The sequence below is a fragment of the Arachis stenosperma genome, chromosome 1, assembly GCF_014773155.1.
Source record: "Arachis stenosperma cultivar V10309 chromosome 1, arast.V10309.gnm1.PFL2, whole genome shotgun sequence".
Taxonomy (NCBI): Eukaryota; Viridiplantae; Streptophyta; class Magnoliopsida; order Fabales; family Fabaceae; genus Arachis; species Arachis stenosperma.
Genome location: NC_080377.1, coordinates 94,203,510 through 94,275,598, shown reverse-complemented (window position 1 = coordinate 94,275,598; position 72,089 = coordinate 94,203,510). Strand labels below are relative to the sequence as shown.

General features: G+C 36.3%; 2 protein-coding genes and 1 long non-coding RNA gene across 3 annotated transcripts; all 3 read right to left on the bottom strand.

The window, feature by feature from the left end:
• Positions 1–35,089: 35,089 nt before the first annotated feature.
• LOC130939779 (uncharacterized) lies at positions 35,090–37,365 on the bottom strand. Its single transcript, XR_009070215.1, has 3 exons — positions 37,199–37,365; positions 37,054–37,108; positions 35,090–35,295 (listed from the first exon to the last, which is right to left on the bottom strand). It is a non-coding gene; the product is annotated as an uncharacterized LOC130939779 (long non-coding RNA).
• A 2,416-nt stretch (positions 37,366–39,781) lies between these two features.
• Positions 39,782–42,412, bottom strand: LOC130982249 (cysteine-rich receptor-like protein kinase 1). Its single transcript, XM_057906167.1, has 7 exons — positions 42,142–42,412; positions 41,882–42,033; positions 41,476–41,824; positions 41,268–41,381; positions 40,557–41,133; positions 40,301–40,445; positions 39,782–40,210 (listed from the first exon to the last, which is right to left on the bottom strand). The coding sequence occupies exons 1-7, from the start codon at positions 42,410–42,412 to the stop codon at positions 39,782–39,784; spliced, it is 2,037 nt and encodes a 678-aa protein (XP_057762150.1).
• A 9,156-nt stretch (positions 42,413–51,568) lies between these two features.
• LOC130982242 (uncharacterized) lies at positions 51,569–52,381 on the bottom strand. Its single transcript, XM_057906155.1, has 2 exons — positions 52,319–52,381; positions 51,569–51,853 (listed from the first exon to the last, which is right to left on the bottom strand). Exons 1-2 carry the CDS (start codon positions 52,379–52,381, stop codon positions 51,569–51,571), a joined length of 348 nt encoding a protein of 115 aa, XP_057762138.1.
• Positions 52,382–72,089: the final 19,708 nt, after the last annotated feature.

Genomic DNA, 72,089 nt, shown 5'->3' with positions numbered 1-72,089 from the left:
GCACCGAGGGAAGCACGGCGGCGCGGCGGTGGTACTGGGCTGCGTGGCGGTGAGGTTCCGGTCGTGGTGGGGGCTGGCCGCGGAGGGGGCAGCGGTGGTGGTGGGGTGAGAGAGAGAGAGAGTGGTAGAGGAGAGGAGGAGGGGGGTTTGGGGTTTGGGGGACACGACGGGTAGGGTTTGCGTGACTTTGGGTTAGTGATTGCAAATCCACGCGAACGCGTGGGGGACGCGATCGACGCGGATGAGTGGTCGACGCAATCGCGTGGGTTGGGTATAAGATAGGTGACGCAGACGCGTGAAGCACGCGAACGCGTCGCTGGTGTTTGTGCTAGACGCACGATTCCAGCGTTGTTTCAGCGCAACTCTCTGTTTGATATAGGGGGTCAAAAGATCCGCGCGACGCGATCGCATCGCTCACGCTTTTGCGTGGGATGGGTGTGGTGTAAGTGACGCGGTCGCATAAGGAACGCGAACACATGGATTGTTTTGTGCTAAACGCACAACAGCTGCACGATTCCAGCCCAACTTTATGGGCGTTGGATTTTTACGCTGATATCCAGATCACGCGTTCGCATGGGCGAAGCAGACGCGTGGGAGGCATTTTCCGCAAATGATGCGATCGCGTGGAGCACGCGGTCGCGTAGAACAATTTTGTGCCAAAGGCACGCCTCCAGCCTTGCTTCAGCATGACTCTCTGTTCACTTTCCTTTTTCTTTTAGTGCACTTGTGATGCGGACGCGTCATCAATGCTGTCGTGTCGCATGCTTTCTCTTTTTTTATGCAGTATGCAGAATGCAAAATGCAATGAATGTTATGCAGAAATTTAGGTTCAAACAAAATTCAAAAACAGAGTAGAATCGAGAAGGAACGATCATACCATGGTGGGTTGTCTCCCACCTAGCACTTTTAGTTAAAGTCCTTAAGTTGGACGTTTGATGAGCTTCCTACTATGGTGGCTTGTGCTTGAATTCGTCCAGAAATCTCCACCAGTGTTTAGAATGCCAGCATCCTCCGGGGTCCCATAGAAGGCATGTAAAGCCCTTGCGCAGTTTCAAACAGGTTTCCAGGCTCCCAGAATGTTGAATGTTGGAATAGATTCCAGGATCCCAAACTCTACTTTTACACCCATCTTTGTCTTGATCTGCATTTTTCCAGTCGGGTGGTGAGTAATCTGAATTCTCACTGCAGTGACCAAATAGCTTCCGAGATCCTTTCAATTGAGCTTGACACCAACCCTTGCACCTCAATTTGAAGTGTGAAACCTCATTGAATCTTGCGTACCAGCTCTGAGTGCGAGTCATTTCCCTTTTACTCTTAAAGCCACAGAGAGATCTAAGCTGGCCATCTGTCTCAAGTAAACCATATTCAAGTGGAAAGGTAAAGATGAAAGTTAAGGATTTTACCCACTTGAAGTCTGTATTGGGTGGTAATGGCCTTGGGAAAGGTGTTTCCGGTGGTTCTGCAAGCTGTACTCCCTTGTGGTCTTCAGTGAATTCCTCCACTTTGTAAATTTCTTCAACTTCAACCATGTCTTGATCAAATTCTTCGATATCTTCCTCATCACTTGAGTCATAATTTGGAGGTTGAGAAAAGTCGACCTCTGCATCATCTTTGTATTCACTTGGGGAAGATTCTTCTGTCTCGAAGATTCACTTGCGGAAGCAAGTTCATTGCTAAGAGAAATCGAAATGTGATTATCATCATCGAGGAAACTTGCGTCTTGGGTTATTCCGTCCAGTTCTTCATAAGATATCTGCATTGGAGGCTGTGCACTAACCTCCTTAGCATCAATTGTAACATCCTTGACGGGGCCTTCCATGACTCTGTGTTCCTGTGGAGGTTCGGCATCTCCTAAATCTTCAACCAATTCTTCTTCTTCTACAAAGACAGCGTCCTCTACTTGTTCCAGTACGAAGTTATGCTCTATGCTGTCCACTGAAGTTTCTAGTGTCTTCTTCACGCTACGTTCTTCATTAGATTCTCCACATAAAACCATGGGAGTCTGTTGAGTGTCTGAACGTCTGGAAGATAATTGATTTATTGCTTGCTCCAGTTGATGAAGGGTTGCATGAAATTGGTCTACTGATTCTTCAAAGTGAACCTGTGATTCTTGGCTTGATGGATATGGACATGGTGCATAGGGGAGTGGTGGTTCTTGGGAGTAATTGGATTGGCGTTGGGGCAGATAAGGATCATATGGTGACGAATGGTGAAAAGAAGCTTGTGAGTATGGTGGGTTGAGGTTATGTTGAAAGGATGGTCTTTGAGCATAGGGTGGGACTTGTTGGTAGCTACAAGGCGGTCCACCATATCTGTCAGCTTGGTATGCATTGCAGAATGGTCTATGTCCATGATATCTAGGAGGGTGTTGTAGCCTAAGGGGGTGATCAGATCTTCTTGGCTCCATCCATCTTTGATTGCTTAGACCTTGATGCATAGTCCTGTTATAGCTTCCATTCCTTGCAACAAAAGTAGAACCAAACTCAAAGTGAGAGGGGTGAGAATTCATAGTAGTTATCAGAAATAAGAAGGGAAAACAAAAACAAATAAACAAGCAAAAGAAAAATATTTACAATAACCAATAATAAGGCACACGTTTGCAATTCTCCGGCAACGGCGCCATTTTGACGTTAGGTTTTCCTATCGGTAAAGAATTTTATAAAATATGATTGCGTTGTAAGTATAGCTTGTAAACCAAAAGAAAATCCTTTCGTACAAACGTTTGATTGTCACAAGTAACAAACCCAATAAAATTTATAAACCGAAGTATTCAAACTTCAGGTCGTCTTCTCCAGGAATTGCAGGGAGGTGTGTTTTACTATTGGTTATGGAAAATAGTATTTTTGGCTTTTGAAAAGGTTTTGAACAAGAGAAATGGTTTGCAGAAATTAATAAATTAATAATGAAGAAATCCATTGGCAAGGTATGAAAACTAGAAGTCCTATCCTAGTTATCCTTATCAATGGTAATGAGAATTATATCTTTGCTCCTACTTAGTCAACCTCTAACTACGAAGGTCAGTTAAGTGGACCAATTAATTTAATACCTAAAGTCCTGGTCAACTCCTTACGGAAAGACTAGATTTATAGGCATTTAAATTAATCAGCAAGAATAATAATTATCAATCACGATGAGTTTGATAACTCAAGAGTTACCAATTAATCAACCAAAGCCAAAAGGGAAAAATCTAAATTAATTATTCAAATAGGAGAAAGCAATCATGAGTCCGAAATACCTCAATTTATATCAAATAAAGAAAATCCTAACATGAATGGTTCATAAGCCAAATAGGCAACATATATAATCAACAAATAAGAGAAGTCAAAATAAAAAGATATTGAACCTGATAGAAAGATGAGATAAAAATATTCCTAAGTTCTAAAAATCCTAATCCTAATCCTAAGAGAGAGAAGAGAACCCCTCTCTCTAAAAACTACATCTCAATCCTGAAAAGTGAATTACGAATGTGATCTATATCTCCATGTAGCTCCCTTTTCATGAATGGATGGATTCCTCCATTTATAATCCTTTAATCTGTGTTCTCTGAACTTGGATCTAGGCCAAAAGGGGCAAAAAAATTGCTAGAAACGAGATCTGCAAATTCTGCAGATTACGCATGTCACGCGTCCGCGTAGGTCACGCGGTCGCATCATCTCGAGTGTTGCTCTTCCACGCGGTCGCGTCAATCATGCACCCGTGTCAGTTGTATATCGCAAGTCACGTGTTTGCCTCATCCATGCGCTCGCGTCGATTCTCTTTTGCGCGAACCACGCGTTCGCGTCGTCCATGCGGACGCGTCACTGCCAATTTCTCCAAAACTCCAATTTATGCTTTTCTTCCATTTTTGTATGTTTCCTTTCCATCCTTTAAGTCATTCCTGCACTATAAAACGTGAAAGTACTCAACACACAAATCACGGCATCGAATGGTCATAAAGGATAATTAAATTTGATAATTTTGAAGCATAGGAAACATGTTTTCTCATACATCATATTCAAAGGAAGGAATTGTAAAACCTTGCAAATTCATGTGAATAAGTAGGTGAAGAGTTGATAAATTATTAAATTTAAGTACAATATTTATCATAAAATAGTGGTTTATCATCCTCCCCTTCCTCTTTGGGTTCGGCCATTTTGATTATATCAATAGCCTTGCACTCTCTTTTTGGATTCTCTTTTGTATTGCTTGGGAGAGTACTAGGAGGAGTTTCAGTGATTTTCTTACTCAGCTGACCCACTTGTGCCTCCAAATTTCTGATGGAGGACCTTGTTTCACTCATGAAACTTAAAGTGGCTTTAGACAGATTAGAGACTATATTTGCTAAGCTAAAGGGGCTCTGCTCAGAATTCTCTGTCTGTTGCTGAGAAGATGATGGAAAAGGCTTGCTATTGCTAAGCCTGTTTCTTCCACCATTATTAAAGCCTTGTTAGGGCTTTTGTTGATCCTTCCATGAGAAATTTGGATGATTTCTCAGGATCATAAGCTTCTTCTTCAGCAGATGCCTCTTTAGTACTTTTGGATGCATTTTGCCATCCATTTAGACTTTGAAAAATCATGTTGACTTGCTGAGTCAACATTTGTTCTGAGCCAATATGGCATTCAGAGCATCAATTTCAAGAACTCCCTTTCTCTGAGGTGTCCCATTACTCACAGAATTCCTCTCAGAAGTGTACATGAATTGGTTATTTACAACCATGTCAATAAGTTCTTGAGCTTCTGCAGGCGTTTTCTTTAGGTGAATGGATCCACCTGCAGAATAGTCCAGTGACATCTTAGAGAACTCAGATAGACCATAATAGAATATATCCAAAATGGTCCACTCTGAAAGGATGTCAGAAGGACACCTTTTGGTCATCTGCTTGTACCTTTCCCAAGCTTTATAGAGGAATTCACCATCTTTTTGTTTGAAGGTCTGAACATCCACTCTAAGCTTGCTCAGCTTTTGAGGATGAAAGAACTTAGCCAAGAAGGCCATGACCAGCTTATCCCAAGAGTCTAGGCTGTCTTTAGGTTGTGAGTCCAACCATGTTCTAGCTCTGTCTCTTATAGCAAAAGGGAAAAGCATGAGCCTGTAAACTTCAGGATCTACTCCATTAGTCTTAACAATCTCACAGATCTGTAAAAACTCAGTTAAAAACTGATAGGGATCTTCTGATGAAAGTCCATGGAACTTGCAGTTCTGTTGCATTAGAGCAACTAGTTGAGGTTTCAGCTCAAAATTGTTTGCTCCAATGGGCAGGGATTGAGATACTTCTTCCATCAAATTTGGAAGTAGGTGTAGTATAGTCACCAAGCATCCTCCTTGCACCTCCACCATTGTTATTGGGTTCGGCCATGTCTCTCTCTTTTTCGAGATTCTCTGTAAGGTTTTCTCTGGATTGTTGTGCTTTAGCTTCTCTAAGCTTCTTCCTCAGAGTCCTTTCAGGTTTAGGATCTGCTTCAACAAGAATGTTCTTATCCTTGCTCCTGCTCATATGAAAAAGAAGAGAACAGAAAAGGAAGAAGAATCCTCTATGTCACAGTATAGAGATTCCTTTATGTTAGTAGAAGAAGAAAAGAATAGAAGAAGGAAAAGAGAAAAATTCGAACACAGAAAGGAAGAGGGGGTTCAAATTTTAAGATGAAGAGAAGTGTTAGTAAATGAATAAATAAATAGAAAAAGAAGAGAGAGAGAGAGAGAGAGAGAGAGAGAGAGAGAGAGAGAGGAAATTTTGAAAATTAGAGAGAGAAAAGTAGTTAGGTGGTTTTGAAAAAGATAAGAAACAAAAAAAGTCAATTAGTTAGTTGAAAAAGATTTGAAAATCGATTTTGAAAAGATAGGAAGTTAGAAAATATATTTTTGAAATCAAATTTTTGAAAAAGATATGATTGAAAAGATATGGTTGAAAAAGATTTGATTTTTAAAGTTAAAATTGATTACTTGACTAACAAGAAACTAAAAGATATGATTCTAGAATTTAAAGATTGAACCTTTCTTAACAAGAAGGTAACAAACTTCAAATTTTGAATCAATCACATTAATTGTTAGTAAAGTTTTTGAAAATCATTTTTAAAATTTTCGAAAATAAAAAAATGAAAAAGATTTGATTTTTGAAAAAGTTTTGAAAATATAAGATTTTTGAAAAAGTTTTGAAAATATAAGATTTTTAAAATTGAAATCTTGACTTGACTAACAAGAAACAACTTATTTTAAAAATTTTTGACTAAGTCAGCCCAAAGATTTCGAATTTTTATGAGAGAAATAAGGAAAAGATATTTTTTGATTTTTTATTTTTGAATGATGAGATGGAAAAACACAAAAATGACTCACAACATGAAAAATTAAGATCAAAACAAAGGAAACATGCAAGAACACTATAAATGTCAAGATGAACACCAAGAACACTTTGAAGATCAAGATGAACATCAAGACTTATTTTTGAAAAATTTTTAAGAAAAGAAAACATGCAAGACATCAAACTTAGAAATTTTTAATGCTTAGACACTTTGAATGCAAAAATGCACATGAAAAACAACAAAAGACACAAAACAAGAAAATATGAAGATCAATCAAGAAGACTTACCAAGAACAACTTGAAGATCATGAAGAACACATGCATGAATTTTCAAAAAATGCAAAAATTTTTAAAACATGCAATTGACACCAAACTTAAAAATTGACTCAAGACTCAAACAAGAAACACAAAAATATTTTTGATTTTTATGATTTTATAATTTTTTTGTATTTTTTTTTCGAAAATTTATTTTTTAGAAAAACGAAAACAAAGAAAAAATTTTTGAAAAATTTTTGAAAATTTTTTGAAAAGAAAATTACCTAATCTGAGCAACAAGATAAACCGTCAGCTGTCCAAACTCAAACAATCCCCGGCAACGGCGCCAAAAACTTGGTGCACGAAATTGTGATCATCAACAATGGCGCCAATAGGCTTGGTGCTCTCAAACGTGAATCACACTTTGTCACAGCTTGAATCGTCTAAGCTCTGGAAGTCTACTTTCCAACGCCATTAAGAGCGCGCCATTTGGAGTTATGTAGCTCCAAAAAATCTATTTTGAGTGCAGGGAGGTAAGAATCCAACAACATCAGCAGTCCTTTGTCAGCATGAATCAGATTTTTGCTCGGGTCCCTCAATTTCAGCCAGAAAATACATGGAATCACAGAAAAACAAACAAACTCATAGTAAAGTCCAGAAATGTGAATTTAGCATAAAAACTATTGAAAACATCCCTAAAAGTAGCTAGATTCTACTAAAAACTACCTAAAAACAATGCCAAAAAGCGTATAAATTATCCGCTCATCAAGTACCTAATTGCTATGTTCTCCCTCATTGGAGCAAGAATATAAAGCGCAAGCATACTTATGTCAAGAATAGTCACGACATCAGTCGGTTGGATGAGAATCATGTTGCATTCAGGGAATTATGTCCACACTTCTACAACATTGCTCAGGAGTTTGTAAACGACGACAACGAAACAGCCTTGGTGCAAGTTGCTCTGAAAAAAACAAGAGCAAAGCTGACTGCTTACCATGCCAAGTCCAAAAGTGTGGCAGACACCCACACTAACATTGGCTCGCATAATTCGAATGTTGTCGGTGTGATGAACATCCAAGCCCCATCGAAGGTCACCACAAAGGGCTAGCCAGAGAGTAAGAGGCTCGGCGCTGCCCTGGAGAAGTCCTTATAGAAATCTGCTCGGAGACAAAATAAGCATGCCACCCCTGTACATTTTTGTATCAATCTTGACCCTGCATGTTTATTTAGTATAGTACTTATAGTACTGTGCAAGAAATTTACTATTTTCCTTTTGTTTTGTTTAGCAGGTGGATTGTTCGGAGGCATCTCAAGATGCAAACTTCGGTGTTGTTCTAGGCCGGAATGATCCTGAACAAGTTGGTGGCTTCATGTCATTGTTAAACTCCTTCAGCAAAAGTTAAGATTTGTTAGACATGGGTGCGCGTGCGTTTATTTTTAGCCTCCATGTATATAGGATTTCGATTCGCATTCATTTATTATCAAGATTAGTGGAAGAGGACGGTTTCATGTGATAAATATATAGTTTTTAGGTTTGCATGCAGTTGTTCCGAGAGACTATACTTGATTAATTTATAAGAACCATTTTAATGTGACCGGAATGAACCATTTTGCTTTATTTATGTCAATGAATTGAATGCATAATGAGTATACATGATGGTTATTCTTTAACTTGGGAGTAAGGTTATTAACTCTGTAACAAATTACTTCATGCTATACTATATAGTCATTCGGTACGTAGTTGGTCATTTTAGATAGTGACTACAGGGTTATCTTCATCTAGATACGTGGGATGTTCATTTTTGTAGGTGATCAGATGTTCACTTTTTCTGTGATCATGGATGGTTATTCTTGCCTACGTAGTTGTTTGTGATGATTGCTGTTTATGATTTAACTGTCTATCGTGGTTTGAAAAAGGTTTTTTACACGTTTGTTTAGTTGGTATCTTCAACGAGACCCCCTCGAATTCATCAACAAAAAGAGTGGATCCCTGTTGAGTTCTTCTTACACGTTCATTTTGCAAACTCAATTCATCTGATTTCTATAGGGATGAACCCTATCCAGAATATGAACCATAAAAGAAAATACCAATTCTACCGATCACAGGAATACCAGTTACAGTACCTATTATCCAAAGAGGAATCCTTCCAGTAGTATCGGCCATTTATCCCACTTTCCTCCACATTTGATTAGGTAGTCATGCTAGTGACATAAACAATTATAGATAATTATGAAATTATATCCTTCCGAATCGGATAAGAGAATTCCGAATACATATACGTATTTATTCCCTTTCTTCTATTAATTGAAGAAATAATTTGAAAATAAAACAGCAAGAAAAATGCTGTTATTTTCACACGGTCAAACTGGATGTTCATTTCTGTATGATTTTGGATGTTCATTTTCTCATATAGCTTGATGTTCACAATCATAGTACAAGGGGTTGTTAGGTTTCAGATTTATCCCTAAGTTCACTATTGCATCTGTTCAAAAAGAATCACATAAACTTGGCCTAAGGTCAAATTTCATGAGGGCAATGCTTAACTAATTCAAGTCATTCCACCTTGGAAAACGAAATATATATCCTTGAATAAAGACATAATTAAACAGATGTTCGTATTAGTAACTATATAGATGGTTACTTTCACAGACAAAATGGATGTTCACTTTCATTCATTTGTAAGTATTTCATGCTTGACAGAATGGAGAACAACATATTCACAACAATTTAACAATAGTAATAGAGGGTCCACGGTTACGTCCCACTAATTGCACACAAAAAAATACCAACAGCTATGTCTAGTATATAAGCCAAACAAGCATATCCAAAGATAATCAACATATGCATGAGTATGCTACTGTTTTCTGCCCCTAGCCTTTTCCACAGTTGGTAATCCTTCAGCCCATCGTGTCAACGTCGTCGTGCTTGGTGCCATGAATAGTGATTTCACTTCCTTTCGCTTGTATCGTGGTTGATTATGGCGTACGGGGTTAGCTTTGTCCTCCAATATTGTAAGCACCTTATCTACCAATGTATTATGCGGCCCACAGACAATATCTGACATCAACTCCGATCTGCTTTCTCTAAGCATATCCTAGAGGAAGATTTTCATAGCAAGTTAGACAATACAATTGTGACGTTACTTCTTATTCAAAATTAGACAAGGAATAAACTTAGAAGTATGCTACAGTCACCTCGTCCCACTCATCAAACTTACACCCATCAATCCAAGTCTCCATGAACTTAATAACGAAGATGCCACAATCATAGATACATACAACAAAGAAATTGGCACAATCAATACTACGGGAGTGTCACAGCAAGTAGTCTACAATTAAAATAAAAATATGTGCAGTTAATTCAACTCACTTGTTTGGCTGCTTGTGAACAGCGACATATGAATGAGACGGACCATTTGTAGTCCGCACGTATGCCGGGATAGCAACTCTAGCCATGTCCTCGATTAGTCTCCCCTGAAAAATAGCAAATGAAAAGCAGAATAATGTGTAACAGAACTAAGTATCTTAAATCTCAAGTGAGTACAAGAAAGATGTTACGTTACCATATATGCATCGAGTTTATCATGTTCATCTCGCGGCCCAACGGAATACATGCTATCGAGTATCACAATTCTCTTTTCTCTCATGTGAAATGCATACACCTAACAATGTTCATTCCAGCAGAAAGGAATCATCCACTGCAACAAACAATATTGAAAATTGAATATGGCTGTAAACAAATAACTTCACCCAAACCAACAACACAATGCTAGGATCATCATCTCATTTAACCACCTCCCCACCAAACAGCAACCTATATAGACCTATTTTAACTTAAAGCCAATACATGCAAATAGAAGCACCTTATTCAAACAAGGTACCCATATAAAAAAATAAAATATCTGGCATTCTGATAAAAGCCAACCATCAAAATCCATTCATAAATAACATCCGAGCTCAGAGCAAACCCACCATATTAACAATTTATTCATTACAAGAAGATAAGGTAATTTAAAGCAGTTAAAGAAGATTTTAATTGACCCATGTTCTAGTTGCAGCTTGGACCTTGTCAAAGAACTTATTATCCTCCCCAAAGCTTGGACGAAACCCGACATACATCGGATTTGCACCGTCCTTGAATGATTTAAGATTATGCCCTCGTGTGATTGTTTCCTGAAAAGGCAACAGCCATTACAATCATAACACATTTTGAAATGCATTGACAAAAATAGAGGATTGACACCCATATTCCTGGGCAAACGCAGTAGAAATCGCATGTGAACCTTGATGACTGGGATTCATTGAAGGTGTAGGACATCTATTGAATTTTCTACAAGGTGGTAATGCCAAAAGAGGGAATTTAGTAGCGTTCACGATGTATATAGCTAAAATGCGTGTTTGAGCTCAAATACATACCATGCTGCTAATCCAGGCACGAGTTTTTAGTGTCCATAGGTCCTTCCTGCATAGAACTAGGTGCTCCCGACCTTCAAAGGCTGCCAGATGTTCCTCTTTTTCTAGATACGAGTTTCGTATCCATGCCAGAATTTGTTTCTCCTTTTTCTCGCCTATCTTAAAATTCCTAAATCTCGGATGAATCGATCGGGCCGGGGATGGGATTGGTGTCTTCTGCCACTGAGTCAACCCTAGTGAAAAACTGGGCTTTCCCGGACTCGGAGTATGGTAGCGTGGCGTCTTCGGCATAACCGTTTGAAGGGGCTCCATGACTACGGGTCTTATGTTTTGCCCTTGTTCAACCTTTGCCAACATCTCTTCAAATTCCGGACACTGCATTATGGAGACGTCAAATTCACTGCAAGAGTGGAAACTAACGTTAGCTAAAACAAAAGGCTATGCTTCGTAAGACATCTGTCCAATCCATGGAAAAAAGAAACTACAACAAGAAAGTAAACCACACATAACTTGCCTGTCAAAGTTATACTCAGAAAGTTGGACCAGTGCAAAAGACGGGGTACGTGGAGGTGATTCACTGGGGCCATGATGGTCTTCGATACCCCTTTCATTATTGACAGTTTCTTTGGTCTCCGCTTGGAAGTCTTCAAGTGCTGACGCCTTTTCATAGAATAATCGGCTCTTTCTTTTGACAAGTGGCTCATTTTTCTCATCATATGAGTCGGGGACAATTAAGGGTGTTCCCTTTGCTTTGCGGGACAGTCTCTGATGGACTTGTTGTTTTGTTTCCTTTGAAGGATCGGCTTTTGTGAATGTGCAACTTCCTCCTAGTGTCAGGCTTACATTCCTGTGGTGTACACGATGCAAATGAAAATAAACTCAATCAAATCAACAGACTAGGGATAATAAAAAAACATAATCTGAAAGAAGATTAGGATAAACAGTTTCTCACACTTGTGCCAAACATATTAAAACAAAATGCAGCCTATTAAATCGAGAAGTAAATCATAAGGGAGATTACCTTCTCCTCATTTTCATGTGGTTGCAGAAGTACGGTCCTGCTCCTGGTAGATCGCCCTTGTTCTGCGTCCATCTGGGGCCGTTTGTTTGTGCTGCTCGTCTTGCCAACATGCTATAGTAATCAAAGAGATAGCAACTACATAAACATCAAACCAAGCTACCAACCCCACACCGAACAATGGAATACTAATATATTGACCATATTAAAAGTACGGATACCATATCTTAATCCAATGCAAGTATGTATATACGTTGTGTGGTTTGGCGGTTTTCCGCGTATGCTTGCTGTGTTGTTTTGCGAAAACTGATTGCGCGTGCTTGCGCCTTGCTTGGACATTTTCTTGCTTGCTTGTTGCTGCTTCCTTGGTTATTTTTACCTTTTTTGGGATTATACACGATGCAGCCCTGTATATTCAATGTGGAACAACGTAGATACCAAATGGTCGACCTAAATAACTGATACATTTGTAACCAAATTGAGTTTCCATCTGGAGGCATTATGAGTTGTACCTGGGAGATAACTTGGCTAGCCTTGTTATCCGCTCACTAGCGGTCCATTCAGCAACCCATGGCTCTGGTGTTTGACATTCATCTAACGGGCCATACTTTAGTTGCTGAAAGTATAGAATCTGAATAGAAGTAATCCAAAAGTTAAGAATTTCAAACATAATGCATACATGTAGGACAATTTTAACTAATTGCAATACCAGCAAGATGAACATGCATCTGCCGCAGGGTTCACGTTTCGCATTTTGGAATTTCCGAATTGCATCTTGCAACCACTTTAATATAATATGTGGCCAGTGGAATCTCCTAGGGTTTAAGACATCCCGAATCGGATGAATGTGCCATGGGGAGATTGTTTGTTGGCTTGTTGGGCATAGAAACATCTTTAACACCACCAAAATGAAATGTCGCCTAAAATCCATCCGTTGTTCCTCGGTATCCATCTGATAGCCATATACAAAGTCATGAAGTTGTGTTGTTATTTTTTTCTGGAATTGTCTTTTAAGTGCCCCATGGGAAGCATTTTCCTTGTTCAGTTCTGTAATGCCATCCCCTAGAATTAACAAAACAGGAAACAATATTAAATTAATTACACCATGGGGATATCGGATTAAAATTAGCAGAAAAATTCTCAAATGATACATGTAAGCCACTGACCTCTTGAAGGTATGCCTAGAACCTTGCCGATAAGCTCGGTAGTAACATAGATGTCACTTGCATCTACTCTCAGAGTGTTTGAATCCACATGATAGGCCCTTACAAGTGGCAGCATGATGCTTTGCTTCACATGCCATAAAGGTATCCGCCTCAGGAAACCAAAGCCAATAGCTTCAATCTCAGCCAATTTTCTATTCTCATTGTGTTCTTCAAAATGGGAAAACATGTTGCTAACATAATAAGGTGAGTATCGCGTCTCGACTAGTTTTTGTCGAGCAAAAATAAAAAGGAGAACACATTACAACTAACACCAATTATGTTTGTACGATGCCGTAAACATTATCATACCTTTTTACCCATCTGATTCTTCGTATCAACTGCAGAAGTTTGGATGGTTGTCACGCCGCTGACACCTGCAATCCATTACAATATGTTTTCAATTTAATAACCAAGAAACAAGATAGATAACACGACAAAGTAACATTTAAACAATCCAGCTACTATTTGGTACCCAATCCATATTCCTTACAACAACATGGCAGCCACATAAATCATTGTTTACAGCCATCAATAGTGATCCAAATAGATATTAAATTAGCCACTAATTTCAATAAAAATTGGTAATTACTATCTCAGATTAGAACCAGGGTTGCGCATCATACATGGGTGTGTTGACCTAACAAAATCAACCCGGAAAAAAAATACCCATCAAACATCAACCGATTCAATGAAACCTTCAACCTAATAACATTAAACTGGCAGTCACGTTCATCAAAATCAATCCTCCAAATGTCCCTATAGTAAGCACATTTAACTAGGAGAAAAACTATATTCAAGGAAGCATACAATCGACTATGAAAACCAACCATTCGATTACTTACTAAAGTAACCATTCAATTAAAGTGGAAAAAGATCTATCATGAAGACCAACCATCCAATACCCTACTAAATTAACCATCCAATAAGTGTATAATACCCATAATAAGAAAGGATTCCCTCAGCAGTAATTTAATTGGTCCAAGAGATCGGGTCATTCAATTACAAACACATATTAGTCATTCAAATCATTCCAGCAACAAATTATTTCAAAATCAAACAAATACCAATATTAAATCTTTTTTCAAAACCACCAACTCCAACAGCAAATCATTAACAACAGCTAAACCACACATCTTATATCATATACATAATTTATCAATAATTTATTTAGTTGATTCCTATCTTAAGGTCTTCTAGCCTGAGTTTTCACGGGACATTAAACATTAACTACGAGAAACTAAAATCATACCTTGACCGATTTCTCTCTAAGCTTGGAACACCTCAAAAACCTCTCTTTTCATAAGCTCCAAGCTTCCAAACGTCAATTCTTCAAACTTAATCACCTGGATTTCATTTCAAACTGCCTAATTGAACTCCAAATCAACAGGAACACAATCTAGTTCACACAACATCACTATAATCATCATAGGGTTCACTAATTCAATATTTCACAAGGGTTCAACAGTTCCTTACCTTACTCACGAATCAATTGGACAAAACTCAATGATTATCCACTACTAGAGTTCATATAAACCATTAAAATCATTCAATTCCTTAATACCCAAATCCTAAAATCACATCATTGAGGAGAGGGAGAATTGGAAGAGAAATGATAATTTCTTACCATTTTATTCAAATAGAATTGAAGAAAATTTTGAGACGAACATGTGGTTGCTGACAGCTCGTCAATCGAAGCTTTGGATTGAAAGTTACGTGAAATTAAAATTGGAATGAGGGTTACAGTGTTCGAAGCTCTTCTCCTTTGATTCAGCACATTCTCCTGGGTAAAAATGAAAGAGAGGGCTTCGATGTGTATTTTATGGGTTGGGCTTAGGTCCAGTTCAATTGGTTTGGCCTGTTTGGCCGGTTTTAGGCCAAAATCTTTTAAATTAGTGTCAAAATTCGTATTTTTAATATTTCTACTCCGATAAATTATAAAAATTAATTTTTATATTTTTTAAATAATAATTTATTTATTGGCTAAATATTTATTAATTTCGTGGGGTTTACATCCTATCCACCTAATTAAGAATTTTGCCCCTGAAATTCATATTCAGTTACCTGCAAATAGGTGCGGGTAGTCCTTTTTGTATTTCTGACTCAAGTTCCCAAGTGTGTTCCTCAATTCCAACTCGACTCCAAGCAACTTTTACTAATGAGAATTCCTTTCTGCATAATCGCTTAATACTAGTGTCGTCAATTCGAATCGGGGTCACTTAAAGCGTTAGATCCTCTTTCAATTGAACTGATTCAGGTTCTAAAATATGGCTAGAATTACAAGTGTACTTCTGAAGCTGCGACATGTGAAACATAATGTGTAGGTTCAAAAGATGTGGTGGTAGAGCTATTCGATATGCCACCGGCCCAATTCTCTTCAGGATTTGGAACGGAGCGATATAACGATGATTCAATTTTTTGCCTTGGTCGCTTTCCCCACTCTTGTTGTTGGAGTAAATTTTAGGAATACGTGATCTCCTTCATCAAATTCTAACAGTTTTCGTCTCTGATCGACGTAGCTCTTCTGGCGACTCTGAGCGGTAAGCATTTGGTTTCGGATTTTCTTAATCTGTTCGGTGGTTTCAGCTACTAACTCAAGTTCTAACAAACTTGTTTTTCCAACTTCATACCAGCATAGCGAAGATTGGCACTTTCTCCCATACAGAGCCTCATACGAAGCCATTCCATTGCTCGCATGGTAACTGTTATTTTAAGCAAACTCTACTAATGGCATATACCGATCCTAACTTGCCAGTTGGTCTAAAACGCAAGCCTTCAACATATCCTCTAGAGTTTGAATTGTCCTCTCCGATTGACCATCAGTTTGTGGATGGTATGCGGTACTTAAGCTCAATTGAGTTCCAAACGCTTTCTAAAATGCTCCTCAAAATCTTGAAGTGAGACGATGATCTCTATCAAAAACTATAGTTATAGGCACACCATGCAATCTTATAATTTCTTTTGATATACAGACGGGCTAAGTCCTCTAAGGTATAACTCATTCGGATAGGCAAAAAGTGTGTAGACTTTGTCAATCGATCCACAACCACCCATACTGCGTCAAATCCTGTCCGAGTCCTCAACAGTCCAGACACAAAGTCCATTGTGATACTTTCCCATTTTCATTGCGAAATTTCTAAAGGTTGTAATGTTCTGGATGGTACCTGGTGTTCAATATTTACTTTTTGACAAGTCAAACATTTTGAAACATGCAACGCCACATCATTCTTCATTCCTGGTCACCAGAACATTACCTTCAGATCAAGGTACATCTTGGTACTTCTTGGGTGAATAGAGAATCCGCTCCTATGTGCCTCCAAGATATCTTCCCGCAAATTTCCAACAATCAGCACACAAATTCTACCCTTATACCTCCATATTCCATCTCCATCCCACAAAACTCCCCATCGCTTTCCTTTCTCTATTGCCAACAACACCTTCTGTAACTCCTGATCATCTTGTTGAGCTTTGAAAATTTCGGATTTGAAGTCACTAGAGATCTGTAATTGGTTCAACCATACACTACAATTAAATTCTCTGACACCTAGTCTCAAATCTCGAATCTTGCTCACTAATTTCTCTTCCTTAATCATCATCCAAGCGACTATCAACGACTTCCAACTTAAGGTATCCGCTACAATGTTTGCCTTCCCTGGGTGATAACTTAACTCAAAGTCGTAATCCTCCAGCAACTCCATCCACCTTCTTTGTTGCATGTTGAGCTCCTTCTGATCAAAGAGATACTTGAGACTCTTGTGATCAGAGAAGACTCAAAATTTCACTCCATACAAGTAACGCCTCTAAATCTTCAATGCAAATACAACCACCACTAATTCCAAGTCATGAGTTGGCTAATTCATCTCATGAGGTCTCAGCTGACACGATGCATAAGCTACTACGTTCCGGTATTGCATCAACACACACCCTAGGGCCTAGACCTTTTAAAGAAGTATCGCAATACACCTCAAAAGGCTCATTAGGTTCGTGTAATACAAGAACAGGCGCTATAGTCAGTTTTCACATCAAGGCTTGAAAGCTCTCCTCTCATTCTGATGTCCAGACAAATGACGCATCCTTTCAAGTTAACTTTGCCAAAGGCAATGCAATTTGTGAAAAGACTTTCATAAACCTCTGATAATATTGATAAACCCCAGTTTGACGGTTTATCTTGTATTGAATTTAGAGTATTTTGATGACCTTTACCCACATTTATTCAATGAAATAGCATGGTTTTATAACTTCTCCTTTAATTGTGCTTAAGAGTGAAAACATGCTTTTTAGGTCTTAAAATAGTTAAATTTAATTCACCTTGATTCCATTAGATGCCTTGATATGTTTGTTAAGTGATTTAAGGTTTAGGAGGCAAATATTGGATCAAGGGAATGAAGAAAGAAAGCATGAAAAGTTGGAGAACTCACGAAGAAATGAAAGAACCGGAAAGCTGTCAAGCCAACCTCTTCGCACTTAAACAACCATAACTTGAGCTACAGAGGTCCAAATGATACGGTTCCAGTTGGGTTAGAAAGCTAACATCCAGGGCTTCGAAACCATATAAGATTTGTCATAGTTGCTACACGTATGGTGGCACGCACGTGCATAGTACGCACATGCGCCGTTGCTGCCACCTGGTTCACTTAAAGCAAAACGTGGCCAGCGAATTCTAAAGCCTTGTGGGCCCAATCCAACTCATTTCTGATGCTATTTAACCCAAGGAGTGAAGAAGAAAACATAAGTTAGTTACCATTAGTTTAGGATTAGTTTAGAAGTAGTTTCTAGAGAGAGAAGCTCTCACTTCTCTCTAGGATTAGGATTAGTTCTTAGATCTAGGTTTTAATCTTTGCTTTCTTCTACTTCTACCTTTCAATTCTTTGTTGCTACATTCATCTTCTTCCATTCTTTTGTTGTAATTTCCTTTATGTTGTTCTTATATTTTGTTGTAGGTCTAGTATTGTTCTTTCTACTTTCTTCCAATTCAATAAAAGGTCTAGTATTGTTCCTTCTACTTTCTTCCAATTTAATAAAAGGGTAATTCAATAATAAATGTGTTCATTTGATTTGTTGTTGTTTAATTCCTTGCAATTGAGTAGTGTAGATTTACTTTTCTTGCAATTTTACTATGCTTTCCTTTTATGCCTTCCAAGTGTTTGATGAAATGCTTGGTTGGATTTTAGAGTAGAGTTTTATGTTCTTGGCTTGGAAAGGTAACTTAGGAACTCTTGAGTTACTAATGCCCAAGTAATTGATGATTGGGATCCATTGACTCTAGTTCTCACTAATTGAATTAGTGGAGAGTTAGGACTTATGGACTAGGATTGATATAGCTCATTTGACTTTCCTTTACTACTAGTTAGAGGATGATTTAATGAGATTAATCCTTGCCAATTCTCATATTGTGGTTAGTGATTAGGATAGAGATCCTTGACCACCAACCCTTGCCAAGACCTTTTTAGGCCTTAGTTTACTTTCTTGTCATTTATCTTTCATGCTTCTTATCAAAACCCCAAAATAACTCACAACCAATAACAAGACACTTTATTGTAATTCCTAGGGAGAACGACCCGAGGTTTGAATACTTCGGTTTATAAATTTTAGGGATTTGTTTTAGTGACAAACAACTTTTTGTATGAAAGGATTAATGATTGGTTTAGAAACTATACTTGCAACGAGAATTCATTTGTAAATTCTAAACCATCAAAAATTCAATCATCAAAATGGCGCCGTTGCCGGGGATTTGCAATGGTGTTATGTTATTGGTTATTGTATATATGTGAATAGTGTGAATATGTTTGCTTTTGTTAGCTCTTACTAGTTTTAGGATTTAATTTTCTTGCTTCTTATTTGATTTTGTTTTCATTTTCCTCTTGCTATCATGAATTCTCACCTTGGCTATGAGTTTGGTTATCAACATGTTGTAGGAAATGAGGACTATAATGAAGATGTGTATCAAGAATGGGATAACCAAAGGTGGGAGGAGCCATATGCTTATGATCAATCCTCTTGGCAACAACCTCCACCAATGCACTATGAAGAAAAGCCATTCTGTGATACATATCAATCCAATGGCTATGGTGAATCACCTTGTGATTTTCAAGAACCACCACCATATGCCTATGAACGATATCCTCAACATAACTCTCAACCATACTCACAAGCCCCTTCTTACCAACCACCTTCTAACCCATATCCATCCTACTAACAACCATATGAACCATATGAACCACATATAGAGCCACCACCATTCCAACATCAATATTTTCAAGAGCCACCTCCTCCACATTATTACCAAGATGAACCACCTCCAATATACGAAAATTTTCAACCACAAGATGAATACTACTTTCCACCACAACCTCCCATGGAAGAATACTCATATCCATTGATCCAAGAGCCACATGATCCTAATCATATTATCCAAAAGGAACAAGAGTCAAGGGATCATCTCAAGGAAGCATTGGATCAATTTCAAGCAACCATGGAGTGTGTTATGCAACAAGTGGAAAGAGTGGAAAACATTGAACCACCACAACTCTACCAAGAAGAACAACCTTCCTATTATGAACCCTCTCCGCAAAATGAGGAACCCTTCCACCCACCCCAATCTCTAATGGATGAAACCCTTGGTGTTCTTGTTCAAGGGCAATAAGAGATGAAAAGGGATGTGCAAAATTTTATGACCGCCTTGGAGGCGGTAACAAATCAATTAGCCTCCCAATGCTTGAACACTCAAGGAATTTCCATGGCTACATGTGGAGAATCGAATGAAGAACATAGCATGAAGGAGAGATTGGAAACTCCGGTGGGAAATGAAGGAAGTTGCTTTATATTGGAACAATTGGAGGAAGCTTTAATTGTTGAAAACAAGGAAGAAGTGGTAGAAGATTTAGGAGATGCGGAGCCTCCATGAGAACATAGAGTTGAAGAAAACCCCTCCAAGATGATTGAAATTGATGCTAGAGAGGAAAGTGCACACCTTCCAAGGCATATTTCATATGAAGACTTGGATGGGATAGAGAAAGAATTGAGTTCCCTTGGTGATGAAGATCAAGCATCAAGTCTTAGTGGTAAAGAATCCTTTGAGCATGAAGAACCTTCTCCGGTTGGATTTGAAAGCGTTGAGGAGGTAAATTTTTCTCATCCTCCCTATTATGATTTGAGTAAAGGAAAAGGTTTAGATAAAATTGTTAAACAAAGGATTGAGATTAAGAGATCTTGTGAAGAGGTGGAAGTCCCTAGAAATGGAAGAACGAGGGTTGGCTATGCTTTGTCAAGATCTTTGGAAGCATCTTTGCCTAGGTTGCCATCCACACCTTCATTTGAGTGGGTGAAATTCATTTCTATTAGCTTTATTATCCCACTTGAATATGGTTTGCTTGAAACGGATGGCCAACTTAGGGAAGTTAGTTGGATGAAGCGTAAGCGAAAAAGGTTTTGTGGTGGGCGTTGCAAATCGAGGCTCATTATGGTTGATGCATCAAACATGAGATATAAAGGTTGGAGTAGTGCTCAAATAGATGGGTCTAAGAGGATTGTTGGCCACTATATAGAGAATTCACCTTACTTACCACCCGGATGGACTAATAATTATGATCAACTTCAAGACGGGTGTGAAAAGTGTGGGATCCCGGATTAGAAAAAGAGGATCAACATTGGGAGCCCTAAGCTTGTGAAGAACTCCATCAACACTTGGCTCAACCCATAGGAAATCTTGGGGCACAATGGAGAACCAAGCATTGGTGGGAGTTCCAAGATGAATACAAGCACAAGCCACCTTGATGAGGAGCTCCCCATAAGTCCAACTTAAGGACAATAAACAAAAGTGCTAGGTGGGAGACAACCCACCATGGTAAATTCTTTTCATTTTCCCTTTTTGTACATATTGATAGAATTAGTTTAATTTCATGTTTTGTTTAGATAGTTGAGTTTGATTGGTAGTATAATATGATAAATAAGGTTTTGGGGCGTTTTGGTAGCTGTTTGGAGGATTGAAAGGCTTGGATTGGTGTAAGAACTTAGAAAAATATTTTTTGAAAAACAGAACACCATCCACGCGTGCGTGGACCTAACGCGTACGCGCACCTGAGCATTTTTTGACCATCCACGCGGACGCGCACTGTACGCGTACGCGTGGATGCAAAAAATTTGACCCCAGCCAAAAACCTGAGAGTCAGGCCTGCACTGTGCGAACATTGGGCCTAGGGCACAAGTCTATGCACGCGTGCGCGCACCTGGTGCGTACGCGCACATGATCTTAAATTCGCAATGCACGCGCACGCACACTGTGCGCGCGCGCGTCGATTGTACAATCTGCACCCCCGGTACTTTTACCCGAGAGTTGTGCCAGACTTGGGCCGACACTATGCCTTCGGCCTAACTCGACGCATGCGTGCGCGCACCTGGCGCGTACGCGTCCTTCAACCAACTTGCCCATTGACGCGTAAACGTGCATGACGCACACACGTCGGTAAAAAAAAAAAGAGTTTTTTTTTCTCATCTTCCATTTTCTTTTGTTCATCATATTCGCATACTTCTACTCTTCCCATTTTCATTTAGTTTTTGTAGCATGTTTTCGTTTTTTAAAAAAAAAGTCATTTTAATAATGGTGTTGAGACTTTCTTGCATTATTTTGATGCTTCTTGACTTGTTTGATATTGTTGGGTGATGAAACTTTTAGATCAATGCTTCATCTTGAATGACTCTTGTGTCTTTGTGCATTGATATGACCTCATATTGTCTTTCATGACCCCCTTCTTCTCATTTGAACTTGATGCTCAATACACTCTTCATGCTTTAACTTTACTCTTGCATCGAGCTTAATGATATGCCCTAGCTTACATTGTTTTCTCACTCACATGCCTAGCTAACATGTAGTAGGGAATCATACTCTTATTTGGCATTAGCCCCGCCTATGTTCTAATTGCCTTGATATCTTTGTTGTAGGCTTCATTTTCTTTCTTTCTTTCCTTTTGGGTTGGCCACCAATACGGGAGGAAAGGAAAGTTTCTAAATGGGGCAACAAACAAGTCATCCGCACAACCTTTTGAAGGAGCTCATCAATTATAGCAACCCATCCACCTTGCTCTTCTTTGCATGCACCGAGGACGGTGCAATCTTCAAGTGTGGGGAGGTCGTTCGACCGATCTCCATGGGTAACAATTTCCTTTTCAACACCAAATTTTTATTTTCTTTGTTAGATTAGCTATTGCATTGCATGATAGGTTGCATGTTAGTTAGAATTTGTACATATTTTTACCACTTCTTTTTTGTTAGGACTACTTGGTTAGGGTGATGATTTCTTTCCCAGGAAACCGTTTTAGGGCACCCTACCAATTTGAAAAAAATATACTTTGTGGAACTTGCTTGAATGAATTTATTTTGGAACATGGTTTTTGAGCTAAGAACACAAGCTTGTGAGATTTGAGCCTAATGGTGTGGTTACATCTTATAACCACTTATTTTCCTTCTTGTGTGCATTATTCTCTTCCTATGATTGTAATCTTTGATTTGTTTGATTCTTTATGTCCATTATTTTGTGTATTCATGCATTTATATGATTGAGGCCATCATTTCATTTAGCTTACTTATCCAAAAAGCCTTACCTTTTATCTTCCTTTGTTAGCCAAATTTGAGCCAACGATTAACCCACTTTGTTCTTAATTTAGCACATTACAAGCCTTAAAGCGAAAAACAATAAATGTCCTTAATCTGGATCTTTGATTGGCTTAGGCTAGTGTGTGTGAGTATCATTCAAGTGTGGGAACCTTGGGACATTGGGTGAATAAAATGGTAGTTTTGTATTATTAGTGTAAATATTGAGAATTGGGTACATACTCATGTATTGATCGAATGTAAAACCTTATGCATTGATGCTCTTGTATAAAAAAATGAGAAAAACAAAAGAAAAAAAGAAAAGAAAAACAATATGGAAAAGAAAAAAATATATATATAGAAAAAGAAAGAAAAAGAAGAAAAAGAAAGAAATAAGAAAGGGGACAAAATGCCCCGAAGTAAAGCTCAAATAAAAAGCCAATGCATATGTGTTGTGAAATGAAAAGAGAATGCATGAGTATGTGGAAAAGTGAAGAATGGGTAGTTAGGTTAGAACTTAATTGTATAGGATGTCATAGGTTAGGTGGAAAGTCTAAGCCTATCAAAGACTCAAACTTCAAGCTCACTTGACCAAATATGCATCCTACCTTGACCCTAGCCCTATTACAACCTAAAGAAAAGACCTCATGATAATTGTATGACATGCATGAAATAAATGTTGATTGTTAGAAGAAAAACAAATCTTAGAAAGCATGAAATAGGGGAGAATTGAGTGAATCAACCCAAACACCGAGTGACTAGAGTACAAACACTTCCGGTGAGGGTTCAATGCTCAATTCCTTGATTCCCGGCTTTCACGAGCATTCTTCTTGCAAGTCTATGTGAACTTCATGTTTATACTTCAATTGGTAGGACTCATGAATCGTTATATGATCTTAAGCCCTACTTGTGCATGTATGTCTTGGAGATCAATTTATTTTTAACCAAGTAGGTAAAATCATTTTGCATATAGTTTCTTTGCTTTGAATAAGTGTCATATCCCTTATTTCATTCTTGGTTTAGCATGAGGACATGCTAAGGTTTAAGTGTGGGGAGGTTGATAAACCCCAATTTGACGGTTTATCTTGTATTGAATTTAGAGTATTTTGATGACCTTTACCCACATTTATTCAATGAAATAGCATGGTTTTATAACTTCTCCTTTAATTGTGCTTAAGAGTGAAAACATGCTTTTTAGGTCTTAAAATAGTTAAATTTAATTCACCTTGATTCCATTAGATGCCTTGATATATTTTTTAAGTGATTTAAGGTTTAGGAGGCAAAGATTGGATCAAGGGAATGAAGAAAGAAAGCATGAAAAGTTGGAGAACTCATGAAGAAATGAAAGAACCGGAAAGCTGTCAAGCCGACCTCTTTGCACTTAAACGACCATAACTTGAGCTACAGAGGTCCAAATGATGCGATTTTAGTTGGGTTAGAAAGCTAACATCCGGGGCTTCGAAACGATATAAGATTTGTCATAGTTGCTACACGTATGGTGGCACGCACGCGCATAGTACGCGCACGCGCCGTTGCTGCCACCTGGTTCACTTAAAGCAAAACGTGGCCAGCGAATTCTAAAGACTTGTGGGCCCAATCCAACTCATTTCTGATGCTATTTAACCCAAGGAGTGAAGAGGAAAACATAAGTTAGTTACCATTAGTTTAGGATTAGTTTAGAAGTAGTTTCTAGAGAGAGAAGCTCTCACTTCTCTCTAGGATTAGGATTAGTTCTTAGATCTAGGTTTTAGTCTTTGCTTTCTTCTACTTCTACCTTTCAATTCTTTGTTGCTACATTCATCTTCTTCCATTCTTTTGTTGTAATTTCCTTTATGTTGTTCTTATATTTTGTTGTAGGTCTAGTATTGTTCCTTCTACTTTCTTCCAATTCAATAAAAGGTCTAGTATTGTTCCTTCTACTTTCTTCCAATTCAATAAAACGTAATTCAATAATAAATGTGTTCATTTAATTTGTTGTTGTTTAATTCCTTGAAATTGAGTAGTGTAGATTTACTTTTCTTGCAATTTCACTATGCTTTCCTTTTATGCCTTCCAAGTGTTTGATGAAATGCTTGGTTGGATTTTATAGTAGAGTTTTATGTTCTTGGCTTGGAAAGGTAACTTAGGAACTCCTGAGTTACTAATGCCCAAGTAATTGATGATTGGGATCCATTGACTCTAGTTCTCACTAATTGAATTAGTGGAGAGTTAGGACTTATGGACTAGGATTGATATAGCTCATTTGACTTTCCTTTACTACTAGTTAGAGGATGATTTAATGAGATTAATCCTTGCCAATTCTCATATTGTGGTTAGTGATTAGGATAGAGATCCTTGACCACCAACCCTTGCCAAGACTTTTTTAGGCCTTAGTTTACTTTCTTGTCATTTATCTTTCATGCTTCTTATCAAAACCCCAAAATAACTCACAACCAATAACAAGACACTTTATTGTAATTCATAGGGAGAACGACCCGAGGTTTGAATACTTCGGTTTATAAATTTTAGGGGTTTGTTTTAGTGACAAACAACTTTTTGTATGAAAGAATTAGTGATTGGTTTAGAAACTATACTTGCAACGAGAATTCATTTGTAAATTCTAAACCATCAAAAATCCAATCATCAAATATCCTGCCAAACCTAAGAAGCTTCTAATCTCTGCTACAGATGTAGGTCGTCCCCAATCCATTACTACCTCAACCTTAGAAGAATCCACCGCTACTCCCTACTTACTCACTACGTGACTCAGAAATTTCACCTAATTCTTCCAAAATTCACATTTAGAAAGTTTAGCGTTGATTTAAGGAAAATTATCATGTCGGTATATAACACAAAATGAATTCTCGTTGCAAGTATAGTTCTACACCAACAAACAATCCTCCCAATAAAAAATTTGGTTGTCACAAGTACAAACCCCAAATAAGAATTAACCAAAGTATTTAAACCTCGGGTCGTTTCACAAGGAATTGCAATAAAGTGATCAATTATTGGCTATGAAGATGCAAGCGGGGTTTGATTTTATATTTTGATAAGAAAAGTAAATAACAAGAAAGTGAATGATAAGAACTAATAAAGAAAGGCAAACAACTCTTGGCTAAGCATAGGAATTTGAGATCACCATCCTTGTCAATAACCAAATATTGATAATTATGAGGAACCAAGCTCATTAAGACTACTTCTATACTTGAAGTATATCAAATGGCTTAATCAACATCAACCCATAAGTCCCAACCTATCTACTAATTAGATTAGTAGTGGGTTAGTATCAATGGATATCAAATTGACCACCAAGAGTTCTCAAATCACCAATTCAATGAGACACAATGACTCAAGGTCACTCAATTCCCTTAGTCTAGGCCAAGAGTAAAGAAAAATACTCAAAAACTAAAGGAAACATTCTATCAAACACCTAATATGCAATAAAAGTAAACATCACAAAATGATAGAATTAATGAAACCCATGACTAACATAAACAAGAAATCAATAATAGAAATCAAGATCAACATAAAAGAGATATGGAAACATAAAATTGCATTAAAAGAAATCAAGATCCAACAATGGTTCATCAACATAAAAGAAAGCAAAATAAGAACTAACAAGAGAAACTAAGAAGATTAAGACAATAGAACACTAAAATATAAAGAAAATTGAAATCAAAACAAGAATTGAAAGAGAAATTTGAGAGTGATCAACCTAACTTTACCCTAATTTCTATCCTAAATCTAGAGAGAGGAGAGAGCGTCTCTCTCTAGAATTCTACTCCTAAAACATGATGAAAAACTAAACTATGACTACTTGGTTCGTTCCCCCTTTAATCCTTGGGTTAAATAGTATCAGAAATGAGTTGGATTGGGCCCAAAATACTTCAGAAATTTCCCCCAACGAGTTGCCCAAAATGGACCCACGCTGATCCATCGGCGCATGCACGTCATGTGTGCGTACGCGCCTCTATACGTCAGGTAACTATGACAAAGTTTATATCATTCTGAAGCCCCGGATGTTAGCTTTCCAAAGCAACTAGAACTGCTTCATTTGGACCTCTGTAGCTCAAGTTATGGTCGATTGAGTGCGAAGAGGTCAGGCTTGACAACTTTACGGTTCTTTCATTTCTTCATGAGTTCTCTCACTTTGCATGCTTTTCTCCTCACTTCTTCCATCAAATACTTGCCTTATGAACCTGAAATCACTCAACAAATATATCAAGGCATCGAATGGAATTAAAGTGAGTAAAAATCACTAATTTAAGGGCCTAAAAAGCATGTTTTCACATTTAAGCACAAATCGAGGGAGAATTGCAAAACCATGATATTTCATTGAACAAATGTGGGAAAAGGTGATAAAATCCCCCAAATTAAGCACAAGATAAACCAAAAAATTGGGGTTTATCAAGCGTACAACTTCCTCTCTTTCAGAATCCGCAGTACGATCTGCAAGTTTTCCGCATGCTCTTTCTCAGTCTTAGAGTAGATTAGAATATCATCAATGAAGACGATGACGAATCTATCTAGGAAAGGACGAAATATCCGGTTCATATAGTCCACGAATAAAGCAGGGTCATTGGTTAACCTAAATGACATCATAGTGTATTCATAGCGATCATATCGAGTCCTAAAAGCGATTTTCGGGATATCTTCATATCTCACTCTTATCTAGTGATAACTATACCTCAAGTCGATCTTGGAAAAGACACCAGCTCCTTGCAATTGGTCCATCAGATCATCAATTCTCGACAACGGGTATTTATTCTTTACTTTGTTCAGTTTCCTGTAATCTACGCGTAACCGCATACTTCCATCCTTTTTTTTCACCAACAACACCGGTGCTCCCCATGGAGAAATGTTCGAACGAATGAAGTTCTTACTCATTAACTCCTCTAGATGAGCTTTAAGTTCAGCCAGTTCCAAAGGCGACATTCGGTAAGGCGCAATTGAAATCGGTCCTGCTCTAGGAACCAGCTCAATCGCAAACACGATTTCTCGAGATGGAGGGAATTTAGGAATATCGTTCAAAAATACTTCGAGGAATTCATATAAAACCGGAATTTGTTCTAAGCTTTGCTCCTCACCTAACATATTTGCTGCCAACAGAATAATGCCCTCGCATTCATACCCACTACAATTCACAACTACATAGTTCAGATAATAATTCTTCACCGTCACCGGTCCTTCCGACCCTTCCGACATAAAATATAATGTCCTTTCAGAATAGTTTAATAAGACGTCGTTCTTTGATAACCAATCAAATCTCAAGATGAGATCAAGATCGATCATCGGCAAACAAATCAAATCATGGACAAAGTCTCGCTATTTAACTCGGAACGAAACTTGTGGACCATCTAACCTAATCACAATGGCCTCATGAGTGGCATTATGCACCTTCAATTCATAACCCAAGACCACTATTCTCAATCCTAATTTATTAGCCTTCTCAAACGCAATGAATGAATGTGTTGCTCCTGAATCAAATAAAGCATTTAAAACTTTACCAGCTACTTCATAGTTACCTCAAATCAATATCTCGGATCCCTCGACACCCACAGCATATATAGTGAACACTTGCCTTGGCTGCTGCGCTCTTTCAACATCATCCCTTTTCTTATTCAAACAGTTCCAGGATAGATGGCCGGTTCTACCACAGTAGTAGCATACACCCAGTCCAACTCTGCACAGAGTGTTCAGATGATATGCGCTACATCTCTTACATGTCAAGTTATTGGGAGGATTCTGAAAATGCTTTCCTTTATCTCTTCCCTGGTTATTGTTATTATTATTCAATCTCCGAAAGTTATTCTGATCCAAACGTTGTTGTGGAACATAACCGCCTTGCTTGAAATTCTATCCCCTAGGCGCAAAGTTTCTCCCCTAATCTCTCCTAACAAAAGCTCGGTGATCACCCTTATCCAATGCTGCCTTTCTCACACAAACCTCAGCAACACGACTCTTGTTTATCAGTTCAGAGAAAACTCTGATCTCCATCAGGCCCACTGTACTCAGGATGTCACTCCGCAGACCACCTTCATATTTTATGCATTTCCATTCTTCAAAATCTTCTGGAGCACCCTGACAAATCCTAGAGAACTGACATAGTTCCTTAAACTGACTGGTATACTCTACTACTAATATAGGACCCTGCTTCAGCTGTAGCAACTCAAGCTCTTTCGCCGTCCTTACTGAGTTTGGGAAATACTTCTTATAAAAATCAGATTGGAATACATCCCAAGGGATTGCAACATTATCTCGTTGCAGAAGGTGTTAGGTCCCCTACCACCAATACTGAGCTTCACCCATCAGCTGATAAGTAGCAAACTCAACGCACTGATCTTCAGACACTTGTTGCACTCGCAAAGCTCGTTCCATCGCCTGAAACCAATTATTAGCTTCTGTTGGATTTGTCGTTCCTTTAAAAGTTGGTGAGTTTATCTTCAGAAAAGTTGCTAAAGTCATCGGCCTATTTCCGCCATTACCCCGGTTTCCATTATTAAATTGTTGACCAATGGCCACAGTCGTTGCCTGCATAGCAGCCGCCATGTTCTCCAAAGCATTCGTAAAGCTCACAGGATTATTCATAGTGGTATTAGGTTCCACATTGATATTTCGGCCTCTGCCTCGACTGCATCCATGTCAACGATTCATCATTTGGTTTATGTTCACACTAAACAAGTGATATTAAGGTGATCAGTCTCAATATCTTAAATCTAATGCTTCAAAGTCTCAAATGCATGCTCATAAACAAATATGCCACATATATCAATTAGATATCCTAATTAGCATATATACACACCAGAGTATGTACAAAAGCATAGTCAGTCCGTCCCTCAAGCTCTATAGAAACTGCTCTAAAACCATAATGTAACACCCTACCACACAGAGCATTACGCTTGAGTCGTAAATCAGAGGTGGCGAGGTATTACGACATCTAAAAATAAAATACATACATAAGTATAGTAGAAAGAATTCATATTTAGGAGCCTTGAAGAATAAGCTAAACAAAAGTGAAAACAGAAAATCATGTCACACTCGCAAGGTCAATCGTAAAACGAATAGGTGAGATCAAAAGAACGCTAAAAACATAATATACAGATAAGAGTTCCAAGCAAAGCTAAGGCCGGCCAGAGTATATAATTATATATATTTATACAATCCAAAATATAACTCAAACTACAGAATAAACACCTGTTTCTCCAAGTTAACCTCTAGGAGGAACAAACATAAAATATATATAGAGGAGAATCTATATACATATATACATAGTATAAATACAAAATACAACATCCCAAAATAACCAAACTTCGCTTGCATAGGAAACTCCGAACGCTCAATAAGGTGCCTCTCGACCTGCATAGGAAAAAAAACAACAGAATATATATGGAATGAGAACCGAGGGTTCTCAGTATGGTAAAGGTGCCCACAAAGTTAATATAAAAGGCCCCGGAAAAGCCAGATGCATTCCTAAAACTCCGACACTCAGATTCAAAAATAATGATATATGCCCATGTGTTTTCATAAAAATATCTGCATCTAAATTTACTATAATTGCTATATAAGTTGATTATTTAAATATCATTGGAATCCCAAAGAGATTCCAACAATCATAAAAACATTAAAAGAAGAGTTTGAGATGAAAAATCTTGAAAAAACTAAATTTTTTTTCGACCTGTAGATCGAACATACAAATATTGGAATCTTTATTTATCAAACAACATACACAGAAAAGATCTTGAAGAGATTTTATATGGATAAATCACATTTATTAAATATCCCAATAATAGTAAGGTCTTTGACGTAGAAAAGGATCAATTCCATTCTAAATAAGAAAATAAAGATATCCATAGTCCTGAAGTACCATATCTCAATGCCATTGGAGCACTAATGTATACTGCTAATAATACACGGCCTGACATATTATTTGTTGTGAATTTACTAGTAAGCTATAGTTCCTCTCCAACCAGAAGACATTGAAATGGAATCAAACAAATCTTTTGATATCTTCATAGAATAGTTGATATGGGACTATTTTACCCATATGAATCCAAATCACAATTAGTTGGCGATCCACATAAAGGAAGATTTCAAACAAGATACCTATTCACATATGGTGATACAACTATATCATAGAGGTCTACAAGACGGACGATAGCAGCAACATCCTCTATTCATATTGAAATACTAGCGATACATGAAGTAAGTCGCAAGTTTTTTGGCTCAGGAGTTTGATAAACTCTATTTTATCGTTATAAATTGTGCTAAAAATCATGAAATTTATCAACCTTTCTTGCACAATATTGGGCAATTAAATGAGTTTTTTGAATCTTGCTTCTGAAGAAATTGTATGTGAAAAATATGCTTTTTTGTTCTCCTAATTATTAATTTTTATGCCGTTCGATCCCATGATTAAATTTGTTTAAGTGTTTCAAGGTCAATGGTTCAAAGGATCTAAAAGAATGGAGCGAAGAAGCGAACTCAAGAAGCGATTCGAGTGATAGTCCGCATGTGCGAAACGGGCCCACATGTTCTGTTTAATGAAACATATGCATCCTTGTTTTTTGGCCAAAAAAAGGTCCAAAGCCCAAATGTATTTAAGGAAAAAATACAACGTAGTTAGTAGTAGGTAGTTTTAGTTTTATTAGAATATTTAGTAAATTCTAGAGGGGGAAGCTCCAACTTCTTTTTAGAATTCTTAGAGTTTCTATTTTAATTCTCTTTTATTTTAGTTTCTAATCTTATTTTAGCTTAGTTTTAATTACATTTTCTTGCTCTTCTACTTTAGTTCATTAACACTTTTTTATTAATTTCTTGTTTATATTATTTTAGTTATGAACTCTTGTTGACTTATCATTTTCTTTAAATGTAATTTGATTTTTATGTTTCATCGATCCTTATTTGAGTTGTTATTATTGTTTTCTTATATTCGATAATCATAGATTTTACTAATTCTTATAATTTGTGATACTTTAGTTTATACACTCTAGGTGTTTGATAAAATGTTTGAATTAGTTTTAGAATAAATTTTTACATTTTTGGCTTGTAATTGAAAAATTAGGTGATCTTAAGTCATTAATGCCCAATTTGGATTGATAATATAGAGTTGTTAGTTGATTTTGTATTCACTAACGTTAACCTCTTACTATGCTCAATTAGTAAAGTGGTTTTGGATTGTGAATTGAAATCAATTATGCCTATTTGACCTTCTCTCGATGTTGGAATTAATGTAATATGATTATTCATGATAATTATTGTGTATAGATTAATGACAAGGATAGAAAATCTTGATTCTCAATTCTTGCTAAGAGTATCGTTTTAGCATTTATATTCCTATATTTATTAGCTTTACTTTCTTACAATTTATTTTCTTTATCCTTACTTTTGAAAACCCTTGTGCTCATAACCAATAATATGCATACCTCACTACAACTCCTTGGACTATGCTTGCAATGAAATTATTTTGAAAAACTTCAAACCAACGATAATTCATCCATCAGAGCTTAATCCAATCTATTCATCATCATGTGGACTGACTGATAGGAAAATAGCTCCAACTATTTTGTTTGAAAATAATACAACATGCATTGCTTAACTTAAGGGTGGATACATCAAAGGAGATAGAATAAAATATATTCCTCCCAATTTCTTCTTTACTCATGACCTTGAAAATCAAAGAAAATTGATGTCCAACAGATCCACTCAAACGATAATCTGACAGATTTATTTACAAATTCACTTTCAATATTCTTTTTGAAAGATTAGTACATCAAATTGGGATGCGCCGATTTCGAGATATTAAATAATGTTGATAAGAGGGGGAGACTGTACTCTTTTTTTCTTGGTCAAATTTTTGTCCCTATTGGATTTTTCTTGATAAGATTTTTAACAAGGCAGTTCTCATAAAAAAAAAGATATTGTACTCTTTTTCCTTCACTAAAATTTTTTTCATTGAGTCTTTTTTCAGTAAAGTTTTAACGAAGAATAATCCTAAATGGACATTCAAAAGAGAGTGTTGTGATATGGATAGATGCTCATTTAGTGACTTGTGACTTTCTTCCTTACATGTACAACTCAGTTTTTCAAGAGCGAAAAGTTCAAGTTCTCAAGATGAATTAAACTTTAATGAAATTTGAAAATGTGAAGTTGGTATGGGTATCAATAGGGGGTAAAGTCTCAGACAATATATATAAGACCAATATAAAATATTTCTCTTTTTCTATATAGATGTATGCTGCAACATATTTGTGAATATACATATGAATTATCTTAGTTAGAGATAATAATATTATAGAATATTAATACTAAAGTTTTTTATTTATATTTTATTATTATATTTTTTTATTTATTTATTTTATAACACTTTTCATATTAATTATCTCTTTTTTTAATTTTGCACAAATGTTAACATAATTATTAAGTTTTATTGAAAATTAAAAAAAAAAGATAAAAATATTTTTAATATTATCTTTTATTAATTTTTTAGGATAAAATATAATATTTATTAAAATATATAATGTATAGATGAATTACGATTTTAAATATTGAGTATACAAACCTAAAAAATTATTAAGTCACAAATCGAGATATGATACATTAAAAAAAAAAAAAAGAACACGGTTGCATTGGAATATAGTACTATTGTGTAAGGTGAATTCTATGATGTAGAAAGAAAAAATTCTTTTACATATGTATGTTTGTGTTGTCAAAAGGGTAGTGTAATAACTATTTAGAAAGAGAGTAGTTGAAGAGACAAGATTTGACATATTAAAGGTGAAATGTAGTGCATTTTGTCTTATGTAACATGTGAATGATGTATTGATTAAATAGATTAATTATATTTATGTTAATTAGTTAATAAAGATATGTTGGGCTTAGTATAATTTTTTTTTATTTTTGGACTTTTTGAATGTACACTCTCTCTCCCCGTATTACAGTAACAACTGAAAAGAAAATTTTTGAACTAATAAATCTAAGCTAAAGTTAATATAAAAAGAATTTTAAGTTAATAATTTTTCTTCCAACTCATGTTAGTTGAAAAAGAAAATTCAATTAATTACTTTTATTTACATAATAAATATCATCTGAAAAATTAATTTTTACACACAAAAATTTATTAATATTTATTTTAAATTAAATTAATGAATGTATAATATATATTAAAAAAATTATCATCCTTCTTTAACACACTTTTATTGTCCCAAAGAGAAACTAATCATATAGTTTTGTTAAATCTGTTTAGACATACTTTTTTCGTTTAATAAAATAACAAATATTAAATATTCACTCAATAAATTAGTTTATTCATTGTAAAAAATTAATAATTTAATTATAAATAATAGGTTGCATCTAAAATATTCCAATAATAACTTGAAATATTTTTTTAGACAATTTTTTTTTGAAATATCAATTATTAAAAGATTTTTCTTTTTTTAGTATTTGAAATTTTATTTTAATTATTTTTTATAAATAACTACAAATAGATATTTTAATGCAAACAAAATAACAAGATAGCGTCTACATAATACCAAAAAAATAACCATGTTTTCTTATATTTTTCTTGGTGTCTACCATGTTTTTTTATATGCCTGGTATTATACAAATTTTGGGTGCACATATTTTTAGCGAGTTTAATTTTGATGTATTAACAGTGTAAAATATATTTTACACAGTCGTGTAATTATATTTGATCTTTTGGATGACAATTCACACCGTCAATATAAAAAGTAATTATTTTTGTTAATGTAGTGTTACGTCATTAGATGTAAATATAAAATTATTTTATACTAACACTGCATTAAAATTAAATTTATTTTTAATTTTCCTTTATAACAAAAAGCAAAGTCTCTTGTTACAATTTTCATTCTTAAAAAAAATCAACTCTCCCAAAATATATATTCTCTCTTTCTACACCATAAAAATGGCAGTATTATAAATACTGTTTTGACATCAATATTTTTTAAACAATTAAATATAATTTTTTTTGTTTTATTAATTAAAAATTAATTTAAATATATAAATAATTAATAACAAACTATTTTTATAAGATGTTGTAACACCCTACCACACTAAACTTTACGCTTAAGTCGTAAAATAGAGGTGGTGTGGTATTACGACCTTTAAAATAAAATGAGTTTATATAATGACAGAAGAATTATAATATGCTAGAAGCCTTGAAGAATAGAGGAAATAAAAATCACGAAATAAAAGCGCAACGCTCAAGGAACAAGTTAACTTGCGTGCTAAGAAAACCTTAACTTATTAAACATAAGATAACAGAAGTAGGAATAGAGTGCCAAAGATATATACAAAATAACAAGCTCCTAACTCAGCCCGCGAAGTCAAGACTAGCCGGAGAATATTTACGCATATATACATACATATCCAAAATCCAAAAGTTCATATACACAGTCCTGCCTCTCCATAAACCTCTAAGAGAATAAAAAAGAATAAGTTATGCGGAGAGAAAACTAAGTACACATATATACATCACTGTACAGCAAAACTACCCAGTAACCACTCCGCTTCAAGAGTCCAAACGCCTAATGAGATGTCTCTCGACCTGCATCTGAAAAATAACAACATAGTATGGAATGAGAACCGGAGGTTTTCAGTATGGTAAAGGTGCCACACACATAATATATAAGGTCTTGGAAATACCAGAGGCAATCCTAGAACGCCGACACTTAGATTGTAGAGCTTAAAGTATTAAATAGAAGCCATAAGAGGTGGTTTTCTAAGAATATTTAAACCTAACTTAACTTAACCTTAAAATCTAAGTCCTATACTGCCATTCCTCCATACTTCCAACTCCATCATGCATTTTCACAGACAAATAAATAGATAAAGGCAAGCACAAGAAGGTTACAATTACTGCAAGTAACAAATACACATTTAACATGGCAAGTATATATAGGCATACCCAATTAAAGCACAAGCAAGTAATTCAAGTATTATGCATCTGATGCATGCCCGTCCTATGGATGATGAGGCTCATCTGTCGGTTATCCAGCCAACCCGACAAGTCTGAATTGTACTTAGACTGTCCCCTGACGTGCATCCCCAAGAGTCTATGCATAGCTTTATCTCAAATAATCAATATTGCTCAATGGGGTTAACATTCCTGGGAATTTATATAGTGTCTGGTCACACTTACGTCGTAGGGTCAACAGAGTATCGAGTTTTCAACCTGGTACACGTGGTGGCAAGCCACGGTACTTAATCCAGAGAATCTCGTATCTCAGATCATTCAAATTCATAAGCCATATAATCATTCAATTATAATTCATCAATATCCACATCGTTCTCAATCGCGTCTCATTCATCATCATACATCAATCATATTCAATTCTTATCCTTCATTATCACACTTCCCATTCCGTCCATCAATAGTTCCAATTCAAAACATAATTCATTCTTTTCTAAATGAATCAAACTTAAAACATACTCATTTTCTTAATAACTCATAATCAAACCATATAACCTTTGAATCTAAATCTTTTTAAATAATCATATAAACAAAATCTCTAATTTTATAAAATTTCGACAACATCTCCTCTAAAACTCGGACTTTGCCACCCTTTTCGGGTCCAAACCTGCATTCTTTTTAATTCAACATACCATTCCTCATCATCATAACAATCACCGCAATAAATCTACCTCAGATCAACAATTATACTCACACAATATTCAAATCCAACAACTAAAATTCAACTAAGAATCATAGTTCACAAATCCTAGGCTTTTAACGCAAAATATCTCATTTTTCATTCGAAATTTCCATTCCAATTATTTTCAAACCTATTACCACCAATCCAAATTGCCAACAATAATCCTCAACAAGCTCCATATCTTTTCATCAATCATCATTCAACCAAACCAACATATAGCCAGATAATCAACAATTCAATCACATATCCTTTCAAAGATCCAACTAGCAACTAATATCATCTTACAAACAAATCACCAAACCAAACCAAGCATATTCATCAACCCATTACTAAACATTAAATATACATCTGCATTCCAACTTATCCTATGGTCATCTAGCCTAAGTTTTCATAGAACATTATATATTAAATGCAAGAAACCTAAACCATATTTTAACCAATTTCCACGTAACGACCAAAGCAATTTATTCAAAATCAAGGCATTCCCTCAAAATTCAACAAACTTTAAGCTCAGCTTCCTCCAAGTTCTAATATTCACAATTTCAAGCTCCAATTATTTATTTTCAACCTAATACACATCTATAACACATATATATCCAATTTAATACTCAAAGCTCAAATTCAATGAAATTAAAATAGAATTATCGTATCCTCACCTTATCCAAGCTTCACATAAGCAAGAGTGAACGTTTTCCTCAAGCTAATTGGATCCTAAAACATCAGAAATAAAAAAAATCAACCTTCCCATTCAAAATTTGAAAATTGGGGGAAATAAAAGGCTAAGGTGAAATAGCAAGTTACCTATGAAATTTTTTCTATAGAAACGTAGAGCTCGACGCAGTGAACGCGTGGCCGCAAACAATACGGCGATTGGAGTTCGGACGGAGAAGTTACGGGAGTTCGAAATTTACGTGAGGGTTAGGGGAGTGTTTCGTTCTTCTTCTCCCTGGGACGCTTTCAGATCCGTGTTGCTGAAATGATGGAGAAGGCAATGCTTGGGTTCATTTAATAGGCTGGTCTGGTTTGACCGACGGTCTGGTTTGGGTCCGGTTCGGTTTGTTCGGTCCAATCTTGGACTGTTTTTTCGAAATTAGTGTCAAAATTCTCATTTCGATGAGCTCTATCCTAATTTAATATAATATTCGTGCTTCTAATCTTCTTTATTAAAAGCTAATTTATTGACTAATTATCTACTAATTTAACGGGGTTTACAAATGTCAAGAATATGTGGTGTTTGAATAATATTTTTTTATAAATATCTATATGAACTCAGAGCAATATTAACAGATATATTGATATAATATTTAAATTAAATATATAAATATTACTGTTAATTTAAATGTATGTAAATACGCAAAGTTATGTATTTTTTTGTTGGTTAAAATATGTAGATACTTTTTTATATTTGTGAAGCTGAATATATCTGAGTCATCAAAAAAGAAAAATGGTATATATTAAAATAAATAAATATTAGTAAATTTTTGTGTGTAAAGTTAATATTTTTGGAGAGAGAGAGTGTACATTCAAAAAGTCCAAAGATAAAAAAATCATACAAGACCCAATATTATCTTTAATAATTAATTAACATAAATATAATTAGCCTATATAATCAATACATTATTTACATGTTATATAAGACAAAATGTACTATACTTTACTTGTAACATATCAAATTTTATCTCTTCAATTACTCTCTTTTTAAATACTTGTCATACTATGCTTTTGACAACACAAATATACATATATAAAAAAATCTTTCTTTCTGCATCATAGAATTTACCATTATGTAATTGTATATAAATTGAGTGCTAAAATACTCTCAATATTATCCTATGAAAATATTGGTTAGTGTATTCGGAATATGTATAATAATATGAGTACTTTTATTTGTATTGAATTAAATTAAATTGTTAATTTAAATTATATTTATTTAAATTTTAAATTAAAAATTTTATATATTTAAAATTTTAAATTATTTGAATAAAATTGGATGAAATAAAAAAATATAAATCAAATCAATATAACATTATCCAAAATATTATATGGCCATATCAAATTCTGAATTTATTTTGCAGATATCTTGGATGTATTTAAAATTTTAAATGGTTTAATTTTTTAATTTAAAAAAATTATATTGCTATTTTTTTAAAATTAAATATATAAACATAATTAACCACATTTGTATTTGATTAAATTAAGTCGTTAGTTTAAATTACATTTATCTAAATTTTAAATTAAAATTTTTATAATTTTAAATTAAAAATTTTATAATTTTAAAATTTTAAATTATTTGAAAAGAATTGAATGACATTAAAAAATAAAAATAAACTATTCAAAATATTATATCAGTTTTGAAATAAATGTGCTCATATTATATAATATTTTGGATAGTGTTGTATTAATTTAATTTTTTTGTTTTATATAATTTGATTTAAATAATTAAAAATTTTAAAAATTTTTAATTTAAAATTTGACGAAAATAATTTAAATTAACAGTTTAATTCAATCTAATACCATTAACGTAAATTGGCCAAAATTTCTATGATATTCAATTTGTTTACTTAAATAATTTTTTTTCCCGGAATGTCTAATGGGTATTTAAAATTGTAATCCATCTACGCTTATATATTTATACATTTAAGTAAATATTATATTTTATTAATTTAAATAAAAAATTATAATTTTTAAACTCTTTTACTTTTTCTTTTTATTTAATAATGAAAAACATAATAAATAAAAACTAATTAATGACTTTTTAAAATTTAAATTAAACATTTAATTTGTAAAAAAAAATATAACGAGGCACTGAATATAAAATAAGAGGGAATAGTTAAGATTTGAGAATATTAAGAAAAAAGAAATATTAATAAATGAGAATCTCTATCTCTATTCCATAACAAATTTAAATGTATTAAATAATTGTAAGGACTAAGTCCAAAATAAATAAATAGTTTATTTCTCTCTACCCCTTCTTTACAATCAAAAGAATAAGCCTGCATGCACTTTCATGATCTTCACTGCTTGTGGCCTCGCCTCTTATCATCCATTAATCCTTGAATTTGTTTGTCAGCCTTCTACTCATGCCTCTTTATAGGAAGAATTTCAGATAACTGAAAGCTAATTTAATAGCCCAAAAAAATGAATGATTTATGTACTTATTTTTTCTTTTATTGAGTCAACATACTAAATTAAGGTTCATATGAGATGAATAAGAATATGTGTCAGACTTATTGTATAAGACAAAATATACAAATAACACATTCTTAATATCATTGACTCGGCCAGCTCCACGTTTGAAGGATAACATCATTGACTAGAATTGTAATAACCAAAGCATGCCAATCTGAATCATCCGGATAAAAATTCATCAAGCACCAATATTAATTATTTATTATTATTATTATCGTTATTATTATTCTCCCTTGGATCAGAAGGTACTGCAATATTAATTGCATGTGTATTTGAACTAAATGAATCTGTGGTGGTATGGAAAGAGGATCTTGCACTAGTGGTGGTGGGGCCATTTGGTGAAGTTTCAGGAGTGAGGGTGAAGGTGGAGGTAGCTTGTGTTCGGTCATCTAGGCTCAGCATAGTGCAATTTAGGAATGGCCGTTGCCTTGGGGAGGGAACAACAAAGTCTTTATCGGTTAGGATCTGAAGCACTTGAGACATGGATGGTCTAAGAGAAACAGAGGACTGTGTGCAAAGAAGGGCAGCTTTGAGGGCATTTGATGCCTCTTCTTCTACAAATTGACCATTCAGTGCAGGATCAACTGATGCCGTGATGTTCTGTGCCTTGTAATTCTTCCAAATCTGATGATAATGACAATCATGTTACTGGTTTATAATGAATGACAAGCAGAAGTCCACAATATGAGTAAAAAAGAAAGACTTAAATCTTACACAATGGAGTACTGAAGTTGAGCCTTGGGTATAAACACTGTTTTTCTTGCCACATACAACTTCAGCAACAACCACACCAAAGGCATAGACATCTGCTTTTTCTGTTAGTTGTCCTTGAAGAAGATATTCAGGAGCCATATATCCCCTGTCACGAACAATCTCAGTTTTAATCATCAAAGGATCGGAATAAGAACTTTTATTCGGAGTAATTTCAAGTGAAAAACTGTTTGTCTAAAGTTTATTATTTGTTACTTACAATGTTCCAGCAATTCCTGTGGTAACATGACTTCTATTTTCCGTAACAAAGCGAGCAAGACCAAAATCAGCAATTTTCGGATCAAGATTCTCATCAAGCAGAATGTTCCCGGACTTAATGTCTCTGTGAATAATCTTTGATTCAGTACCTCCATGAAGGTATGCTAGGGCCTCAGCTACACCACATATGATATTAAAACGTTGCTTCCAGGTCAAAAAAGTTGTTGAGTCTCTACCAAAAAGTATTTGCTCAAGACTCCCATTTGGCACAAATTCATAAACCAAGAGGCTTTCCGGGCCTTCAATACTGCACCCTAAAAGTTTCACCACATTCTTGTGGGTAATCCCTGTTATTGAATTAACCTCATTGAAGAACCCATCCGTCCACTGTCGCGTCGTGAAAAACAGTCGTTTCACGGCCACAGTCTTTCCTTGAGGTAGCGTTCCTTTGAACACAGAACCAGCTCCACCCTGCCCTAGTTTGCATGCAGGATCAAAATAATTGGTCGCCTTTTCAAGCAACTCATATTTAAAAGTGTATCCAGCCACGTACTCAAACCTCTTGCTACGGTCCATTCCTAAAGACAACAAAACCCATAATTAACCAAGAATGTTTAATCATTTGAAGATTATCACCTATCATTTTGACACGAATACATGTGCACCAAATTGATAACAGCATTAAGGCTTTGGATAGATAAAAAAGTATTACCTACTGTACAAATTGGTGCTTTCTTTTTCTTAACCATCACACCTGTGATAATAATCAAAGTCACAGCAACCGCTGATGATAGAGACACAATGATCACCTTGTTATAAGAATTGTCTGGAAACAACATTCAGCAGACAGACAGAGATGGTTAAATTTCAAAGAAAATAAAAGAATACGAATGTTACGTTTTTTTAATTCATTTACTGACCGTAGTTGTTCTTGACTCCGTTCTCATCGAATTCTTCACCGTAGAATTTGCGAGTGGAATACTTCAAGAAACAACCGGCAAGCATGCTCTTACCTTCATCATTAACAATAATGCACTCACTCAATTTCCTCTCTGCTCTTTTCAAGCACCTCTCACACCCTTCTCTGTCCAATGTGTGCCAACACTGCGCCAGCGCAAACACGTCCTTGTTATCCCCATTCACTGCGAATTTATGAACAGACGTGGCTGCCGTCTCCGTCACGTTCGTTACAGCCTTCCCAACCTTTTCCCTGAACCCAGCGGGGTCCGTTGCATTGCTATTATTACTATCGGTGCTATTATACTCCATCTTCTCCATCCAGGAAGACTTTATGCAAACACTATGGTCGTACTTCTTGTCTAATACCTCGTTGAAGAAACCATAGTTATCATAGCGAAGGAAGCAACCGTCCATGTAAACTCTCCCCGCTACCTTTGGCAAGCACTGCGACAAATATTCCCTGGCGTGGTTGAAGCATTTGTAGCAATTGCTATTGTTGAGGTCGTTGCGGCATTCCGCTGTATCATAAAAATAAGAATCCAACAAATCATGTAATATATGGCTAGTGGCTGATTTGGTAACTAATTTTTAGTGTGCACTTAGCATTGTTGTCAAACAAAACTCACCTAGTGCGAAAATCGGGGCAACTGGGTTGATAATCGATTCAGCGCTCCAGCCTTGCTCTTTGATCTTAACTGAAACCGTGTCCATAAGAGCCATGAACGTACGGGTGAACTTGGTGGGGCCCAAGTCTGCGTATTCGTCGGTCCCACACTGGATAAAGACTTCATCCGCTGAGTTATTCTCATCGGAGGAAGAAGCCACATTTGGGGATAATAATAATAGCGAGGACACGATCAAGAACAAGCATGTGATGCAGGGTTTAAATTCTGGCATTTGTTTCTGCTTTCTTAATAATAATAATAATAATAATAATAATAATTATAATAATAATAATAATGCAATATGCATTTTCCGAGTCTGGCCTGTAGCTAGGTAATTTAGAGGGAAAGAAAAGAAAGAAAAATTATATATGATTGCGTTGCTTAATTATTGGTATAATTTTTCTTCCTTCTTTTCTTTCTGGCTATCTTTGGTTTTTTAATGCGAGCAATGAAGAGATGAAATGGAGTAACATGCATGCTATTTGGCATTAGAGATGAAAGACTCAAATGTCAAAACCACTACTCCTCCCTGTTGGCTTGTTTCTTTCATGGGATTGGACCACAGGGGAGAGGCTATTATTCCTAACCCTCCTCAGGTGGAAGATTTTGTCGTTGAATAATGGCATGGTTTTATTTGTTCTTGTTTCGCAAACAAGACAAGAGTTATTTGAGAGGGCTCAAAAAAGAAGTAAGAAAGAGAAAAAGCTAAGGATATCGTTATCGCTATGAATAAAAAAGCAGGAATGAACTGGCTTGGGATTTTAGCTTTTTCTTTATTTGGGGTAACCGTTGCAATGCAGAAAATTGTTGCATGCCTTTGTGTAATAATGTAGTGGCACTATGAGACACCCAAAAAAAAAAAAAAGTGGCACTACGACAAATAGATAAAGTTGCTACCTCTAATTGGCTCTTTCTTGCTGTCTCACGTCCAGTGACTTACATTTGGGGAATTTTTTTTTTCCGAAATAAATTTAAAAAAGCTTTTAATTTAAAAAAAAATTAATCTAACTTTATTTTTCAGGATCTATTTTTTTTTTTTTTTTTTTTTTTGAGGTCTGAGAAAAATTCACCCAAGCTCTAGGCAAATTTTAGCAAATTTTAACAAATTTAACGAAATTCGACCCTAAGCAAGTTGCATGAAATTTGGTTATAGTTTGCATTAACCTTAGGTGAACTTTATCAAATTATTAGCTTATTATTATATGGTTATTTGAATGATTATGTTAGGTTTTTATTATACGATTATGTTAGTTTCATATTTTTATTATAAATAAGTCTAAGAGATCAGCAATTTATTAAAATTTGGTTAGCACTTAATCAACAAAAGAAAAACGAATAATTATATACTATTAGATGAAATATCACACTATTAAAAATACCAATAATGACTAATTGATGATTACAAATTATAAAACTTGCTGGCACCTAACACTCCTCTTTTATTATTGTATGATTATGTTAGACTTTAAATGCTTATATATAATAAGTTTAATTATTCTGTAGGTTCTTATAATTTTACCAAATTGTCAATTAAGTTCTTATATTTTTTATTTTTAATTGGATTCCTAGACGTTAATTTTTGTTTCAATTTAGTCATTTCCATAATAAAACCGTTTGAGATAACAGAATATTCTATTCAAAAATCGAATATTTTTATGATTAAATTAGAATAGTTAATTTAAGCTACGTCCATTTTTTCAAAATTTCAAAACAATCCTTGACATTTTATCCCAAAATTAAATAATCCTAGCCAGCGCTTGTTCTCTGAAGTCAGTGGTGTTCCTCCTCTGTTAGCTACTATTGTTGTCCATCTGCATTGTCGTCGTCCGTTGTCCTTGGTTTGCGCTGCACTGCTTTGCGCTATTAGTGGCAACTCCATAACACTGACGTCACTATGGAAGTCTTGGTTACCTCCATAGCTTTGGAAGAAGCTCTTCAATTTCTCTTAAACTGAATTCACTGAGCTGAAGAATTCAAGAAAGAAAGAAGAACGAAATCGAAAATGGATAATCAAAAGTAGAAATGGACGCAAGACAAAGAAGAGGCGCTCATCGTCTACGTGGAAAAATACGGCGAAAGTGGAAGAACGTTCTCAAAGATCTCCAATTCCCACCCTTTCTCACTTCACGTTCCAACATCTACCTCAAGGTGCAAAGTTTCCTAATTAGCCTTTTCAATTTCGCATCTTATCTCAATTTAGGGTTTTAAATTTCACAGTAATTAGCCTAATTTTCCTTTCGTGTATTCTGTTTTCTGGATAAATGGTGAAAGTTGAGTGTGAGAAAACTGAGTCAAAATTTAGGATTTTTAATTTTTGTTCTTTTGTGGTAATTCAGAATAAGTGGCGAAATTTGAGCGTTAGCAATGACACTCAAGGGTCTAAAGAAAAATCTAGGGTTCCTAGAATCAAGGCTGCCGCCCCTGCTTCTGCTACCCTAGTTGCTACTGTGATGCCAATGTTATTGTTGAGGAAGATGCTACTCCTATCATCACTATGATTCATCAACCTGATCCTTCTGTTGCTGTGGGTGATTCCTCTCAAAATGACAAAGATACCAAGAATCCTCCACGGTTTGTGAATTGATGTCACTAATTCTATATAGATTATTGTAATTAAATGATGTGGATTAGGATTGTAGTTGTGGTTAAAACTGTTGTATGCCTCAACAAAATAAAAAAAGGTATTTTGTCACTTTTCAATTGTTTTGAGACTTTGTTGCTTTTGTTTATCTTCTCCCCAGATACGACGCAATGATTTTAGAAGTGTTGTTAGCGCTGAAAGATTGAGCTGAATGCCATTATTAACTTCATTGAGGTCAGACTATGAACTTATAGCAAAACTGTCCTATAGAATGACAAATTGAAATGTTGTAGAAGGATTGGCAATGTGATTTATATATTGACTAATTACACTGATACGAAATCTTGTGTTTCTGTGGTGAGAATGCAAGTGAAGATAGCAGTAAAGGAAGTGATGCTAATTCTCAGAATGTAAGTTAGTTTACTTTTCAGCTTACCACTGTACTTCCAAGACGTTTCTGTGGATTTTTTTCATCAATTATAAACTTGAAGGACTATAAGATATGTAAAGAAATATTTAGCCAAGGGTGATTTCAGGATCAAAAGTAGCGAGAGTAGTGGTCTGCATACTACATTCATATAATGCTGAAATGGAATTCCATTAGGAAATTTCTAGTGTGAATAAGAACTGTTATTATCTAATAAAGATAATGCTATAGAAGCATGAACATCCAACAACTTCTGATTTCCTAATATTTCCTCTCCAAACTATAGGAAATTACAACCATTGAATTGCATGCCTGAGAAAATGAAGAAAAATTTTCTTTTATTAAAAGTTTGTTATAAAACAACATAACATATCATGAGGTATAGTGTTAATCCAGGAATGTGCAGAGAAAATTCTGAATTATTGCTTTATATGTCTTGTCTTTTATTGATACTTGAGAAAATATGTATTGCTTGTTCTAGCCTGAACATAGGAAAAATTCATGCCTTCAATATACTTGCTTTTGGATTTTTTCCAGTCAAATTGTTTCTCTTGGTTGAAGAACTATATAGAAATCAATTTTTGTAAACAATTTTAGTTATTTCTACATCAATAGTTCTTGTTACTATATGCCATATGCTAGTTCTTTCATTATGTCGATATGATCATCTATGGTTGCATATATTTGTTTTTATATGCAATAAATTGCTCTTTTAGAATAGAGGTGTATATGGAGGTGATCGGAGAACTCAAGTCTGCTCTTTTAAAATCTTTCTCGGCTCAAAAATCGGCCATTATCAATGTTATTGTTGATCCCTATGCTAGCTCAGAGAGTGGGAGGATTGATAAACCCATATTTTGTGATATATTTTGTGCTTAGTTTAAGTGATTTGTTCAATCCTTCACCCACTTATTCATATTAATTACATGGTTTTACTTTCCCTTCCTTATTATGTGATGTATGTGAAAAACATGTTTCCTATGCTTTAAGATTAATTATTTTAATTACCTTTATTTCCATTCGATGCCGTGATTAGTGTGTTGAGTAGTTTCAGATCTTCTAAGGCAGGAATGTCTTAAAGGATGGAAAAGAAAACATACAAAAATAGAAGGAAAGCGTAAAACGGAGTTTTGGAGAAACTGGCATCCACGCGACCGCATCGACGACGCGGCCGCGTGCCAAGCACGAAGAAGTAGCGACGCGACCGCATGACTGACGCGACCGCGCGCCTAAGGAAGAACACCTATGACGCGACCGCATGACTGATGTGACCGCGCGACAAAGAAAACTCCAATCGACGCGACCGCGTGACCCACGCGAACGCGTGACAGAGGCCACGCACCAGAAATTGCAGAAAATGCTCATAGCGGATTCTGAAGCCCTTTTTGGCCCAAATCCAAGTCCAGAAGGCATAGACCAAAGGTTATGAAGTGTGAGAATGCATCCATTCAGGGAGTCTCCGAATTTTTAGTCATTTTTCCATGATTTAGGTTTAGTTGGAGAGAGGTTCTCTCCTCTCTCTCTTTAGGATTAGGATTTAGGACTTCTCTTAGTTTTAGGAGCGACTCTCAATCCCAGGTTCAATGTTCTTTTACTTTATATTTATCTCTTATTCTCAGATCCTTTAATGCTTATATTAGTTATGTTGCCTATTTGGCTTATGCCACATTCATGAGGATTTCCTTATTTAATGTTCCTTGAGGTATTTCAGTTTAATATTGCTTTCTTTTATTTATGCCATTGATTATTCCCAATCTGAAGACATTTTCATTCCAGTAGAATTAATTTACTTTTCCCTTTTTGGTCTTGATTAAGAAATCAGTAACTCAGGAGTTATCTTAGCTCAACATAATTGATAACTGTTATCTTTGCTAATTGAACTGAACTTCAATAATCTCAACCTTTTCTTAGGAAATAAATAGGATTCGAAGGTCAACTAATTAGTCCCTTGACATTCCTTTGCTTTAGCAAAGGTTAACTAAGTGGAATTAAGATTCAACTTTCATTATTATTGATAAGAATAACTAAGTCTGGACTTCCAATTTCTCATACCTTGCCAAAAGGTTTGCTTTACAGTATTTATTTATTTTAATTGCCATTTAAATTATCTGCCATTGATAAACCACTATTTTATGGTTTATCTTGTGCTCAATTGAGTGGATTTTATCAACTCTTTACCCACTTATTCATACTATTTGCATGTTTTACATTTCCCTTCCTAATTATGTGCTTTGATTGAAAACATGCTTCTTTGGACTTATATTTGCTTATTATTAATCCTCTCTTATTACCATTAGATGCTTTGATATGTGTGTTAAGTGTTTTCAGATATTATAAGGCAGGAATGGCTTGGAGGATGGAAAGGAAGCATGCAAAAGTGGAAGGAATGCAAGAAGTTGGAGAAACTGCTAAGCTGTCCAGCCTGACCTCTTCGCACTCAAACGGCTATAACTTTAGCTATAGAGGTCCAAACGACGCGGTTCCAGTTGCGTTAGAAAGCTAACGTCCGGGGCTTCGATTTGATATATAATTTGCTATAGTTTCCTCGACGCCAGATGACGCGAACACGTGGGTCACGCTAACGCGTGACCTGGCCAACACCCATTCCGCGCGGTCGCGTGGACGACGCGGCCGCGTCACTTTTCCGCGACCTGTACGGACCAAAAAGCGCTGGAAGTGATTTCTGGGCTGTTTCTGACCCAGTTTTCGGCCCAGAGAACACAGATTAGAGGCTATAAAGTGGGGGAATGCATCCATTCATAATCATGCCACTCATAATTTACTTTTCATGTTTTAAATGTAGTTTTGGAGAGAGAGGTTCTCTCCTCTCTCTCTCTTTTAGGATTTAGGTAGTGTTTTTAGAAATTAGGATTTAGGACTTCTCTTAGCTTTCTAGAGTGACTCTCGATCCCAGGTTTAATATTCCTTTTTACTATTTAATTTCTCTTTTATATTTTGATTACTCTGAAGCCTTTATTATGTTTGATTGATGTTGCCCAATTGGCTGTTGATGACATTTTTATTTAATGATAATTGAGGTATTTTCAGTTTATAATTATTCTCTTTGAATTAAGTTGCCATTGCTTCCCATCTAAGGATATTTTTATTATTCCAGCAATTTTACTTTTTTTCCCTTTTGGTTCTGATTAAGAATTTAGTAACTCAACAGTTATTAAACTCAACGTAATTAATAATCGTTATCTTGCTAATTGAGCTGATCCTGAATGATCCCAACCTTTTCTTAGGAAATAATTAGGATTCAAAGGTCAATTTAATTAGTCCCTTGACTTTCCTTTGCCCTGGTAAAGGTTGACCAAGTGGAGTTTAGATTCAACTTTTATTATAGTTGAGAGTGATAACTAAGTTAGACCTCTAAATTCCCTTATCTTGCCAAAAGTTATTTTACAGTTATTTATTTATTTTTAATTGCCATTTACTTCACTTGTCATTTAAATCACTTGCTTCTCACCTTTTAAACCCCGAATTCACAACCTTTATAGCCAATAATAAGAACACACTTCCTCGCAGTTCCTTGAGAAGACGACCCGAGGTTTGAATACTCGGTTAATAATTTTTAAAGGGGTTTGTTACTTGTGACACCCAAACGTTTGTACGAAGGGATTTTTGTCGGTTTAGAGACTATATCTACAACGTGACTGTTTTTATGACATTCTTTACTGGCAAAAATCCTAACGTTAGCCATATTCATTCCTCACTCTCAACCCCAAAATACACTTTTTCATAACCAATAATAAGAACATACCTCCCTGCAATTCCTTGAGAAGACGACACGAGGTTTAAATACTCGGTTATCAATTTATTTAGGGCTTTGTTACTTGTGACAACCAAAACGTTTGTACGAAGGGATTTTTGTTGGTTTAGAATCTATATCTACAACGCGACTATTTTTATAAAATTCTTTACTAGCCAAAATCCTAACGTCAAAATGGCGCCGTTGCCGGGAAATTGCAAACGTGTGCCTTATTATTGGTTATTGTAAATATTTTTTATAAAGAAAAAAATATATTTTTCTTTTACTTGTTTATTTGTTTTCTCTCTTCTCTCTTATTTCTGATAGCTATTATGAATTCTCACCCCTCTCACTTTGAGTTTGGTTCTAATTTTGTTGCAAGGAATGGAAGCTATAATAGGACTATGCATCAAGGTCTAAGTAATCAAAGATGGATGGAGCCACGAGGATCTGATCAAACCCTTTAGGCAACAACATCCTCCTAGATATCACAGACAAAGACCATTTTACAATGCATGCCCAACTGATAGATTTGGTGGACCGCCTTGTAGCTACCAACAAGCCCCACCCTGTGCTCAGAGACCATCCTTTCAACACAACCTCAATCCACCATACTCACAAGCTTCTTTTTACCATTCACTACCACATGATCCTTATCCACCCCAACGCCAATTCAATTACTCCCAAGAACCACCACTCCCCCATACACCATGCACATATCCATCAAAGCCAGAATCACAGGTTCGCCTCGAAGAATCAGTAAACCGATTTAATGCAACCCTTCATCAACTGGAGCAAGCAATAAATCAATTATCTTTCAGACGTTCGGACACTCAACAGACTCCCATGGCTTCATATGGAGAATCTAATGAAGAATGTGTTGTGGAGAAGACACGAGAAGCTCCAGTGGACAGCATAGAGCATAACTTCGTACTGGAACAAGTAGAGGATGCTGTCATTATAGAAGTGGAAGAGTTGGTTAAAGATTTAGGAGATGCTGAACCTCCATGGGAACACAAAATCATGGAAGACTCCGTCGAGGATGCTACAATTGACGCTGAGGAGGATTTTGCACTGCCTCCAATGCAAATATCTTATGAAGAACTGAACGGAATAACCCAAGACGCAGGTTTCCTTGATGATGATGATCACGAGTCCTGTTCTCTTAGTGACGAACTTGCATCTGCAAGTGAATTCTTTGAGACAGAAGAATCTTTCCCGAGTGAAGATGAAGATGATGCTAAGGTAGATTTTTCTCAACCTCCAATATATGACTTGAGCGATGATGAGGGAGAAATTGAAGACTCTGATTAAGATATGGTTGAAGTGGAAGAAATTTGCAAAGAAATGGAAGAATTCACAGAAAATTATAAGGGAGTAGAAATTACAGAACCACTGGAAACACCTATCCCAAGGCCTTTACCGCCCAACACAAACTACAAGTGGGTAAAATCCTTGCCTTTTATCTTCAATCTTCCACTTGAATATGGTTTGCTTGAAACAGATGGTCAGCTTAGAGCTCTCTGTGGCTTTAAGAGTAAAAGGAAAATGGCTCACACTCAGAGCTGGTGTACAAGGTTCAATAAGGTTCTACGCTTCAACTCGAAGTGCAAGGATTGGTATCATGCTCAATTGAATGGATCACGGAGAACGTTTGGTCGCCGTGGTGAGAATCTACTTTTTAAACCGCTGGATGGAATCATGTAGATCAAGACGGAGGCAGATTTAAAAGCAAAGCTTGGGATCATGGATCCTATCCTGACATTCGTCATCCCGGGAGCCTGAAAATTTGTTTGAAGCTGCTCAGAAGCTTTACATGCCTAGTTTGGGACCCCGGAGGCTATTGGCATTCCAAGCATTGGTGGAGATTTCTGAATGAATTTAAACATAAGCCGCCATAACAGGAAGCTCAACCAATGTCCAACTTAAGGACTTTAACCAAAAGTGCTAGGTGGGAGACAACCCACCATGGTATGATCGTCCCTTTTTCATTTTTTTTATTTAGTCTTATTTGTCTTCAAGTTTTATTTTATTTTATTATATTGAACCTGGAGTTTTGCATATCATTCATATTAATCATTGCATTCTGCATACTGCATATTTGCATCCCTGCATAAAAAAAAGGGCGTGGGACGCGACTGCATCACTCATGCGATCGCGTCAGTTGCGATAAAACACCTCCCACGCGTCCGTTTAAATCACCTGGTCACGTAACCTGGAAATCGGCGTAAAAGATCCAACGTCCAGAAAGTTGGGCTGGAATCGTGCGGCCATTGTGCGTTTCGCACAATACACCCACGCGATCGCGTCCCTGACGCAATCGCGTCACATGCACCTACACTAATCCTACGCGACAGCGTGAGCGACGCGATCGCGTCGCGCGGATTACACACCACCCCAAAGGAGACAGAGAGTTGCGCTGACACGACGCTGGAATCGTGCGTTTAGCACAATTTCAAGCGACGCAATCGCATGCCTCATGCGATCGCGTCACCCCCTCTTGTATCCGCTCCACGCGATCGCGCGACCTAAGCGATCGCGTCAACCCCATTTTACCCCAGCCACGCGACCGCGTGCTCCACGCGATCGCGTGGATTCAAATTATAACTCCTCTGTCACGCGAACCTTATCAGTCGCGCCCCCCTCCCGAAACCCTTTCCCCCTCTCTTCCTCTCCCTCCACCGCCGCTGCCCCTTCCGCGATCGCCGTCCACCTCACCGCCACCAGCAGCGCCACCTCCACCAACCACCACCCTCAACCCCCGTCCCAAACCTTTCCCCCCATTCCCCCTAACCTTACCGAAGCCTCTGCCCCCTAACCAGCCGCCACCACCACCGTGTCTCCCTCCTCTGCCGCGATAGCCACCACCACCGCCATCCCCAGCCGCCTCTCTGCCCCAATCTCCTTCATTAGCCTACCAGGTTCCGCATCACGTCACCCTTCTACCCATTCGTAGTTACTTCATATTTTTCTGTTTTTGTTCATATTTAGGCTAGTTAGATATGCATGTTGTAGTGGATTCTAGGTTGTTAGGTAGCCTAGGATGTGGTTAGTGGATTTAGGTCTGATAATTGCACTTTTCGTGTTTCTTGCTTTATGCTTTTTGCAATTCTGCTGTTTCTGTGATATTGCTATTGTTCATATCCTATGATTTCTTGTTTCATGCTGTTTTTTTTTTACATTGCCTTTTTCATGTTCATACCCCTTATATGTGATTGCAGCTATGTTTATTTTTTATTCATATGAACTATTCTGCTGCTGTTTATTTTCCGGGATAGCCCAATTTTAGCCGAAATGCTGCCCAATTTTCTGTAAAATGTTTCTATTCTTGTCTTGGTTTTGGCATTTTCAACTGTGCTTTCCTTAGCTTTCACCAAACCAATCCATGAATGCCAGGGCACGCATTCTTATTCTCTTTGATCTCCTGGTTCTTAAATTGCATTGTTGATGATTGATTCCAATTTTTGCCATTTCTATCTCTATCTGAATCATCATTAACCTATTTGCCTATTTGTTTTCCTATTTTTATTATATCCTGGTTTTCTGTTTTTCAAGATGTCAGATTCCCAGAGAAAGGGAAAAGGAAAGGCTACCACTGGCAAATGTAAGATAGGAGATTCATCTATGTCTATCATAGATCTGATGCATGACGCCTCCTGGCGGGAAAAACACTTTACTGCCCAGGAGAAGGCTGACCAGCTACTCCCTGCTACTGATCCCATCAAGTTTGCAAACCGATACTGCGAGTTGAAATATCCGGTGTTTGCAACCTCCAGGAACCTGTACTTAGAGCGGACTCTGAAAATCCCAAATGAACTCCAGCAATACACCTCTGATCAAATCAAAGAAAGAGGCTGGTTCTTCCTGGAGAGAAACCTTACAGAGGTCAATGCATCTTGGGTAAGGAAATTTTACTGCAATTACTTCATCACTTCCCTAGATGCAGTGAACCTAAGAGGCAAGCAGATACTGGTCACTGAAGAGGCCATTGAGGACATTCTGCAGCTCCCACCTAAGTCTGATCAGCCTAATGGTTACGAAAGGGGTGAGGAGGACATGCGCTTTATGCGATTTGATTGGGATGCAGTCAAGGCAAGAATTGCCCTTGACCCGACTGTTCCATGGGAATTGGGTCAGGACACCACCATGCCTAAGGGAATCAAGCGGATTTACTTAAATGATGAGGCTCGGCTATGCCACCAGATCCTGAGCAACTATGTTATGCCGAGTACCCATGAGATAGTGATACCGGCCGCTATGATCACCCTCCTTTGGTGTGTGATGGAGGGTAAGGACCTGTACCTGCCATGTTTTATCCGGTCCTACATGACCAGGGTCCACGTCCAAGGCACTCTTCCCTTTCCCTATTTGGTTACACAGCTGGGCCGTCGAGCTGACGTGCCTTGGGAGGATGTCGATGAGAAGCCACCGGCTGCCGACTGCAGGAAGATTATTCCTCACAGTAGGAACTTTCTAGCTTTGGGCTACAGACCCCTACCCTTCACTGCTACTGATGAGACAGCTACACCTTCCGCTGGTCCTTCTTCCTCCACAGCTACCCCTGCTACCACTATTGCACCTCCACCTGCCTCAGAGCCAGTTTATCACCTAGTGCACTGCCTGTTTCAACAGCTAGACAGGATGGAGCGCCGCAACCGGCGCCGGTATGAGAGATCTGAGCGTCACAGCCGGCGATGCTATGAACACCTGAAGCTGTTGATCCGATCTGGCAGCGACATCCCTTCCGAGCCTGACACACCATCAGAGCCATCTGAGGAGGAGGCGGATGAGCACGAGGAGGAGACCCATCCACCGAGAGAGGCTGCATAGGCAGGCATAGAGCAGGCTGCCCCACAGCAGGAGATCTCACATTAGATCCTGGCTGCAGATCCCGAGATCCCTATACAGTCAGCACCTCCTCTGCAGCAGCCGGATCCTCAGACCACCACCACAGAGACTCCAGCTACCCATCCTTCCGGAGCTGACACTCCTTCATACCCAGCCTGAGTGAGCATCGAGGACGATGCTTTATTTTAAGTGTGGGGAGGTCGCCATCTTTGGCATACTATTTTGGTGAACCACTACAGACCCTTCTTTTTTTATTTTGGCTATTTTTCTGTATTTTTCTCTTTATTTTTATTTTTATTTTCTGAGTACTTATACATTGCTACTTTCATGTATTTTTACTCTATTTCTGCATTTTGCACTTTAGTTCATATTTTAGCCATTTGGTTTAGTTTGCAGTTCTAACTTATTAGCTATAGAGTACGTGGATTAATTAGTATAGTTTACCCTTTTGGCATATAATAGTTTAATTTGATCAAAATAAAAGGAGTAGACTAAGAAATTTAAACAAGATCAAAACAATCCACACACTTTGTATATAAAGTATTACATCATGTAGTTAAGTTAACAACATTTCATCAAGGAGGAACACTAAAACTTTAGCCATCCAATATATTTTACATTGAGAATAATGGGAATTTTTAACTAAACCTCCATGACATATATGAATGATATATGATTTATGAGTTTGAGAACATACAGCCTGTGAGTTTTGAGCTTAATTGCATGGTTACATTTAAACCATAATATTTTATTCCTGTGTGTTCCATCCTTCTTTTTTATTCTGGTGTTCTTTGCTTTGTTTCAATCTATATGTCCGAATATAGAATATAGGTACATACCAAGAGAGTGATTGAGGCCTTGTTTGATTTTAACTCACTTATCCCAAATAAAGCCTACCTTTTACATCACCCTTATCAGCCCCCTTGAGCTTTAATCCCCTTGTCTTATAACCACATTACTAGCCTTAAGCAGAAAAACAAATTAAAAAAAAAAACCCAAGTTGAATCCTTGGTTAGCTTAAGATAGAAATTGTGTAATTGTTTAAGTGTGGGGAAAACTTTATGGGAACATGGATGATAGAAACAAAGGTAGAAGAGTTGAAAAGAATAAAGATGTTTTGGGAAGCATGCTCATGTAAAATTAAAATAATTAATTACCATGTGCATTTAAAAAAAATACAAATTAAAGCAAGTGCACATGGAGCAAAAAAATAAAAATAAAATATGAACATGTAATATCAAAAGTGGGAGAAATATGGAAAAACAGGTAAAGAAGCTTTACTTTAGAAATTATGTATGTTAGGTGAGATCTTAGACTAATTAAGGATTCACTTATTAGCTCACTTAGCCTTAAACTTATACCCTTACCTTTACCTTGGCCCCATTACAACCTTAATAAAAGACCTCATGATTCTTGTATGTCTATATTTTATAATTGTTGATTGGTTAGATGAGGAACAAAGTTATAGAAAGTAAGGATAAAAAGAAGAATAGAGTGATTAACCCAATAAACACTGAGTGATTAGAGAGTAAACACAAAATCCAGTGAGGGTTCAATAACTCATCAACATATATCTATGCTTAATTTGTTAAATGTCTTGCAAGTTTATAAAATATTTTTCTTCCCATCTCAAGTGTAAAAGTGCTTTAACATTATCTAAGGTCGGCTATGTATATATGATTCCTTGAGAATGTGAATTGATTTAACTACATGTAAGCCTTATATATGAGTGAATAAAATTAGAATTGCATCATGCATTTAGTTAGTTGCATTTAGATTAGAATTGCATTGCATGGCATTCAACCACTTTAACCTTACTTTTTACCTTGGACATAGCATGAGGACATGCTATTACTTAAGTATGGGGAGGTTGATAAACCCATATTTTGTGATATATTTTGTGCTTAGTTTAAGTGATTTATTCAATCCTTCACCCACTTATTCATATTAATTACATGGTTTTACTTTCCCTTCCTTATTATGTGATGTATGTGAAAAACATGTTTCTTATGCTTTAAGATTAATTATTTTAATTACCTTTATTTCCATTCGATGCCGTGATTAGTGTGTTGAGTAGTTTCAGATCTTTTAAGGCAGGAATGACTTAAAGGATGGAAAAGGAAACATACAAAAATGGAAGGAAAGTGTAAAACGAAGTTTTAGAGAAACTGGCATCCACGCGACTGCATGGACGACGCGACCGCATGACTGACGCGACCGCGCGCCTAAAGAAGAACACCTATGACGCGACCGCATGACTGACACGACCGCGCGACAAAGAAAACTCCAATCGACGCGACCGCGTGATCCACGCGGACGCGTGACAGAGGCCACGCACCAGAAATTGCAGAAAACGCTCATAGCGGATTCTGAAGCCCTTTTTGGCCCAAATCCAAGTCCAGAAGGCATAGACCAGAGGTTATGAAATGTGAGAATGCATCCATTCAGGGAGTCTTCGAATTTTTAGTCACTTTTCCATGATTTAGGTTTAGTTGGAGAGATGTTCTCTCCTCTCTCTCTTTAGGATTAGGATTTAGGACTTCTCTTAGTTTTAGGAGCGACTCTCAATCCTACGTTCAATGTTCTTTTACTTTATATTTATCTCTTATTCTCAGATCCTTTAATGCTTATATTAGTTATGTTGCCTATTTGGCTTATGCCACATTCATGATGATTTCCTTATTTAATGTTCCTTGAGGTATTTCAGTTTAATATTGCTTTCTTTTATTTATGCCATTGATTATTCCCAATCTGAAGACATTTTCATTCCAGTAGAATTAATTTACTTTTCCCTTTTTGGTCTTGATTAAGAAATCAGTAACTCAGGAGTTATCTTAGCTCAACATAATTGATAACTGTTATCTTTGCTAATTGAACTGAACTTCAATAACCTCAACCTTTTCTTAGGAAATAAATAGGATTCGAAGGTCAACTAATTAGTCCCTTGACTTTCCTTTGCTTTAGCAAAGGTTAACTAAGTGGAATTAAGATTCAACTTTCATTATTATTGATAAGAATAACTAAGTCTGGACTTCCAATTTCTCATACCTTGCCAAAAGGTTTGCTTTACAGTATTTATTTATTTTAATTGCCATTTAAATTATCTGCCATATTCATTCCTCACTCTCAACCCCAAAATACACTTTTTCATAACCAATAATAAGAACATACCTCCCTGCAATTCCTTGAGAAGACGACCCGAGTTTTAAATACTCGGTTATCAATTTATTTAGGAGTTTGTTACTTGTGACAACCAAAACGTTTGTACGAAGGGATTTCTGTTGGTTTAGAATCTATATCTACAACGCGACTATTTTTATAAAATTCTTTACTAGCAAAAATCCTAACGTCAAGGATGCAACACAAGAACTGATTTTGAAAGTACTTTTTCTATGATTTTTGTTTTTAGATTTTAAATTTCAATAATACAAATTACATAGTCTTGTGATTTTCTATGGTGTACCATGATATGATAAAGACACAAACTATATTCCATGAATCCATACAATGTAAAATGTTACATGATCATAATGAATACTTGAATGATAGAAATTGAATTTTATATATACTTATTACTACTATTTCTGTTTTATTTTATCTATTACTTGTTTTTTTTATGTTCTTAAGATAAGATATTTTGAAAGTAAAAAAAAAAAAGAGAGAGAAAGTATTTTTGGTACAATTTGTATATAAATATGCAAAAGAATGATAGTGACAAAATAAAAGGGATTATAGGGATTATAGGAATATGGTTTATTGAATATTTATAGTTTTACCGAATTTTTAATTAGGTCCCTATACTTTTTTTCTTTTCAATTAGTTCTCTATCTATTATTTTTTCTTTTCAGGGGTATACAAGTAATTTCACAATTCACTAACATTTTTATGATTTTTAACGTTAATAGGGACTAAATTGAAAAAAAATCATGTATACGGACCCAATTGAAAAAAAAATATAGGGATCTAATTAAAAATTCGGTAAAACTATAGAAACCTACAAAGTAATTAAACCTATACAATATCATCTGTTTTGAAAAGACAAATATAACATGAATGTTTTTTAGCACACTAAGTTGAAACACAACTAGTAAAATTCAAACATGGTTCTTAGTAGCATAAGTAATACAAGTTGTAGTACGTAATTCTTACAAGTAATACAAGTAATAACTCTATCTAGCACCCCCGATGTGGAAGCACCACATCATGGACAATACATGTCCACTGTATGTGGCCAATTTGACGACACAATCCACACTTTGATATTTTCGATAGTCTCTTCTATATCATCCATGTTGTTATGAATCCTAGTGCAAACAGATTGACATCTCTTGACTCGCATTAGTCGAGGATTGAGCCGAATACAGGCCCCCATCATATGTTGGCTAGTCATCCTCGTTACCAATTGGTCTGAATTTTGTTTTGTAAACTCTGAAAATAGTGTCCATGCAATACACAAGGTGCAAATAAGTCCTCCAATCAAGTCATACATTTGAGCAGGATGCTAGAACATGATGATAGAAAATGTGAAGAGTTTAGAAGTACCACAGTCGCACTTACCTTCATCAAGAAATACTTGGTAATTCTGTTGCTTGGACCATAGTACTGCTACTAATTCCTCAACAATGAAGGTTTATCTTAAACGATCAAACTGGTAAATATTCATGATGTTCACGTGTTTGGATTTGAATTCAATAGCCTTCATCATTGTCTATGAGAATTCAACACCCACTTGAAGCTGTGCTTGAGCCTCTACACTTTGTAATACCCTATCACCCCAAACCTTACCTCTAGCCATAAAGTAAAGGATAATAAAATGTCACGACAGTTCTAAAGCTCATACAGTAATATATATAGAAGAAATAGTAATACGAGAAGCCCGATGAATAAAATAAAACTCAAAGACGTGGAAAACAGAGGTACAAAAGCGCGAATCGTCACACACGATAACTAAAGCATAGAGATACTAGTTCATGACATAATACAGACAATACAAAGTATTTGATTTAAAATAGCATATACATTCTATCTCTCAAGTTTAGCCTCTAAGACAACAAAGTTATACTTATACAAAAGATGAGAGAATAACTGTAATAAAAGTAAAACAGATACAAAATAAAGTGAAGTCATCCTCCACTTTGTCACCAATCTACAACTCACATAGGTAGGTTGCGACCTGCATCTGAAAAACAACAACAATATATGGCATGGGAACTAGAGATTCTCAGTATGGTAACACTGCCAAATATGTAAGATATAAGGTCCTGGGACACCAAAAGCAATCCTAGAACTTCACATCAAACTTAAGATTCAAACTTAAAGCAATGCTAAATTTAAAACCATAACCTAAAACCATAATGAAACGGGGTAATCTAACTTAGGGAATTTCTAACTAAACCAACGCTGTTGTCCCACAGCCTTCACCAGGCTAACCTCCACGCGATCCTATCGCCATCGCCTACTGAACCTCCTCAACCCCAGTGACAAGCACAAATAGATACAAACAAGTAATACACAAGTAATATGACATATACAGCAAGAAATTTAGGAAGCATATAAACATGTTATACAATTAGGCAAAATAATACAAGTTGGCAAAGCAAGTAAACATATAGAAAATGCACATGATGAATGCTTGTCCTATTGGCTGTGATATCATATTGTCAGTTCAACTGCCAGTTTGACACATTCCCATGGGAATGTCGCTTTTGGTCATGAATATAAATGGGTATCCTCCCTAGGGATATAGTGCCCGACTGACAGACGGAAAATTGCCAGTTAAGAATTTTTAGTAAAATAATGTTGTGAGTACAGTTCTTAACTGACTAAAATTCCACTATCAATTTAAAAAGTTGTGTCACAATTAAATTTAAAATAGCTGGGAGTAGAATTCCCAGGTCGTTTCCCAACGAGTTAACACAGGGTGTAATTTATTGGTCAGGAATTTTATGAGAAAGTTTAGAAATTCGAAATGAAAAATTAATTAACCAGAAATTAGGCAAGAAGCAATTAACAAGAGATGTTGTGTATTTAAAAAGCCTTGGCTAGGAGAAGATTAATTGGAGTTTCTATCCTCGTTGAATTTCTCAAGTGTAATAGTAAGAAGTTATTGCTTCTACTAATTATCCTTTAATTAATAAAGAAAAGTCAAGTAGGTAATACCAACTTCAATTTACAAGTCCTAATTACCTCCCAAGGAGGGATTAAAGTTAGTAGAAAAAATCCAATTGGCATCAATTTTCAATTACTTATTGACACTTGAGTATTCCAACTCAAGAGTTTTCCATTAATCAACTCCAAAGTCAAGTTGGGAACCTACTCCATAGCCATTTTCGCAAACATGTAAAGGGAGTAGATAGAAAACATGGTAATTGAAACTAAATTAATAAAATTAAAATTGACTCTGATGATTAAAGTGAGGAAGCTTGGAATTAAACAAAGTAAGAATAAGTCATTGCATTAATAAACTCAGAATTCAATGAAATACAAATATGAGTACCAATAACTGAATGGAAAAATAAAAGAGCAGAGTAATAGAGAAGCAAACTAAAGTGATGACTTCAACCAAAGGTAGTAGAAGCTCTCTCAAAAATCCAATCCAAAAAGCAAAAGCTAAGCAAAAACTAAGAACCCTATGAGAAGTAGTGTTTTTTTCTAGAATTCCAAAACTAAAACTAAAACTTAAGTGAGAATGAAAAGTGTCTAAGTCTCAGCTACACCCCTGCCTCTAATCTGAACTTTCGGGCCTGAAATTGGGTCAAAACAGGGCCCAGAAATCACTCTCGGCGAATTTAGATATGCAGCACGTGATGGCCTGTCATGCATACGCGTCATCCACGCCTACGCGTCGATGCTCATTCCTCTAGTCACGCATGCGCGTCGTTGCTCGCCCATGAAATCTTTGATTCCTTGTGTTCCTTTCTATTTTGCATGCTTCTTTTTCATCCTTTGAGCCATTCCTGCCCTGTAATCCCTGAAAACACTTAACACACATATCACGGCATCAAATGGAAATAAGAGAGGATTGAAAATAACAAATTAAAGGTCAAATAAGCATGTTTTCAATCATAGCATCAATTTGGAAAGGAAAATGTAAAACCATGCATTTCATATGAATAAGTGTATAAAAGATTGATAAAATCCACTCTATTTAGCACAAGATAAACCATAAAATAGTGATTTATCACCGACCACTTTCCCAGAGATATAGTGCTCGATCACTCTTATGACTCGAAAGAATGTGAGTGGGATACTAAGCCACAAACCTCACATTACCCAGGGATATAGTGCCCGACCACTTTCCCAGGGATATAGTGCCTGACCACTCTTGTGAATTATAGATCGCCTTTCAATCATAACCAAACTCAAGTTATCAGTTTCATTAACCATACTCATTCCTTCCCGAGTTCCAGGCTCATCATAATCATCATTAGTCCTTAATTACACAAGTTAATCATTAGTTCTCAAGTTTCCAAAGTCATCACCCATATAACACTTCACCTGTTTACCCACAACTTCAGAAACTTAAGTCTCCGTTTTCTAAACTCATATAGAAATTTACCATTTAATTCACTAAGTCATCTCTATCAGTCTTATGGCCTAATTACTAGTTAGCAATCTTATATAGTAGATAAAGAAGTTTGGAAGGCTAGAGAACCCTTGAAAACTGAAAAAACTATTTTAGCAAAATAGGAGTCTCGCATACGCAAACCCCTGTACCGGGAACACATGCCTTGAAATTTGGGCATCCACAGCACCCTGCTTGTGTGTGCAAGTATCAAAAACTGAACGGAATATTCACATCACGTGTGGAAAATTTGCGTATGCATGGATAAAATTTTGAACTTCCACATACCCATGCAATGCCCGCTTACGCAAGACACCCAGGCAGTGGGGAATGTCCGCGTCGCGTGCACTGTGTCGCGTACGCAAGCCTTACCAAACTTAGAAAAAATTTAAAGCTGCAGAATTTTAAATTTTTGCATTGAACTTCAAATGCCAATAACTTTCTCATTTTGAAACATTTTCTGTTTGTTCTTCAAACGTCTTAAAGCTCTCAAACCCAACTTTCATAAAAATCTAGTTTCATAAAAAATGAAGGTTCAGAGGCCAAGTTATGTCTCGCTAAAGTTCGTCAAAAATCAAGTTTTATACAAAACATGAAAGTTCTCTAGTTTCCAAATTCAAAAACCAAAAAGGTGCGCGAAAATTAAACTTACACAATTGAACCGGCAAGTGCACCGGGTCGTCTAAGTAATACCTCAAGTGAGTAAGGGTCGATCCCACGAAGATTGTTGGATTAAGCAAGCAATAGTTATCTTGCTAGACTTAGTTAGGCAAAAAGTAAATAGAGTAGTTGTTGAAAGTGCATAAAACACAATAATAAAGAAAAGCAATTAAAGGTTAGTGTAAAATCAATATAAGAAAACAGTTAAGGTCTCGGAGATGTTTATCTTTCCAGATTAGTACTTCTTACTAACTATTTTAACAATGAATGATTCATTCCATGGCAAACTATAAGTGATTAACCCTAATCCCTTAGTGATTAATCTCCTCTGATCTTACTAAAATGCCACAGACAAGGTTAGTTAAGTCGAATTAGAGAGTGAAGTTTAGTATTCTAGTTTATACCACAAAGACCCTAATCACCCCAAATCCCTGTTGAACAGATGTTTCCATGTCTCCAACGAGTTGTGGATTAGCCGTCTAGGAGGTGTGTTCTCAAGCTGTAGTTTAAGTGAACTTGGCCAAGTATCACAAGAACTCATGTAGAAAAAAGGCTATACTTCCGTTCCACCCAATTTCATTAGATTAAGAACGAGTCACACCTTAGAATGGAATCAAATATATATTAAAATAGAAAAATAATAATATTAATCCATAGAAATAAATAGAGCTCCTAACCTTAACCAAGAGGTTTAGTTGCTCATGACTTACAGAGAAAATAAAGTTCTTAGAATTGTGAAGGAGGAAGATCTGGTGTTCATAAACCTAAGTGATATCTTCTTTAAATACTAACCTAATAATAAATGTTAAACCTAAAAGATATTATTTTAAATTAAAAATTACAAAGATAAAATAAGATAAGCATAAGAAGTGTTAAAATCCACTTGGAGGCCCAATTGATGTGAAACAAATAGCAAGCTGGCGTTCGACGCTAGGATTGAGTGTTGAATGCCCAGAAGGGAGTTGTGCTTCTGACTTCATGCCCCCCTGCTGGCGTTGAACACCAGGTTGGGCATTCAGCGCCTAGGGGGGAGCTGACAGCATTCATTCTTTCTCCAGGCTTCTCCAAACTGCTATGAATTTCACCTACAACCATAAAAATACAAGAAAAACTCAAAGAAGCATTCCAAGGTGAATTTTCCACTAAAACATAATAAAACTTAATAAAATCTAACTAAAAATAATATAAAAACAACTGGAAAAAGGGTATAAGATGCTCACGCATCACAACACCAAACTTAAATTGTTGCTTGTCCTAAGCATTCAAAAACAAAATAGGACCAATGAAGAGAAAACACACAAGATTAGAGTTGTTAATCAAGCTCAAGTCTAATTATCGATTGGAGCTAATGACACTCTATCTGAATAGCTTTGACATCTCACTTTCCTTTGAAGATAAAAAATATTGGCATCCTTTAGAACTAGAATCCAGATGATCTTATTGATTCTCTTCTTTAGGTTCTTGGTGATTCTTGAACACAGCTTTTATTTCCTTTCGGGGCTTTTCACCTTTGAGCCTAGCTGTGACTCTAAGTGTTTTGTTTTCAAGCTTTAACTTGATACATAAACACCACAAGAACTTAACTGGGGGAACCCTTTGGATTCGACTTTTACTTTGCTTTTATTTCCAGACAGTGATGCTTAAAGCCTTAAGCGTACTCTTTACAGCATTGGATCACGACTTTAAGTGTTCAGTCTCAAGGATTACTTGACACTTTCACACCACAAGCATATAGTTAGGGAAAACCACTCTTTTGAGTGTTTAGATCAATTTTGACCCTCCTAACTATTGATACTCAAAGCCTTGGACCTGTTTCCTTTGTTTTTTCTTCTTTTTTTTTTTGCTATTTCTTTTGCTTCAAGAATCAATCTGTTTATTATTTCATAGAATCAATAGTACTTTTCTAAATTTCTATTCCTCAAGAACCAATATACTCAACTTCAATATCAAATATGCACAGTTGATTTATACATTCAGAAAATAGAGATAAGGCTACCACATCAAAGTGAATAGAACAACTCATAATATAACTCAAGACCTTATGCATCTTACTACTTCTTTTTCAATAGATTTTTCTTTTTAAGCTTGGTGAGGATTACATAAGACATCTTTAAATGAAACGAAAAAGAACTACTGCTAGAAAACAAAAAAAATCCTAAGAGTGATCATGTAACTAGAATAGAAAATAGATAAAAAATGAAATACTAGGAAAACAGAAATAAAATAGAAATAGGGAGAATAGAACTAGACCACCTCAGTGATGGTGGCTACTGCTCCTTCCGATGAATCCTCTGGAGCATTTAAGATCCTCAATGTCACACCACTGCCTCCTCTGCTCCTCTATCAATCTCCTTTGATCTTTCATCATCTGATGGAAGATAGCAGACTAGTCCTAATGCTCCAGGCTCAGCTGATCAACTGATGTTGTCAGCTCCCCTAAAGATGTGGTCAACTGATCCCAATAGTCATGGGGAAGGAAGTACATCCCTTGAGGCATCTTCGGAACATCCTGTGGAGTTGGTGGAACTGGCTCTTGCTACGATCCTTGTGCAGGCTCCCTAGTGTGTTCCATACCCTTCCTTGTGATGGGTCTCTCCTTGTCAATCAAGGTATCTTCCTATATGTGAGCTCCAGCTGCTGCACATAAGCGGTGAATGAGATGAGGAAATTCCATTCTTGCTTGAGTGGAGGGCTTTTCAGCTACTCTGTAAATCTCTTGAGAGATTATCTCATGTACCTCCACCTTACTGCCGAGCATAATATAGTGAATCATCACTACTCTCTTGACCGTAACCTTAGAGCAGTTACTCGTAGGGATGATCGAATGTTGGATGAACTCCAACCATCCCCTAGCCATTGGCTTAAGATCAAGCCTGCCCAATTGGTAAGGCTAACCTTGAGCGTCCCTCCTCCATTGAGCTCCAGGCATGAAGATATCAGCAAGAACTTGCTCCAGCCTTTGGTCAGTGTTGACCCTTTGAGTGTATGACTAAGGGTTGTTTCGTGGCTCTGGCAACTGTAACACCACCCTCACACTCTCAGGGCTGAAGTCTATGATGTGCCCTCTAACTATGGTGTGCCAGTTCTTTGGCTCCGGATTCACGCTTGTATCATGCTTCTTTCTGACCCAGGTATTGGTGTAGAATTCTTGCATCGTCAGCACTCCAACTTTGGTAATAGGGTTGGCCAGAATTTCCCAATCCCGCCGTTTCAGAACTTGGTACAAGATTTCCGAGTACTCATTGTCCTCCAGCTTGAAGGGGACATTGAGAATCACTCTCTTCTTCCTCACCATATCATAAAAATGGTCTTCATGGGCCTTCGTGAGGAATTTTTGGTCTCCTATAGCTCAGATGCAGAAGCGGGGGCTTTTCCTTTTCTTTTTCTTGAGAACTCCGATTTTTAGTGTCATGGTGGTAAGATATAAGAAGCAAAAAGTGAAGTTTCCAACACCAAACTTAAAAGTTTTGCTCTGAGGGATACAAGAAAAGGGAAACTAAAGAAAATAGAAGAGGTAGAGAGAGGGGATAGGGTATAGGCTTCGGTCTTTGGGAGAGAAGAAAAGAAAAATAAAGAAAAGGAATGTGTAAGAGGGGAAAAGTAGTGAAGGTGTGTTGAAGGTGGATGAAGTGAGGGGTATTTATAGGAGTGGGGAGGGTGTGGGTTCGGTCATTGGGGAGGAAAAAATAGGGGGGATGAACAGAGTTTGAATTTGAATGGGGTAGATGGGAAGAGAAATTGATGGGATTGATGAGAGCTTATTAGGTAGAGAAAAAGGTGGGGTGAGGGAATCAAGGGAATAAATAGGTGATGTGATAGATGAATATGGATGGAAAAGTGGGTAAAGGGGGAGAGAGAAGGAATAAGTGTGAGTAAATGGTAAAGTGGTTGGTGGTTGGGAAGTATCCTTTAGCCAAAGACTTTGAATTTCAGCATGCTGCCTCCCCCTAGACGTTGAACGCCAGAGGGGGATCCTTTTTTTTGGGGCGTTCAACGCCAAGGATGGGCATTGAACGCCCTAGGGGGACCAAAATTTGGTCCTGGACTGCTTTTTTATGGATGTTAAACGCCCAAGCTTCCATCCCCCCTTCTGGCGTTCAACGCCAGCAAGGGGAAACATTCAGGGTGTTCTGTTTTCCTGCTACGCGTTTCTATTTCTATTCTAAGTGTTACACATGATCACAAATGTTAGAAAAAAGTGGAAAACTATGAAATTCAATAGAAAATAAAATGATATGAAATCAAATTCAAATAAACTAAAATAACATAAAAGAAAGCAAAAGTGAACTATAGGATATATATGGTTGGTTGCCTCCCAACAAGCACTTTTTTACTGTCATTAGCTTGACGGACAGCTCCTTTTATGGAGGTTCATAGGGGATTAGATCTTCACCCCTCATGGTGAACTTCTTTCCTGTACTCTCATGAATTAGTTTAACGTGCTCCAGAGACAGGATCCGGTTCACAGTGATTGAAACTTGCTTGAAAAATATTGTGAAACATGTTTTTGAGCTAAGAACATACAAGCATGTGAGTTTTTAGCCTCATTGTGTGGTTACTTCATAGAACCACTCTTTTCATTCTTGTATGTGTTATTCTCTTTTTATGATTGCAATCTTTGATTTGTTTGACTCTTTATGTCTATTGTTTGATGTATATATGCCTTTATATGATTGAGGCCATCTTTTCATTAAACTCACTTACCCAAATAGCCTACCTTTTTATCTTCCTTTGTTAACCAACTTTGAGCCTATTTCAATCCCCTTTTGCTCTTAAAGTTAGCATATTACTAGCCTCAAAGAGGAAAACAATAAATGTCCTTCATTTAGATCTTTGATTAGCTTAGGTTAGTGAGTGTGTGAATCATCTAAGTATGGGGAAGTTTGGGAACTTTGGTTAAGGTAAAAGAGGATGTTTGCACTTTTGTTGAAAATCTTGGAAATTGGGTACATGCTCATGCATTAAATACTTAAACCATATATATTGACACTCTTGTATATAATTTGTATTGAAAAAAAAAAGTAATAAAAAGGGGACAAAATGCCCCAAAATTTGAGAAATAAAAGAACAATGCATATGTAACATGAATTGAAAGAATGCATGAGTGTATGAAAAAGTGAAGAATGGGTAGTTAGGCTTGCTTTGAATTATATAGGTTGTTATGTAGGTTAGGTGAGAGCTTAAGTTAGTCAAAGATTCAAATTTCAGGCTCACTTAACCATATATAACCTTACCTTTACCCTAGCCCCTTACAACCATGAAAAGTCCTCATGATGCTTGCATGCATACATTGAATAATTGTTGATTGTTAGATGAAAAACAAATCTTAGAAATCTTGAGTAGAAGAGAATTGAGTGAATTAACCCTAAACACTTGAGTGATTAGAGTGTATACACATACGGTGAGGGGTTCGATTGTTCAAATTCTATATTTCCACTTAGTATTATTACCTTTCTTGCAAGTTGTTAATTCTTTTCAATAACTCTAATCAATTATGGATTTGACTTGGTTATGATTGCTTTAGCCCTTATGTTTATATATGCCTTCTTGGAAATTGATTTATTTTGACTAAGTAGTTGCATTCATTTAGATAGATTGCATGTAGGTAGTTTACTTGTATTGAATAAATTTAATACCACTTGCTTATTTCTTGAGTATAGCATGAGGACATGCTATTGTTTAAGTGTGGGGATGTGATAAATCCTTATTTCATGGTATTTATTTGCTCTAATTGGGTGGATTTCATCAACTTTTCTTGCATTTATTTAATGGAATAGCTTGGTTTTGTAAAGTCTACATGAAATGCACTTAAAAGTGAAAACATGCTTTTTAGGCCCTTTTAATTGTTAAATTTTATTCACTTTAATCCCATTTGATGCCTTGATGAAATGCAAAAGTGGAGAAACCATGAAGAAATGGAGTTTGGAGCTTTTCAGCAGTGTGCGCACACACAAGTAGGCGTGCGTACGCACAAGTGAGAGTCAGCCATGCGACGCGTACGCGTGGAAGTGAATTTCGCCAAGTGACGCGTACGCGTGACCTTATTAATGCAATTCGCTGGCTATGAATTTTGGGCCCCCAAAACCCAATCCAACTCATTTCTGAAGCTATTTCAACCCTAATGCAAGTGGAGGCAAGGGGGGAGCCTTTAGTTTTAGGTTTTGTTATGTTGTTGCTTTAGTTTTCTAGAGAGAGAAGCTCCCCCTTCTCTCTAGAATTTAGGTTTTCTTAGTTTAATTCTCTTTAATTTCAACTTTTAATTCTTGTTCTAGTGTAGTTTTCTTTATGTTTTCATGCTCTTTTGTCTTTATCTTCGTCATTTCTCTTGTTATTTTCTTTATTTTGCCACTTTTATGTTATGAACACTTTTGTTGAATTTAATTCCATTTAATACAAATTTATGTTTCCATGTTATTATTGCTTTCTTTAGTTGTTATTATTACTTCCTTGCATTTGATAGTTTTAGATTTTATCATTATTGCAATTTAATATTATTTTATTCTCATGCATACCAAGTATTTGATAAAAATGCTTGGCTTAGTTTTTACCTAGTTTTTCTTCACTCTTGGCTTGGAATTGAGATTTTGGTGACCCTTGAGTCATTGATGTCCATTCTTGTTTGATACATTAGAGTAGTTAGTTGATTTGGTTTCCATTGACTCTAAGCCTCCCATTAATAGAGTTGGTTAGGACTTATGGATTGGAATCAACTATGCCTATTTGACTTATTCTCGATGTAGGATTGACTGAGTAGGATTAACTCTCCATAATCATCATGTGTTTGTGGTCAATGGCTAGGATAGGTAACCTTAGCTCTCAATCCATGCCAAAAGGTTTCTTGCATTTTAATTTCCCTTTTCTTTTGATTAATTGCCTCGCATTTCACTGTTTTGACTTTAATTTCTTGCATGTTCATTTAATTCTTTGCTATTTACATTACTTCGCTTCTCTTGCAATCAACCCCCATTTTCCCCTTATATCAAATAATTGATCACATTAATTGTAACTCCTAGAGAAGACGACCCGGGGATTGAAAACTCCCGGTTAATAATTGGATTTTGAAATTAAGCTTTGATGTTAGTCAATTATTAGGTTAGGACAATACTTGCAACGCCAATTCTAATTTGAGAAAAATTTCTAACCCACTTTGGGCTTACATCAGCAGATTGCAAGTAGCCTTCATGACAGCATCGATGCAATCAGAGATGTTTGTCATCATGTGCCCAAATTTGTGACCCTCATCTGCATATTGCGTCCATAATGAACGTGGCATTTCTTCTAGCTAGTTTGTGATTGCCACATTCTCCCCTTTCCCAACCGACCAAAGTAATGAGCGAGCTCCCTACGTGACTTGAAATATGCTGCGTTAATAAGTACCTTCTTTAAGTCCTTATTCTTGAAGTGCGTCGTGGAATTGGCAAGGTTGTGAGAATCGGACCGGTCAATGAACCGGTAAGATAACTGGTTCATTGGTTTATTAGTTCAATCGGAGTTCAACTGGAATTCAACCGATTTAATTAAATATTAAATAAATATATTAAAATTTAATATACAATTTTAAATATTTAAATTCAATAATTTCTAACTAAATAAAATTTAAAATTTCACAATTTCGCATGGAAATTATCCATAATTTATCAATAGAAATTCATAAACAATTTCAAACATCAAAGTATACAACTAAAACAGATCAAAATACATGTAAATGACAAATACATAATGTTCTACCACCAAAAGAAATAACATTAACAAACAAATTTTCAACTAAAATTAACTCACAAAATCAGAAAACAACAATATTATTTCAGAAAAATAGATACTGTCCATAAAACAGATCATGCTTGATTCGGCCATGTGGACCTCAACGGCAGAACCTATTTTGTGGATCATTTTCAATCAAATGCAGTCAGCTTCCTATTATTTCTTTAATCTCATCTTTTGGTTTCAACGTAGTCAGAGAACTCTATTTCAGAGTTCTATACTTCTATTCTAGGAAAAATAAGGTACTGTCAATCAATATTAGTACCAAAAGGTTTAAAGGAAAAACCCAATAATTCTCAAAATTTATTGTTTGCTTTGCTTAAATCTTGGTTTGGCACATCTTGAAGTTCTTTAGAGGCAACTATATAAAAATATAAAATGCTCTTCTATCAAAATCTTCACCTATATTTTACCTCAATCAAATCACCATATGTGCACAATGATGCCTAATGAATATCGGCGACAAGGTAATAATATATACAGAGACACTAATGTAAAGATTGACACACACTTAAATCTCAAGCAACGTTCTCAAACATAATCGAAATTACTCACACAGTAATTAGATTCTTACAGTGTTGACAAAGAAGGCCTATGACATGCATGATTGCAGAAATAGGAACGAAAAAAATTTTAAATTTGACCATAATTCCCAATTTAAATTTGAAATTTTAATAGAAATTGTTCTTAATTGAGATTTGATTACACAATTGTTGAAGCAAGCAAATGCTATAGTAATTACATGAGCAAAAGTTAATAGAATAAAAATAAATTAATTGAAAAACTGAAGAACTCACTGCGGCAGAAAGAGTAGAGAAGGACAGCGACGACAAGAAAAGGAATAGTAACTGAAGAACTCAGCGACCAGCCAATGACAAGAAAAGGATCACGACGGGAAATGATGAGCGGATAATTTATACACTTTTGGGCATTGTTTTTAGGTAGTTTTTAGTATGATCTAGTTACTTTTAGGGATGTTTTCATTAGTTTTTATGTTAAATTCACATTTCTGGACTTTACTAGGAGTTTGTGTGTTTTTCTATGATTTCAGGTAAATTCTGGCTGAAATTGAGGGACCTGAGCAAAACTCTGAAAGCAAGGCTGACAAAGGACTGCTGATGCTGTTGGATTCTGACCTCCCTGCACTCGAAATAGATTTTCTGGAGTTAAAGAACTTCAAATGGCACACTTTCAACGGCGTTAAAAAGTAGACATCCAGAGCTTTCCAGCAATATATAATAGTCCATACTTTATTCGGGAATTGATGATGTAAACTGGCGCTCAACGCCAGTTCCATGTTGTTGTCTGGAGTCAAACGCCAGAAACACGTCACGACCCAGAGTTGAACGCCCAAAACACGTTACAACTTGGCGTTCAACTCCAAAAGAAGCCTCAGCTCGTGGATAGATCAAGCTCAGTCCAAACATACACCAAGTATGCCCTGGAAGTGGATTTATGCATCAATTACTTACTTCTGTAAACCCTAGTAGCTAGTTTATTATAAATAGGACTTTTTACTAGTGTATTAGTCATCTTTTGCCCATTCGGTCTTTTGATCATTCAGGGGGCTGGCCATTCGGCCATGCCTGAACCTTCATCACTTATGTATTTTCAACGGTGGAGTTTCTACACACCATAGATTAAGGGTGTGGAGCTCTGCTGTACCTCAAGTTTTAATGCAATTACTACTATTTTCTATTCAATTCTCTTTATTCCTATTCTAAGATATTCGTTGCACTTCAACTTGATGAATGTGATGATCCGTGACACTCATCATCATTCTCACCTATGAACGCGCGTGACTGACAACCACTTCCGTTCTACCTTAGACCGGGCGCATATCTCTTGGATTCCTTAATCAGAATCTTCGTGGTATAAGCTAGAATTGATGGCGACATTCATGAGAATCCGGAAAGTCTAAACCTTGTCTGTGGTATTCCAAGTAGGATTCTGGGATTGAATGACTGTGACGAGCTTCAAACTCCTGAAGGCTGGGCGTTAGTGACAGATGCAAAAGAATCAAGGGATCCTATTCCAACCTGATTGAGAACCGACAGATGATTAGTCGTGCTGTGACAGAGCATTTGGACCTTTTTTACTGAGAGGATGGGATGTAGCCATTGACAACGGTGATGCCCTACATACAGCTTGCCATGGAAAGGAGTAAGAAGGATTGAAGGAAGGTAGTAGGAAAGCAGAGATCCAAAAGGGACAATTCATCTCCATGCACTTATCTGAAATTCCCACCATTAATTTACATAAGTATTTCTATCCTATTTTATTTATCTTTTAATTATCTAATCTCCCATAACCACAT

Coding starts and splice junctions, on each gene's coding strand:
- LOC130982242 (XM_057906155.1), bottom strand. CDS start 52,381: ATGCAATTTAAGAACCAGGAGATCAAAGAGAATAAGAATGCGTGCCCT. Junction 51,854..52,318: donor GCCCTGGCATTCATGGATTG/GTTTGGTGAAAG, acceptor GGAACCTGGTAG/GCTAATGAAGGAGATTGGGG.
- LOC130982249 (XM_057906167.1), bottom strand. CDS start 42,412: ATGCCAGAATTTAAACCCTGCATCACATGCTTGTTCTTGATCGTGTCC. Junction 41,825..41,881: donor ACTATGGTTTCTTCAACGAG/GTATTAGACAAG, acceptor TGGATGGAGAAG/ATGGAGTATAATAGCACCGA. Junction 41,134..41,267: donor AGCACCAATTTGTACAGTAG/GTAATACTTTTT, acceptor TGTTGTCTTTAG/GAATGGACCGTAGCAAGAGG.